This window comes from Epinephelus lanceolatus, chromosome 22 (genome assembly GCF_041903045.1).
Source record: "Epinephelus lanceolatus isolate andai-2023 chromosome 22, ASM4190304v1, whole genome shotgun sequence".
Classification (NCBI taxonomy): Eukaryota; Metazoa; Chordata; class Actinopteri; order Perciformes; family Serranidae; genus Epinephelus; species Epinephelus lanceolatus.
Window position 1 is genome coordinate 32,631,423 of NC_135755.1, and position 72,089 is coordinate 32,703,511.

Sequence of the window (72,089 nt, forward strand, 5' to 3'; positions counted from 1 at the left end):
AAATCCAATGTAAAGCTTGCCTACTCTACCACGCCATGGCACTGGTTTCATGCAGTTGCTGACCTAATTGCTTAAGAACTTCAAATGTGTAGTCGACATATCTCTGTTGGTTGTAGAAGGTTGGTTGTGATCGCACAAGAATTACTCAACATTACAAAAACAATTCCTTAAAATGAGTCCTTCCCAGTAATTCCAAAGTACAACAACTTGACAGTATTCAAAAACAACTTCTTACAAGGAGTCCTTCCTATTGTGAAATTTGACATCTGGTCAACTGTTTCTAAGACCTTTTGCAACTGACATTATTTTTACATTTGATATAGAACAATACATTATCTGCCTCTACATCAGCTCTCACACATGGGAGTCCTACAGGAAGGAATCTGGTGGTCCAACATAGGGTTACAGTTGAAATAAAAAACATAAATTAATCAATGACAAAAGTAAGATATCAACACAGCTATCAGGGCATGGGGAGGAAGCAGTAGGAAGATGTTTGCCTGACCCTGAAAATGTCCAAAACAATGCAGAGTAAACACATTTGTGGGCTTTAATGTCACTACCAACATTGGTCACATCAGGACGGGTTCTCTCTGGTGTGAACACTTTGGTGGATTTTTAGGTCAAACCGTTCGATAAAAGCTTTCTCACACTAGTCACAGCTGTATGGGTTCTCTCCTGCATGCCGGCATTGGTGGGTTCTCAAATGACTGCACCGGGCAAATAATCTTCCACATTGGTCACACCAGTACGGCTTCTCTCCTGTGTGAATACGTTGGTGGATTTTTAAGACCCCTGACTGTGCAAAGGCTTTGCCACATTGATCACAGCTGTACGGTTTCTCTCCTGTGTGAATATGTTGGTGGCTTTTTAAGACCCCTGACTGTGCAAAGGCTTTGTCACATTGATCACAGCTGTACGGTTTCTCTCCTGTGTGAATACGTTGGTGGGTTTTTAAGGTACATTGCTTTGCAAAGGCTTTGCCACATTGATCACAGCTGTACGGTTTCTCTCCTGTGTGAATACGTTGGTGGACTTTTAAGGCCCCTGACTGTGCAAAGGCTTTGCCACATTGATCACAGCTGTAAAGTTTCTCTCCTGTGTGAATACGTTGGTGGGTTTTTAAGGTCCATGGCTTTGCAAAGGCTTTGCCACATTGATCACAGCTGTACAGTTTCTCTCCTGTGTGAATACGTTGGTGGGTTTTTAAGGTCCATGGCGTTGCAAAGGCTTTGCCACATTGATCACAGCTGTACAGTTTCTCTCCTGTGTGAATACGTTGGTGGGTTTTTAAGGTACATGGCGTTGCAAAGGCTTTGCCACATTGATCACGGCTGTACAGTTTCTCTCCTGTGTGACTGCGTTGATGGGCTTGAAAGTTACTTAACCATTTGAAAGCTTTGCCACATAGATCACAGCTGTACGGTTTCTCTCCTGTGTGAATTCTTTGGTGAGTTTCAAGGGACGTGCGTTGACCAGTTTTCCCACACTGGTCACAGCACTGCGACTTCTCTGCAGTGTGAACACAGTGGTGACTTTTTAAGCTACGTAGAGTGGTGAAAGCTTTCTCACATTGATCACAGCTAAACAGTTTCTCTGCTGTGTCAATGTCTTGTTTTTTTGAGGTCCCTGACTCTGTGAAATCCTTCCCACTTTGGAAAAAACTGGACAGTTCCCCTTCAATGTGAATGCGTTGATGGGCTTTGAGGGCACTGCAGCGCAAAAATGTTTTCTCACACAAAAATGTTTTCTCACATTGGTCGCAGCTGTATGGTTTCTCTCCAGTTTGAACTCTTTGATGAATTTTTAAAGATCCAGATGTTGTGAAGGATTTGTCACGGTGGTGATGTATAAGTTCCTCTCTTCCTCTCTGTTCCTATAGCAACAAACAGAAAAAGAGTTAATGAGTTGTCACGGTGCAGCGAGCCAACTAAAACCGTAAATAACATTTAAAGCATGTCTGCGAAACATAACCCACAATGTCTGACTAATAAGTACTAATAGTTTTAATTTAGGTTTTGACTTTTTGATAGGAATTGATACCAATACTACTTATCAATGTGTTGGTGTTAAAATCATGCTCTCCTCTGAAATGAGTTTCAACGTTATAGTTCTATATAGACCACCCAACGAGAAGGATTTATTTTTTAACAACTTGGCAGAAATTCTCAAAACCTGTAACAACAAAGAACTCATCCTAATGGGAGACTTTAACTTTGTTTGGCGTGATAAATCCAGACGTAAAAAACTAAAGGTCCTGGCAGACAAGTACCAGTTGACGCAGACTATTAAAAATCCTACAAGAATCACAAAGTCTTTCAAGACATTACTGGACTTAATTTTCACTAATAGTCCTGATCGCATCTCTAAAAGCTATAATCTGATCACAGGTATCTCCGATCACAATCTAACTTTAGTGTCACAACGGTTAAATAAGCTAAGATATAGAGCAGATAATGGAATAAGAGAGGATACACCAACATCATTTATCCACAAAAAGGATCTGGATCATTTAGAAAATTAATTAAAATCAATAAAATGGGACAGAGTGACTGAAAGTGTAAATTATGAGCTGGCATGTAAGGAGTTACAAACTATTCTCTCAGAGCTCCTGCTCAAATTCACTCAAACAAAAAATTTTAAGCGTAAACGAAGACAGCCTCTGCCATGGTTCACTGAAGAGCTAGGACAGCTAATAAAAAACAGGGATATGGCTCTGAAAAAATCCTTGAAATCTGGACTAGAAACTGATCAACTAGCTTTTAAAAGCCTCAGAAACAAAGTGACCAGACAGTTCAGAAAGGCCAAAGCAAATTTCTTTTTAAATATCATTCAACAAGCCAAGGGAAATAGCAAGATAATCTGGAAATGCATTGACAAACTATCTGGTAGGGAACAGAAAAAAAACAGCACCCTAGAGCTTAGAACGGCCGCTCACAGTACAGTTAGCGATAGCCCTGAGGTGGCAAATATTTTTAATACCTATTTTATTACCTCCGTGACTGAGTTGGGTAGATCTTTTCTAAAAAACACATCATGTACTGTACCTAGAGTACAAACGACGGAAGACCCGGTACTGTATTTTTCTCGTGTAAATGAATCATGTGTTACCAAAATTCTTGCCTCGATGTCAAACTCCAAAGCTAAAGACATCTGGGGACTTGATACGGCCTTTCTTAAAAAACATAAAGACATATTAGCCCCACCTCTTATGCATATCACTAATCTCTCATTGGATAAGTGTGTTTTTCCATCAGCCCTTAAGTCAGCCATCGTAACTCCAGTTTTTAAATCAGGTGATACTGTGAGTCATTCTGTTCTCCTCTCCAAACTAACCAAATTCAAGCTCTCAGATAACATACTTAAATGGCTGCAGTCTTACCTGATGGATCACTCTCAGTGTGTTAAAATCAAAAACAAATTAAACAAATTAACACACGGTAAAGTAAGACAACAACTCTGAAGACCACCTAAATGTGGAATGTTAGTATATAGGCTTTCCACATCGAGAGGCAATGGCCAGCCTTGTTTATTTGAGCCAGAATACACTGACAAAGAGCTTCGTGAAATTGAAGAATGGAGGAGGAGAGAGAGAGAGAGGCACAACAGGTAACGTTAGAGGACGACAGAGGAGGAATGGCTGCTGAAAGGTTTTAGCTCTGGAGCTCGGTGGTGTAACGTTACCTGTGAATGCTGTATCCCAATGCCCACAGAAGAGGAATACCTCTGTTGCAAGGAATGGGACCGGTTGCAGCCTTAGTTAAATGGAAAACAACAAACATGGCACCACACCGGTATGGTAAGACAACACGTTTACATGTCGTTTTCTATATGTTCTCTGACATTTATCCTAACGATATGAGGTGGTCTTTGTGGAAAAAAGCTTGTTTAGTGGACTAACTTTGCACTTGAAAGGATGCCCATTCAATTACGTTTTAACAGGTTTGACGCTACAGCTGTATCTAGGCTAACGGCTAACATGCTAACTATTATTTCTATGTCACTAGTGACTTGAAACAAATTTAGGACGATAGGAGACGGGTTGAAATAAACCGAAATTTCCCTTTAACATCCTCAATTTCCATCACATTAGGAGCTCTCTAACAAGTGAAGCTGCCAAAATGTACCTGAATGCGATGATCCTTCCTTACATGAGTTATTGTCTGCCATGCTGGATGCAGGCCAACCAAACCACATTAAAGCCGTGTATGGACAGGCCCTAAAAATACTGGATTGGAAACCAAGACAGTACCACCACTGCAACATTCTTTCCAAATACAACCTATTAAGTTTTGATAATCTAATTACCTCCTCATATATTCGTTTAATTCATAAAATAATTCACAATGTTGCCCCCCCCCCCCCATTGAAAAAAAATGTGATAGCCTGTTCGGAGCAGAGAACAAGGGCATTAAGATCTGCATCGAGAGGGGACTGCAAGGTTCCACAAAGAAACTCTGCTTTTGGTCAATCCTCCTTTCCTGTCAAGGCCATCAGAGAATGGAATAGGCTTCCCAGTGACATGAAAATTAATGCAAATCATAAAAGCTTCTTCCTTGTCACAAAAAAATGGCTCCTAAGTAATCAGTGTTGCCAACACTAGGTGGTGCTGTCTGATTTCCTGCCAGTGTTGTTTGTTTTTTGTTCTTTCGCTCTGTATACATTTAGAATGTTACTACTGTTCACTGTTACCTCGGTCCTGCTTTACTACAACTCTTCTGTAACTTCTAATTACCATTGCTGGTATTTGATTCTTCTCTGCAACTCCAAACTACCATAGTTGGTACTTAAAATGAAACTGTAAGATGTCAATATTGTCTCTTCACTGTAAACTTAATTTTTATTTATATTTATAATAGGCTAAACAGCACTTCATATAAGCACAATAGGTACATTTTACCTCATTGTATACTTAATACTTTTCATCAGCGCTATACTTTACTGTGTAAAAAAATAAGAAATTTCATAGGCATTGCACTGGCACTTTATGTAGGCAACATTGAATATTTATAATAGGCTAAACAGCACTTTATATGGGCACACTAGGTGCATTTTGCTCTGCACCTTACATTAGGAATAATTCTTTAGACTGTGTATGTATGTATGTATGTATGTATGTATGTATGTATGTATGTATGTATGTATGTATGTATGTATGACACTGTGTGGTATGCTGTGCATATTGTGTGGTATCATATGCTGTATAGCATTATGTGCCATGCAATGTGCGGGGCATACATGTGCATGTCACGTGAGACTATATTTGTAAATGATGTGTCTGTATCTGATGTTGTGTGCTCCTTTTGTGTTAATTGTGGATTGTGTATTTTGTTGTGTTTCATGTTTTATGTTAGAGGACTACAGATGGAAATTAGCCTTTAGCTAAATCTGGTGCAAACATCTTTTTGTTTTGTAAACAACTAATGTACGTGCACGCTGTCCTTTTTATAAACTAAATAAACTAAACTAAACTAAACAATGCGACTCACTGATACTTCTCTCCATAATTTAGTGGTTTAGTGGTTTTGGGTTGGACCTGAGATTCTTGACTTGTGCTCATGTCTCCCCCAAGACTGTACAGGCTAACCACCACACCAAAGTCTCTTCTCATTTTCTTTAAATATTTGTCAATTACTTTTCATAACCCACATAAACCACTTAACGTTAACACTACATTTAATATTGATTAAAATGTGTCAAATGAAGTCAATTTGATTTGGTTCGGTCAGAGCTGTGGAATATTAAATCAGCCTTTCTGACCCTCAGGTGAACATTAACTACAAGTTATACACTTCTTTTAAAATACAAAAATGTGAATTTATCAGTTATCAGTATCGGTTAAGAAAAATCCCTATCGGTGCATCCCTAGTTTTTTCAATATCTCAGATAAGCAAACGTACATGCTATGACAACTGTCAACTTCCATATCACAGTATACCTTGAAACCGGTACATCGCTGCAACCGTACAGTACACATGGCCAAATTGCCACCTATGTCACCATATGACACATCTGTTTTTCTTTACATAAAGACATTTCCACCATAAACTGGTGCACAACACTTCAAAATGCAGTAAAATAAATGTTTGATGCTCAGAATATCCTGGGGGAGGACGGACACACAGACACACACACACACACACACACACACACTACATATGTGTCCCTGCCAGTGTTAAAATTACATCATGCTAATCACCCTGTACTGCCATCTCCATATTGTAATAGCGTGATTTAAATTTCGACTCTCGGCTACTTTCAACAGCTCAGGCTCGTTGGAGATGAGTCAGGCCTGTGCAGATTCGATCACCAGTGATCGCAGCACAATGCATGCTGGTTAGATTTGTGTCCTGACTTGCTCGTCCGTCATACAAAAGGGATTTTCGAAGGGAGATCCGAGATGGCGGCGTAAACAGTATCACTTTGCAGGCTCCGGTAAAAACTGTCAGACTATGTCCTGAAAAATCGTTAACTTCCACAAAAAACCTATCAAGGTGTAGATATTCACACCAAAATTCACAAAGTTTGGGCTTGTTGAGATAAACGCCTTAATTGCTCCTCCGAATGTGAACAAGATGGCTAATGCTAACCGGGCTGCTAGCTGAGTGGGTACCGGACTTCCAGACCACGACTACAACCTGTTAGCTCTCAAGGAGGCATGTGATGATGAAGACATCGACACAATGGAGGAAGATTTTGCCAAAAGTCTGCACGAGCACACACTAGGCTTATGCCGGTTTGAAAATTTTCCAACCCGTTTGATTTAAAGCCAAATATCTAACCGAACCGATATATCGAATTATATACACCTAATTTTACAACTGGGGGTCGCATTTGAGCTATTTTTCCCAATAAAAGCCCATTATAGGTGCAATGCGCTTCCAATCCACTAGGAGGCGGTAATGCTGTATTAACCACCAATACACACAAGGTTACACAAGAAGAACAGAGAAGCAGAAGGACACCAAGAAGTTACTAGGGTAACAAACTGAATGACTGCTGACTCCCTCGCACTTTTCCCTGCCCCAATGAAAGTTGATCTCTCGCAGCAGCAGCAGAGCAGAGCAGATTCCAGCAGACTGTGGCTGTGCTGCATTCCGGCTCCATCACAGCTCTGGCACTCCGGAGCCCTCTGCAACAAATACGCTGGACTTCGATTTTTGCCGGACGCCAGAGCACAACGCAGCAATTCAGCACAGAGCAGATCGTGTGGGGCAGTCGTGCACATAAACAAAATAAAACACCTATTTTTTTTTTCAAAATAAAATACACAAGTGTTCACGGTGGATCAGATTTCCCTGCACTACACCTTGAAAACTACATAATGGGCAGAGGCAGGCCTGAAGTCAACAGGTCAAAGGTTTTCAGACGTCATTTCACCCTGTTGACACCATGGACGAGGAGAAATTAATCATGGCGGTGCACCGAGATGTCTTCCGGCGGAGCTGCACCGCTCTGCACAGCAAATGCAGCTGGTGGGTATTGACGTACGGCGGAGCACGCAGCGGATAACGAGCGTTGCCGTTCCGCAAGGTGGAGTTCGACCCCGATGTGCACACACAGACCAACACACAAGATCGTGACCCAGGCCGCATTTTCCTGACCGACAGTTATAACCGAGCCCGGCCAGAACCCCTACTAAATACACAGTCTATGGAGCGGAGCCTGTGTTGCGTTCAGGCGTTGTCACATAAATAACAAATTCCATCACTTGAATAAGCAACACAGCAACATGTCAAGTGATACTGGAATTGGTTTACTGCGAAATGCAGTTTTTGCTGACAAGCAAAATAAAGAGATAATTTTGGGGAGAAAATTGTTCTCTTTACGCACAAAACAGAAACGGGACCGGAACTGTGACCCAAAAACTGAGGTATGGACCGTACCGTTGGTTACCTGTACCGGTGCACCCCAACTATTACCCAGTCCCAATCCCAAAAAAAGAAATACAAAAGGAGATTTGATGATCAAAATGAACGACTCAAAGTCTTTGAAAGTCGGATGGAAGCCAATACTCAAGCCATAAAAGAAAATAAAGATGAAATCGGTAAAATGAAAGAAGAAATAATGTGCCTGAAAAAGGAAAACATCTCCTTGAGACAGGCATGTTTGGAGCATGCCAGATACAAAAGAAGATGGGACCTCAGGCTAATAGGTCATCCTGAAAAAGAAGAAGAAAACACAAGAGAGGTGGTGATTGGAATCCTTACCCGGGTGAATCCACTGTCAATGGATAAACTTGGTGAGACAGTGGACACAGTACATCGCTTGGGAAAGAAGAATGGCGCCACTACCAACAAAATGCCCAGACCAATAATCATACAGTTCGCAATGCCAACTATTCAAGATGAGATATGGAAAAAATCAAGAGAGGCGAGAGTCTGCAAAGAGATGAACATTCAGTTCAAGGAGGACTTTTCAAAGGAGGATTGTGAAGCCCCGGCTAAGCTGTGGCACAAGGTGCAAGAAGCCAGAAGAAATGGGAAAAGAGCATTTCTCAAAGAAGGCTATGCACTCATTGAGGGACACAGAATTGACCCATAACTGATATTTTCAGCAAGGTAATATTCAAGCACTTTGTCAAAATATACATGGTTTCATTACAAGTATATTTGATGAGAATTTAAACTGATAATACTTCATAAGACAAAATTTAAAGCCCAATAAGTTAGTATGGTTATGTTCTAAGGGCAACATATTTCATTCCTGCATTATAAGCAAGTTAAAGACATATCGAAAACAGTTACATTATAGATTATGTCTATTTCTTTTTTTATCTTTATTCAATGTGATTCATTTGTAGAAAAGTTTCATTTAAAATGCTCCGTCAGAGAGTTCAGTCCAATTTTTAAAGCCATTCCGCTTCCTTTGAAACACATGACACAAAGCACTCTTACATATTCACATGTGATTATTAAGTTGCCTGAAATAAAGATTGGTGAAGTGTATATTGGTGATAAGAAATGTAATAACAAAGTCATTGGTAATGTTTTGAAATGCAAATTGTTTTCTGATTTTCAAAAGTAAGAATAATGGGAATATTTTAATTCATAAATGTTTCCATTATCTTAGATGACCAATTTCATCAAAAGTAAAAGACGTTCAGTTTAGAATTGTAAACAATGTTTATCCAGCTGCTGAAACTTTACAACAAAGATTTCATTTTGAAGTAAATCCTTATGTGTATTTTGTTCAAAAGAACCCGAAACTATTAAGCATTTATTTTTCATCATGGATAAATATCAATGCAAATGGAAAAACTGTAAACCCTCCATATTTTGCTTTAAAAATGAACTGAAGAATTATTTATCGTCCATTAAGATATTATCTAAAAATAATCAGTCCCTTAAAGACCTGTATGAAGTCATGTTTAAGTCTCTTACATTTTAATTTCATCCTTGCTGCTGTTCATTTTCTTTAAATCTCCAACGAGCCTATTGTTTGTTCTGCGAGCTCTCGCGAGAACACGCGACGCACTGCGCGGGAAAATACCCTGCAACACAGACCGTCTCAAGTGTTTCCTTACTCTGAGTGAGTTAAAGATGAAAACAAGAAACACGGAGATATAACAAACCTTTTTGCTTTGTTACATTTCCTTTCTCCAGATGTGATGTGTAACCAGAGAATGAGCGGATGATCCACGGAGCCTCGAGACTCTTCCACGTGTCTTTAGTGTGGCTGCTGTCAAGTCGTTTTTATGCATGACGTCATCAACACTCACCTCAACATCGCTGCTATCAGAGGACGAGCCTGCTGCTTGTCTTCTGGGGACCTTGTTGCTCCGGTGCTCCGGGTTCTGCTTGTCCTCCTCCATTCCGCTCCTCTACTGCTCCTTCTGCTCCTCCTCTCTGGACTCTGATGTCCTGGGCTGAGTCTTAAGAAGCCACCCTGTTATAAGCCCCGCCCCTCTCAGTTACTGTTGCTAAGGAAGGAGATTTCCCCCCAGGAAGTAATGAGTTCTTTTCAAGTTGCTTGAATAGAAAAGTTGAATGGGGGATCTATAGAACTTTAGGGACTGTTCTTTATTTATCAGAGGAAGGGGTGACTGGGTGCAACTCTTTTTTTTTTTTTTACCCCTCCCTGAAGCTCCAAATATTTACTGGGGGAAAATCCACCAACCTCCCTCCACCATATAATAGATTTTTATAACTTAGCTTTTGATGTCTGAAAGTTAAAAGTTGAAGACAGAAACCTGGAATTGAAAAAAAGCCTCAGTTAATTAACAGTTCGTACAAACAGTTTATTCAATATCACTATTTCAAGCTCACATTTATTTATTTAAATGTTTTTACAGAAGCATTTGTCACACGTGATGCGTCCAATTACAATCGGAAATTTGAAAATCTAACAATGATTTCTGTTTTTACAGTTTCTGGCTGATAAATGGTGTCATTTTGGTGAATACTGTGTTTTTTATTTTGTTTTGCTTTCACAAAACTTTGTTTTCTTTACTACACTATCACATTTTTTGGCATCCTGTACCATGTCATTTTTGGGCATACTACACTGTGACTTTTTGCCATATACTTTGACGTTTGTCTTACATATTATTTTATGATTATTTTTTTGCCATACTAAACTATCTCATTTATTTTGACGTACTATACTATGACCTATTTTTAGCATGCTTAACATTTTTGGCATACTAAGATTTTTTACCATATACATTGACTATGACTATGATTTTTATTTATTTTTATTTTTTTGCCACACTACACTGTCATTTTTTTCTTAGCATAATGCACTTTGACATTTTTGGCACACTATACAATGACTTTTTTTCCGCCATACTACACTGTGTGTTCTCACACACACACTCTTATACTAACTGATTAACATGCTCATATACTCCACATTTAATAATGACCTCATGTACACAGTCACCTATGATCCTTTCTATTAGGGATATACCATAATATTGTCACATCGTCAGTATTGACCGACATCTTTAAAATGAACTATCAGAATCAGCCAACATGCTTTTTCTTATTCTGCAAAATGAATGAGTATTACATTAAAGTACTGTGTTTTGTGTTGCCACCTGCTTGTGAATGAGCCTATAAGCGCTAATCTATCTAGGTATTCCTCCTCATTTCTGTGACAATCATATGGAGTGTATACATTTAAAATAATAAAAACATTCATATTATGTACGACTTTAAATGCTATACACCAGTCCACCTCAAGCCTGACAACAGTGATCAGTGGGTCATAGTTTTTGCGCCACAGAATGGCCACACCGCCGGGTATTCTGTCACGCACTATTTCCGTGCTTAGGTCCGTTCTGGACTCTCCTGCCCCATGAAAATCATTGTGGACAGAATTAAGTTTATCCAAGTCTTGTTTGGCTAATAAAGTCTCTTGTAAACAAAGAATGTCCGTGCTCTCCAGGATCTGGTCAATAACAACACGACACGCTCTGTCCCCAGCACTCTGTCCCAGGCGCAGGCCTCGCAAGTTATATGACACAACTCTGAAAGCCATGGCTTCTACATGGCATCGGACAACCCAGCCCTCAGTACAGGCACACTCCCTGCCGGTGTCAATCCCACCGGAGCCTTGGGTCTGCGCGCCTCATAGAAGCGCCGCACAAAGGCACCTTCAGGCCAGAGTGTTGGATCGTACATTTCAGCTACCTCCTTGAGACTTACGTGTACCAATTTCTGTGTATGGTGTATTAGCACCCTTATGTGTACTAGCACCTTGTTGTGAACCAGCACTTTAATATGTGCCAGGACCTTAATATGTACCAGCATTTTAATATGTACCAGCACTCTAATGTGTACCAGCACCTTAACTCAACGTGAAGGCATGGCAAATTGCACAGCTCAGATGAGCAAATATCTTTTGCACATTGGTCCCTATCTGGTTACCAGTTGTATGTTTTGTGTTGTTTAAAGCAGTAGTACCCTGTCTCTAATCCAAATTTCTCCCAAGGAAGGGAGACAAATAAATGGACTTTGACTTTTGACTTTGACTGCGTGCTCTTACTTTGACATGCAGAGATGACGTCATCAGCTGGGTGATCACGTGCTATCCGAAAATGGGCAGAAAGTTTGTTTCAAAACTATGTGTGTGTAAAAAGCAAATCCACATGCGTAGAACTGAGAGCCACAAATGTTTTTTCGATTCACAAATAAAAACTGAGTTCACAAATGCCTGTTCAAAAGTTGTAAATGTTAGGAAGATATTCACAAATGCTTTTTATTTATTTGCAAATTAATTTAATGTATTCACATATATTTTTTTATTTGTGGAATGTGTTTGTGTATTTGCAGATCCGTTTTATATTTACAGATTACACATTTACACACAGATTGTCAATTGGTTCACGCACATAATTATGGAACAAATCTATCTCCATAGTACACTAACTGATTAACATGCTCATATACTCCACATTTAATAATGACCTCATGTACTCAGTCACTCACCTATAATCCTTTCTATTAGGGATATACCATAATATTGGCACATCATCAGTATTGACCGATATCTTTAAAATGAACTATCAGACTCAACCAACATGCTTTTTCTTATTCTGCACAATGAATGAATATTACATTAAAGTATTGTATTTTGTGTCTCCATCTGCTGCTAGGCCATCATGATAAGAGTATACATGTTTAATATGATGTTTATTCCACTACAGAAGAGACCTAATGATCCCCTAAAATAAGTGGGAAAAAAGTGGATATACTGATATTGGCAAAATAAGGTACACTGAACAAAAATATAAACGCAACAGTTTTGTTTTTGCTCCCATTTTTCATGAGCTGAACTCAAAGATCTAAAACATTTTCTATACACACAAAAGACACTCTGAAATGTGCAGTTTTGCTTTATTGGGGGGGGTCTGGGGGGGTTAGAAAACCAGTCAGTATATGATGTGACCACCATTTGCCTCACGCAGTGCAACACATCTCCTTCGCATAGAGTTGATCAGGTTGTTGATTGTGGCCTGTGGAATGTTGGTCCACTCCTCTTCAGTGGCTGTGCAAAGTTGCTGGATATTGGCAGGAACTGGAACACGCTGTCGTATACGCAGATCCAGAACATCCCAAACATGCTCAATGGGTGACATGTCCGGTGAGTATGCTGGCCATGCAAGAACTGGGATGTTTTCAGCTTCCAGGAATTGTGTACAGATCCTTGCAACATGGGGCCGTGCATTATCATGCTGCAACATGAGGTCATGGTAGTGGATGAATGGCACAACAATGGGCCTCAGGATCTCGTCACGGTATCTCTGTGCATTCAAAATGCCATCAATAAAATGCAACTGTGTTTGTTGTCCATAACATACGCCTGCCCATACCATAACCCCACCGTCACCATGGGCCACTCAATCCACAACGTTGACATCAGCAAACCGCTCACCCACGACGCCACACACGTCTGCCATCTGCCCTGAACAGTGAAAACCGGGATTCATCCGTGAAGAGAACACCTCTCCAACATGCCAGATGCCATCGAATGTGAGCATTTGCCCACTCAAGTCGGTTCTGACGACGAACTGCAGTCAGGTCGAGACCCCAATGAGGACGACGAGCATGCAGATGAGCTTCCCTGAGACGGTTTCTGACAGTTTGTGCAGAAATTCTTTGGTTATGCAAACCGATTGTTGCAGCAGCTGTCCGGGTGGCTGGTCTCAGACGATATAGGAGGTGAACATGCTGGATGTGGAGGTCCTGGGCTGGTGTGGTTACACATGGTCTGCGGTTGTGAGGCCGGTTGGATGTACTGCCAAATTGTCTGAAACGCCTTTGGAGACGGCTTATGGTGGCAAAATGAACATTCAATTCACAGGCAACAGCTCTGGTGGACATTCCTGCAGTCAGCATGCCAATTGCACGCTCCCTCAAAACTTGCAACATCTGTGGCATTGTGCTGTGTGTTAAAACTGAACATTTTCGAGTGGCCTTTTATTGTGGCCAGGCTAAGGCACACCTGTGCAATAATCATGCTGTCTAATCAGCATCTTGATATGCCACACCTGTGAGGTGGGATGGATTATCTCGACAAAGGAGAAGTGCTCACTAACACAGATTCAGACAGATTTGTGAACAATATTTGAGGGAAATGGTCTTTTGTGTGTATAGAAAATGTTTTAGATCTGTGAGTTCAGCTCATGAAAAATGGGAGCAAAAACAAAAGTGTTGCATTTATATTTTTGTTCAGTGTATTTTATATTGGCATGTTGGATATTGGTGAAAAATCCAATATCATGTATCCCTACTTTTTATTTTATCTACAATAAATTATTCATTTTATTATCCTATGGTCTGATGTAATCTTTTTCTTTTGACTTTGCTTCTTTTTATCATATCCACACATAATCATCTCTTCCACATTATACTTGTTGAAATTGTCAGATAACCAGACAAAACCTTAACCTCTGTTTCTGTCTGAGCCAACGAGACAAACTTTCATGTGTTTGATGCCGTGTCAGCCACGGTCCAGAGAGACGAAAATGATCTGTCATCCACCCCCAAAAAAGCCTCTCAGACTCTGGACAGTTCATACAAGTCACCAAAACTGATGTGAAAAAAAAACATCTGTTGAAAAAAGCGAGGTGTTTGCACTCCTGAATTCAGCACCAAGAAGTGTCAGTGAAACTGTGGAGCTGATCCTGATGAGCATCTGAGCTTCAGTAGTGAGACTGTGACAGGAGCAAAGACCAACACCAGGAACTTTAATCCCACTGCAGTCTACAAACTCTTTTTATTAAAGGCTGAACTCATCTGATGATATGGACATTACAATCCTCCACACAGAAACAAACAGGCTTCAACTCAACTTCTGTCTCTGTACCTCCAACAAGAGTCAAAAAGAAGAAGAGCTCCGCCCTGCTCAGCCTCCGTCTTTATACAGGTGGAGCTCAGGAAGAAAAACTCAGCTGTCTTCTACATGTGGACAAACATAGGACACATGCAAGACACTGGATAAGACATCAAATATGTTACACATAATAACATACATCATATTAATCTGGTATTTAAGTTGTTGATGATGCTCAGAGCTCAGAAGACTTTGGTGTCCTGATGTCATCAACAGGAGCAAACAGTCTGAGCTGGAAACCTGAACATTGTGGAGGGGTTTTCATGTCCCTGTGATACTGGGAGTTGTGGTGTCCCAGCCGTTGCTCCTGGTCGGGTCTTGAGAGGCAAAGTGGTCCAAGGGGAGGGGCCAGACTAACAGTGAGTCAACAGACCCTGATGGATCAGACCTGCAGCACCTCGCCATGACAACAGAAACAGAGCCCCCTTCTGGAGGCAGGCTAGACAGGGAAGCTGCACACAGGACCAGAAATCAGTCAAGTCACTAAACATTTCATTCAGCATGTTGAGTCAGTGTCTGAGACTGCAGAGCCTGTCTGTGATAGAGGTCTCAGGCTGATGCAAATACTTTGATCACAGCCATGGTAAGAGGCATCAGTATCAGTTTTCATGGGGCTCAGTGGGGCACAGTCCCAAAGATCAACATGGAGTCACCATCCTGTGGGCTCACCAGTCGCAGAGATATGCTTCAGGGTCGGGTGCATTGTGAGTTGCAACATTGCCCCGGACAGTTGCATGATTGATTTTGAAAGGTCTGTGGTCAGCTCTCGCACATGGGAGTCCTACAGGGAGGAATCTGGTGGTCCAACATAGTGTTACAGTTGAAAAAAAAAAAACAGATAAAATAATCAATGACAAAAGTAAGATATCAACACAGCTATCAGGGCATGGGAGGGCAAGGAAGCAGTAGGAAGATGTTTGCCTGGCCCTGAAAATGTCCAAAACAATGCAGAGTAAACACATTTGCGTGCTTTAATGTCACTACCAACATTGGTCACATCAAGACGGGTTCTCTCTGGTGTGAACACGTTGGTGGATTTCTAGGTCATACTGTTCAGTAAAAGCTTTCTCACACTAGTCACAGCTGTACGGGTTCTCTCCTGCATGCCGGCATTGGTGGGTTCTCAACGTATTGCACCGGGCAAATAATCTTCCACATTGGTCACACCAGTACGGCTTCTCTCCTGTGTGAATACGTTGGTGGATTTTTAAGACCCCTGACTGTGCAAAGGCTTTGCCACATTGATCACAGCTGTACGGTTTCTCTCCTGTGTGAATGCGTTTGTGTTTTTTTAAGGCCCCTGACTGTGCAAAGGCTTTGCCACATTGATCACAGCTGTATGGTTTCTCTCCTGTGTGAATGCGTTTGTGGTTTTTTAAGGCCCATGACTGTGCAAAGGCTTTGCCACACTGATCACAGCTGTATCGTTTCTCCCGTGTGAATATATTTATGATATATTAAGGGTCCCATTTGGGAAAACTTTTTCCCACATTGGTCGCACCCGTATGGTTTCTCTCCTGTGTGAATACGTTGGTGGGTTTTCAAGCTACTTGAATGTCGAAACGCTTTGCCACATTGATCACAGCTGTACGGTTTCTCTCCTGTGTGAATTCTTTGGTGAGTTTCAAGGGACGTGCGTTGCGAAAAAGTTTTCCCACACTGATCACAGTAGTGCAACTTCTCTGCAGTGTGAACACAGTGGTGACTTTTTAAGCTACGTAGAGTGGTGAAAGCTTTCTCACATTGATCACAGCTAAAGAGTTTCTCTGCTGTGTCAATGTCCTGACTCTGTGAAATCCTTCCCACTTTGGAAAAAACTGGACAGTTCCCCATCAATGTGAATGCGTTGATGGGCTCTGAGGGCACTGCAGCGCAAAAATGTTTTCTCACAGTGGTCACAGCTGTATGGTTTCTCTCCAGTTTGAACTCTTTGATGAATTTTTAAAGATCCAGATGTTGTGAAGGATTTGTCACGGTGGTGATGTATAAGTTCCTCTCTTCCTCTCTGTTCCTATAGCAACAAACAGAAAAAGAGTTAATGAGTTGTCACGGTGCAGCGAGCCAACTAAAACCGTAAATAACATTTAAAGCATGTCTGCGAAACATAACCCACAATGTCTGACTAATTCATTACCACCAACAAATGTTATGATAAATAATGTACAGAATAGTTTTTATTTAGGTTTTGACTTTTTGATAGGAATTGATACCAATACTACTTATCAATGCGACTCTCACTGACACTTCTCTCCATAATTTAGTGGTTTAGTGGTTTTGGGTTGGACCTGAGATTCTTGACTTTTGCTCATGTCTCCCCCATGACTGTACAGGCTAACCGCCACACCAAAGTCTTTTCTCATTTTATTTAAATATTTATCAGCTACTTTTCATAACCCACATAAACCATTTGTCATAAATCAGGTCCACTGTGCAGCACTTATTCGAAAGACAATGTTACTCTTAAAGGACCAATAATCGGAAATTCATCATTTCTCGATTGAAGGAATTAAAAAATTGTTATGTGAAGAACTAGAAGTGTAATTTCGTATAGCATGACGTCACACACATTCTCTTTGTGTTGATCTCCAGCCCCTTGTTTACAAGCCAGTCCGGCTGTGCGTTCATGTACGTTCATGTGAATCGCCTCCTTCCTCCTCTCAGAGCCCTTGGCCCTCCCTCCCTATAAAAGGCTACAGCCAGTGAGCAATGGCAGCGTGTATTTTCGAAGCGAAATGGCAGAGAGCGGAACAAAACGTCCACCTGAAGACAACCAGGATCCGACATTACCTCTAAAGAAACAACGGTTGTTGGCGAAGAAGTTGTCGGATAAAGAAAGGGACAGAACCTGGATTAACACTGGCCTTGCATTTCCAAGGTGGAGAGCACTGCGAGAGCTCAAGGGGCTACAATCTGACTCAGAGCTAGCTTTTCTTCTCCTGGACAGGTAGGCTAAGTAACAACAAAGTCAAATGTCTGTTTTAATTAGTGTTACAGTAACGTTAGGCACATGTCGCTATGTCAATACAATTAAATTTAATGTTACAATCGTAGCATGGGTTAATGTCCGGAGTTTGAGTTATTAGTGGCTCGGTCCCAGCAATGGGTCAGGCGTTACATTTGTGTTAGGTGAGTATTCCGGCAGCCCAGCTAACATTTGCAATTAGCATTGTAAAATGTAGCCAGACTAAACATTGCTCTCACTCACGGAGAAGAGTAGGAACATTAGCGGAGAGCAGAGGTAGAGGGAGGTGTGGCTCATGACACACTCTGTTTTGGTCTACAGGCAGTGCACAACAGCAAACCTAGCGGTGAAATGATTTCACTATTTGCCCCTTTAAAGCTGGTCCCCCTGTTGCTCCCATTATTTCCTTCTTCCAAAACAGTGGTGAAGAACACCAGCAGTTAATGTCAGGAGTTGAGTTTCCATTAAAACAAAATTATTATGACTGCTGTACCAAATTAATACGAGCACAGTAGGGCTGCCACGGTATGAGATTTTCATGGTACGATAACTATTTAAGAATATCATGCGTTTCAGGGTATCACAGAATTTATATTATCATTAGTGTGAATGATCCTGTTTTGATCTATTTTATACTTCAGATTTATATTGTTTGGCATTAATTGGTGACAGAAAAGAATGAATTTCATTCTGCAAGGAAACGCTTGTCCTTACTGTGCATATGACAATAAACACTTTGAATCTTGAATCTATATGTTTTATGAAGACCCTATGTGCGCTCAAAGCTGTGGCACAAGTTATGCACCAAAATCTGGCGGAAGAAAAAATAATAATAAGAAGAAAAATAAGTATGAGGAATAACAAGTGTGTTCCTGTATGTGCTGTGCACATCAGGCACACAAATAAAATGAATCATCATGATGATCATTTATCATAATTTGTCTGCACATATGCCACATCTGCATGCACATATGAGATCACGTACGTGCTGAACCGTGGAGAGGGATCCGCATGGATCACGGATCAACGATGATCCGTTGCACCACCAGTGGACAAAATACATCGCTTGGGAAAGAAGAATGATGCCACTACCAACAAAATGCCCAGACCAATAATCATACAGTTCGCAATGCCAACTATTCGAGATGAGATATGGAAAAAAATCAAGAGAGGCAAGAGTCTGCAAAGAGATGAACATTCAGTTCAAGGAGGACTTTTCAAAGGAGGATCATGAAGCCCCGACTAAGCTGTGGCCCAAGGCGCAAGAAGCCAGAAGAAATGGGAAAAGAGCCTTTCTCAAAGAAGGCTATGCACTCATTGAGGGACACAGAATTGACCCATAACTGATATTTTCAGCAAGGTAATATTCAAGCACTTTGTCAAAATATACATGGTTTCATTACAAGTATATTTGATGAGAATTTAAACTGATAATACTTCATAAGACAAAATTTAAAGCCAAATAAGTTGGTATGGTTATGTTCTAAGGGCAACATATTTCATTCCTGCATTATAAGCAAGTTAAAGACATATCGAAAACAGTTACATTATAGATTATGTCTATTTCTTTTTTTTTCATCGTTGAATGTTAGGGCGTTAAAAACAGTGTTAAGTGAAAAGCAATCTTTTTATTTTGCAAGGAACAAAAATCAAAATGTGTTTTCTTACGAGACTCATTCTGTTATGACTGACGAAAAGTTTTGGAAAGGTCAGTGGGGCGATTCTGCTTTTTTTGCACATGGAACTTCTCATTCAGCTGGAGTAATGATATTATTTATTTATTTACATTTTAGTGTGTATTTATGGTTAGAATAATAAAGATGTGGACAGGGACATGTTTGCAGAACTAGGTAAACTTGTGAATGATTGGAAAATAACCTACACTTCAGATCAAGTGATAATGGGTGGAGACTTCAACATAGTTGAAATGTGATTTGGAGATTTCAAAACTGCCTATTAAGTTGTCAGATTTCCATAAACAGGTACTGCATTACTGGAAAATGATATAGACCCATAATTTCACACCACATTGCTCCACCTTGTGGAATAATAGAACCATTACAATTAGTAAGAAAACCTCGTTTAAAAAGAATGGTATGAGAAAAAAGTGTTATATGTTGTTGACTTGATGGATGAACATGGCCATTTTATTTAATGTGATTCATCTGTAGAAAAGTTTCATTTAAAATGCTCCGTCAGAGAATTTTGTAAAGCCATTCCGCTTCCTTTGAAACACATGACACAAAGCACTCTATCATATTCACATGTGGTTATTAAGTTGCCTGAAATAAAGATTGGTGAAGTGTATGTTGGTGATAAGAAATGTAATAACAAAGTCATTGGTAATGTTTTGAAATGCAAACTGTTTTCTGATTTTCAAAAGTAAGAATAATCCATAACGGGAACATTTTAATAAATGTTTCCATTATCGTAAATGGCCAATTTCACCAAAAGTAAAAGACGTTCAATTTAGAATTGTAAACAATGTTTATCCAGCTGCTGAACCTTTACGACAAAGATTTCATTTTGAAGTAAATCCTTCTGTGTATTTTGTTCAAGAGAACCCCAAACTATTGAGCATTTATTTTTTATCATGGGTAAATATCATTTACACCATTGCAAATGGAAAAACTGTAAACCCTCCATATTTTGCTTTAAAAATGAACTGAAGAATTATTTATCGTCCATTAAGATATTATCTAAAAATAATCAGTCCCTTAAAGACCTGTATGAAGTCATGTTTAAGTCTCTTACATTTTAATTTCATCCTTGCTGCTGTTCATTTTCTTTAAATCTCCAACGAGCCTATTTTTTGTTCTGCGAGCTCTCGCGAGAACACGCGACGCTCTGCGCGGGAAAATACTCTGCAACACAGACCGTCTCAAGTGTTTCTTTACTCTGAGTGAGTTAAAGATGAAAACAAGAAACACGGAGACATAAAAACCTTTTTGCTTTGTTACATTTCCTTTCTCCAGATGTGATGTGTAACCAGAGAATGAGCGGATGATCCACGGAGCCTCGAGACTCTTCCACGTGTCTTTAGTGCGGCTGCTGTCAAGCCCTTTTTATCCATGACGTCATCAACACTCACCTCAACATCGCTGCTATCAGAGGACGAGCCTGCTGCTTGTCTTCTGGGGACCTTGTTGCTCCGGTGCTCCGGGTTCTGCTTGTCCTCCTCCATTCCGCTCCTCTACTGCTCCTTCTGCTCCTCCTCTCTCATGGACTCTGATGTCCTGCTCCGGATCTCGGCGGCTCGCTTCTTCTTCTTTGAGGTTTATTGGCGGTTGGCAAACGACGTCATGTTGCATTACCGCCACCTACTGGTGCGGAGTGTGGACCGAAATCTCTAATAATTAAATAGATTTTTAAAAAACACAAAAAACTCATGTCTTCTCAATCATAATAATTTATTTTAGATAATAAATAGTAATCAGATTAATTCCCTGAGTTCTTCTGTAAAATATCTTTTCAGGTTTTGGATCAGTCATCTTCTTTCATCTTCATATTTCTGACAGTACATAACAGGCTGTACTGTCTCTTCTTATGATACCATACGATATACTTTATTGTCCCCAAAGGGAAATTTGTCTTTGACTAAAGTGCTGTGCACATTGCCTGCTTCCATATAAAAAAACAAAAACAAACAAAACAATAAAAACACATGACACATAAATACATAATACATACAACAATACATCATCATACAGCATTCCTTAAGAGGGCACCATGGCACTGTTGCTCAACCCTAACAGGCTATTTACTGTTTAGTATAGTAATTGAGATAGGCACAAAGGAGTTTTTAAACCTATTCAGTTTGCATTTGGGGACTCTATATCGTCTTCCAGACAGTAAAAGTTCATACTCAGGATAAAGGATGTGTGATGGGTCAGATAAAGCCCACATAAAAAGTACAGTCTTTGCTGTAATGGAGAACACAGGTTGTCAATGTGGGTCTCCCAGCTGAATTTGATATCTAGGAGGACACCTAGGTATTTGTAGGAGCTGACCTGACAGATGCTTTTGTCATGGATGGGTACAGGTGTGTGAACCCCCACAGAGCGAGGGTCAAACACCATCTCCTGTGTTTTCCTCACATTCATTTGTAGATGGTTGGCATCACACCACTGACCAAAGGTCTGAACCTCAGTGAAGTACTATGAGAGACCTGTGACCTTGTATAGCAGAGGGAGAATGGCAGTATCATCTGAGAAGTTCAAAATTAAATTGCCAGGGAAGCTACTGCAGCATTCATTTGTGTAAAGTGTAAATAAAACAGGGGAACTCACACAACCTTGAGGAGCTCCCGTACTTATAGATTTAGTGTCAGAGAGGATATTGTTTGACTGTGGCTTAGTGCTCTTAAAAACCCTTTTATTTGTAGGGGTCAAATGGACTGCATTGTGGTCTGAGTTTGATAGAGGAGACTTAGATCTGGCGCTGTATGCATTTTTAATGTTCTCGTAACGTTTATCTAAAACTTTATTATCACGGGTATTACACTTAATGTATTGCTGGAAGCCTGGAAGGGACATTTCTAACTTACAGTGGTTAAAATCGCCAAGAATAAAAACAGCTGCTTCAGGTGTACGCTGCAGCTGTTGTTGAACAGTGTCTGCTATGTGGCTCGCAGCTCTGGCCGCACCACCACTTGGGGGTACGTATACAGCACAAATGATGATGTTTCCAAACTCCCTGGCAAGGTAAGGGGGTCTAAGAGAGAGGCACAGCAGCTCACACAGTCATCACATCTTTATTATTTTCACCTACATTGAGCAGTGATTTCAAGTCTTGATATTATTTCTTCTCTCCTTCTTGTACGTCTCATTTCACCTAATTCCCTTTGAATTCTGTCAACCCTTTAAAACCTGGAGTGAAAAAAGAAACGAGAAAAATGAGCAATGAGCAACTTGATGAAAAATGTCCCACATATTGCAATTTGTTTTTAAATAAATAAATATGGAAAATTATTTATAAAGAATTTAAAAAGATAAAAGCCTGGGGATAACTATAATAATAATTATAATTACATTTTAAAATTATGTTACACAAAGATTATAATTTCTAAGCACTCCTTCTAGCTCATTTCCTTGTTTTGTTTTTTTTCTTAACAAATTTTCTTGCTTTTAATTTTCTCTTTTTTTCTAATTTCTTGCTATTTTTTGGGTAATTTCTTCTTTCATTGCTCATAGCCTTCATCCCATGTTTGGTATTAAAGAAATCAAGCCAATTCTAAACCACCGTCCTTTCCTCTCTTCCTCCCAGTGCTTCCCCACCTTTCCTTCAGTCTCTGTTTAATCACACTCCTGATTTCTGTTGTTTTTTTCTCTGGAGCCAAGTGTCGTAACTACTGAATGTATCATGTCCACCATTAATTCTTTAGACTGCACCAGTGCAAAAATCATATTAAGTGACTTCAATTCTAATTGGCTAGATCGCTCCTCTCAAAAAGACTGCAATCTCCTCAACAGCGTAAATTTAACTCAACATATTATCCCCACACCAATCTGGTTTTTGACCTAACTATTCTACCACCACTGTTCTTTTAAAATTTACAAATGATATACTGTCAGCATCTGACAGCATTATGCCTACAAGTGCTATATTCATTGACCTTACTAAAGCGTTTGACATGGTTGATCATTATCTTCTTTTAGATAAATTATATGCTATTGGTCTTTCTACTGACTCTTTATTATTTTTTAACTCCTTTCTTGATTACAGAAGTCAGTGTGTTTCCTTTCAGGGTAGTCAATCAGACTTCAAGATTATTGATAAAGGTGTTCCACAAGGCTCATCCTTAGGTCCTGTCTTGTTCTCCATCTTTATCAATGATCTTCCTCAAATCTGTTCTTTCTGCCTGTAAGGTTTCGTAGGTGGTAATCCCTTACAAACAAGATGAAACCAGGCAGGATTGAGATGTAACAAGGGGAAATAAGCAGCATGACCAGCAGGGATTGTTCAGAGCTCTGTTTTTTCTTTACTTATACAAAATAAGCAAGGTACAAAATGTCCATGATCTTCAGTTACAGCATAAGATTTTACAAAAAGGGAAAAAAAGGCTTACAGGCTCAACAGCAGTTCTGGCAGCAGACGTGACCCCCAACCTGACCCCCTCTCTCTGACACACAAACTACCTTTCTCACCTGGCATATCTACCCCTGGCCTGTACCATTACATAGAAAGGTTCCCAAAAACCCATTACCATACTATATACAATACATATACAAATTAACCCCACTAATACTTACATACACACAATACAAATAAATGCTGACTAATATAGGTTAAACAAAACACATAATAAACTGGCGAAAGACCAAACAAAAGCCAAACTCAACACAAACCCTCTACCCCCTCCCCTCTCTGCTCCTACACTCTTGGTTCAGCCTAACCAGGTAATTATTGGAGCCAGCTGGAGTCCTGTGGCTCATGTGTGCACTCCATGAAACCACGCCCTCCCGGAAGTTGACCTCAGAGACAAAGAGGAGTTAGCAGGGTTCAAAATAAAAACACAACAACAACCAAAAGAAAACTTCCTGTATTAGTTTAACACATCCAACTTTACTACAGTACAGGCCAAAAGTTTGGATACACCTTCTCATTCAATGCGTTTTCTTTATTTTCATGACTATTTACATTGTAGATTCTCACTGAAGGCATCAAAACTATGAATGAACACATGTGGAGTTATGTACTTAACAAAAAAAGGTGAAATAACTGAAAACATGTTTTATATTCTAGTTTCTTCAAAATAGCCACCCTTTGCTCTGATTACTGCTTTGCACACTCTTGGCATTCTCTCCATGAGCTTCAAGAGGTAGTCACCTGAAATGGTTTTCCAACAGTCTTGAAGGAGTTCCCAGAGGTGTTTAGCACTTGTTGGCCCCTTTGCCTTCACTCTGTGGTCCAGCTCACCCCAAACCATCTCGATTGGGTTCAGGTCCGGTGACTGTGGAGGCCAGGTCATCTACCGCAGCACTCCATCACTCTCCTTCTTGGTCAAATAGCCCTTACACAGCCTGGAGGTGTGTTTGGGGTCATTGTCCTGTTGAAAAATAAATGATCGTCCAACTAAACGCAAACTGGATGGGATGGCATGTCGCTGCAGGATGCTGTGGTAGCCATGCTGGTTCAGTGTGCCTTCAATTTTGAATAAATCCCCAACAGTGTCACCAGCAAAACACCCCCACACCATCACACCTCCTCCTCCATGCTTCACAGTGGGAACCAGGTATGTGGAATCCATCCGTTCACCTTTTCTGCGTCTCACAAAGACACGGCGGTTGGAACCAAAGATCCCAAATTTGGACTCATCAGACCAAAGCACAGATTTCCACTGGTCTAATGTCCATTCCTTGTGTTTCTTGGCCCAAACAAATCTCTTCTGCTTGTTGCCTCTCCTTAGCAGTGGTTTCCTAGCAGCTATTTGACCATGAAGGCCTGATTGGCGCAGTCTCCTCTTAACAGTTGTTCTAGAGATGGGTCTGCTGCTAGAACTCTGTGTGGCATTCATCTGGTCTCTGATCTGAGCTGCTGTTAACTTGCCATTTCTGAGGCTGGTGACTCGGATGAACTTATCCTCAGAAGCAGAGGTGACTCTTGGTCTTCCTTTCCTGGGTCGGTCCTCATGTGTGCCAGTTTCGTTGTAGCGCTTGATGGTTTTTGCGACTCCACTTGGGGACACATTTAAAGTTTTTGCAATTTTCCGGACTGACTGACCTTCATTTCTTAAAGTAATGATGGCCACTCGTTTTTCTTTAGTTAGCTGATTGGTTCTTGCCATAATATGAATTTTAACAGTTGTCCAATAGGACTGTCGGCTGTGTATTAACCTGACTTCTGCACAACACAACTGATGGTCCCAACCCCATTGATAAAGCAAGAAATTCCACTAATTAACCCTGATAAGGCACACCTGTGAAGTGGAAACCATTTCAGGTGACTACCTCTTGAAGCTCATGGAGAGAATGCCAAGAGTGTGCAAAGCAGTAATCAGAGCAAAGGGTGGCTATTTTGAAGAAACTAGAATATAAAACATGTTTTCAGTTATTTCACCTTTTTTTGTTAAGTACATAACTCCACATGTGTTCATTCATAGTTTTGATGCCTTCAGTGAGAATCTACAATGTAAATAGTCATGAAAATAAAGAAAACGCATTGAATGAGAAGGTGTGTCCAAACTTTTGGCCTGTACTGTATATGTGTGCAATGTTCGTCAGTGTTCGAGGGGGATGCTTCCCAGCTCCCTCACACTTCTCCCCCCTTCCGTCAGGCTCGCCAACCACGTTGCAAGACAAGAAGTCAGCCACCATGTTCTGCTTGCCTGGCCGGTAGTGGATGGAGAACCAATAGGGTTGAAGGGACAGGAACCAACGAGTGATCCGGCTGTTGGTATCCTTCATCTGCTCCAGCCATTGCAATGCCCTATGGTCTGTCTCCAAGTTGAACTCCCTACCCAGCAGGTAGTACTTGAAGGTGTCAACGGCCCACTTGATGGCCAAACACTCCAACTCCACCGCTGAGTACCTCGTCTCCCTGGGAAACAGCTTCCTGCTGATGTAGGCCACTGGCTTCCTTTCCTCTCCATCTCCTTGAAGAAGTTGCCACCTATCCCTCGTCGAGATGCATCTGTCTGGACTGTGAAAGGTAAGTTGAAGTTTGGGCTCTGAAGCACCGGCTCCCTGCACAACGCCTCCTTGAGGTCCTGGAAAGCCTCCTCCTGCTCCTCCCCCCACTCCAACTTGATTTTAGTGGTGCTGGTGAGACCAGATAAGGGTGCCGCCCTCGCAGAGAAGTCCCGGATGAAGCGCCGGTACCAGCCCACCAGCCCCAGAAATGACTTCACCTGCTTCCGGGTAGTTGACCTCTCTCTTGCTCGGATTGCCTCCACTTTGTCCTGCACTGGCTTGATGACTCCACTTCCAAGGATGTAACCCAAGTACTGGGCTTCCTGCTTCGCCACTGCACACTTCCTTGGGTTGATGGTCAGGCCTGCTTCCTTGATTTTCCCCAGCACGGTTGCCAGGTGGCTCAGATGTTCCTGCCAAGAGGTACTGTATATGACAACATCATCAAGGTAAGCAGCTGCAAACGTGTCCATACCTGCCAGCACGTGGTTCATCAACCTCTGGAAGGTGGCCGGGGCTCCGTGGAGACCAAAAGGCATTTTCGTGAACTGCCAGAGTCCTTGAGGTGTCCTGAAAGCAGTTAGAGGCTTGGCATAATCAGACAAGGGCACTTGCCAGTACCCTTTGCAAAGGTCAAGGGTGGTAATGAAGTTTGCCCGGCCTACCCGCTCAATGAGGTCATCCAGTCTTGGCAGAGGATAAGCATCAAATTCAGATTGTGCATTTACCTTCCTGAAGTCGATGCAAAACCTGATGCTTCCATCCTTCTTAATTACCAGAACAATAGGATTGCTCCATTCACTGGTAGAAGGCTCGATGACACCCAGCTCCAGCATGACTGCAATTTCCTCCTCCACCACCGGCACCAACTTCTGCGGGATGCGATACATTCTCTGCCTGATGGGGGTGCTGTCTCTCAGGCAAATGTCATGCTCCACTAAGTTTGTTGCCCCTGGCTTCTCCTGGAACAAGTCTGGAGGAACAACAGCCTGCAATTCTTGCTGCTGGGTGAGGGAGAGATGAGACAGGTCAAGGGATACAGAGTTGTGACTAGCAGGAGTGAACTCACCCACCACGTCATCCTCCTCCTCCACTGCCCGCACAAACATCTGCTGTCGGGGTGGGAATTCCCGGGTTTTCCACTCCTTCAACAGGTTGATGTGGAATGTTTGTTTTGGATTTCTCTTTTCTGGCATCTCAATCTCATAAGTTGTCAGACTCATCTTCCTCAGGACAGTATAAGGGCCCTGCCATCTTGCCAGCAACTTGTTCTCCACTGTTGGCAGAAGAAGCAGCACCTGCTGACCTGGGCTGAAGGATCTCTCTCTTGCTGCCTTATCATACCAGGTTTGCTGTCCCAGCTGAGCCTTCTCCATCCTTTTCCTCACCAGCTTGGTGGTCTGCTCCATTTTCTCCCTCATCTGCAAGACAAAAGCCAGCACACTGGTCTCCTTCCCCTGGGATTCCACCCAGGTCTCCTGCAGCACATCAAGGGGACCTCTCACCTGCCTGCCGTACAGGAGCTCAAAAGGTGAGAAGCCAGTGGAAGCCTGTGGCACCTCCCTGTAAGCAAAGAGGAGATACGGGAGCCACTTGTCCCAGTCTTTGGCATTAGTGGAGATAAACTTCTTCAACATGCCTTTCAGAGTTCTGTTGTACCTCTCCACCAAGCCATCGGTCTGGGGGTGGTAAGGAGTGGTCCGAATACTCCTAATGCCTAAGAGCCTGTACACCTGCCTGAGTGTGTTTGAAAGGAAGTTTGTTCCCTGGTCTGTCAAAATTTCTGATGGAATCCCCACCCTGGAAAAGAGCTGTAGTAATGCATATGCTATTTGCCTAGCAGTGATGTCTCTCAGGGGAAATGCCTCAGGATACCTGGTGCTGTAATCACAAATTACAAGTATGTAACAGTGTCCTGACTGTGTCCTCTCTAACGGCCCTACAATGTCCATAGCTATTCGGCTGAATGGAACCCCCATGACAGGAAGTGGTTGCAATGGAAATTTTGGCACTTTCTTATCCCCTGCTAGCTGACAGATAGCACAAGACTGACAATAATCCTGCACGTCCCTGTTCAACCCTGGCCAATGAACACCTGTCTGCAATTCTGTCCAAGGTCTTCTTAGCCCCCAGATGACCTGCCCAGGGTATACTATGGCCCAGCTTTAGTACCTGCTCTCTTAGCCTCTGTGGAACCACCAGTCTTTCCCTATCATCTAGAGCTGCCTTGTAGTACAGTACCTGGTCTCTGAGGAAATAGCCTTCCCCTGCTACCTGACCCTGCTGCACTACAACTGCCTTTCTGAAGGAGTCCTGCAGTGATTCATCCTCTTTCTGAAGCTGTACAAAGTCACACCTTTTGCCAGCATCACAAATCTCTGGCTCTGTTAGCTCTGACCTTGTTCTAACTGTGCCTGCCATTTTCTCTTGCCTTTTCTGTCTCTTACTTTTCCTCATCTTACAAAAATTATCAGGGAGAAACTCCTCAAAGAAAGGCAGTTCAGAAAGAACATTTAGATCTTCCTCAGCTGAAACCTGAGCTGTCGTCTGGAACTCTACATCTACCTGAGCTGGAAACTGGGGAATTGGCTCATCTGGACCCTTAGCATCCTCTGCTGATCCTGCCTGATCCCCACTAGCTCCCCTCCCCTCCAATCTCTGTATCTGTCCCTGTGACCTGGTGACAATATTCACTGGCTTACATGACTGAACCAACTCCTGAAGAATGGGCAGATCCTGTCCTAGGATTATTTGGTGGGCTAACCTGTCTACCACCCCAACTGACAGAAGAAAAGTTTGCCCAGCTACCTCCAGGTACACCACGGTCATAGGATAAGCTTTCTGGTCACCATGCACACAAGAAATATCCAGGACTGGCTTCCCCAAGGAACCCTCCCTCTGGACTAGTGATGGGTGTATTAATGTCTGCTCACTCCCAGTATCAAGGAGAGCCTGGGCTGGGTTACCATTGATTTTAACTGCAGTGACCTGCTGTTTTCTTACCACACACCTCTCACTTAGACAGGGGCGAGGAACTGTACACAAATAAGCTGCTTTAGCTTTCCTAGCTGGACGTTCTGGCTTAATGTGTCCCTCCTGACCACAGTAGAAACAAACAGGTTTAGTGGTTGACTTTGACTTAACAGGCGCTACAGACTTTTCTAGAGGCCTGACTGACTCTGACTCCCTGGGACCACCTCCACCCCCCGACCCCAGTGGCTTACCCCGTGCCGTGGTAGACTTTTGTGGAGCCTCAAACCGGTAGTTCTTGGACCCTCGTCGGGCTGACAGGAAGGTTTCCACCAGCTCCGTTGCATTCCGTGCTGACTCTGGGTCCCTTTCCTTCACCCACACTCTGAGCTCTGGGGAGAGGGAGCGGTAGAACTGCTCTAGAATGAGGATCTCCCCAATCTGCTCCTTGGTCCTCTTCGCCGGTTGAATCCACTTGTCATACAAGTCTTTAAGTCGATTGTAGAATTCTTTAGGGCTCTCATTAGGGTGGATATCAGGCTCCCTGAACCTCTGCCGATAGACCTCCTCGTTGATTTCATACTTTGCAAGGATGGCTTCTTTTACCTTCTTGTAGTCAGATGATTCCTCTGCCGCCTTGGCCACATATGCTGCCCGTGCCTTCCCTGTCAGGTGTGGAATCAGCCTCACCGCCCACTCGACCTCTGGCCACTGATACGCCACTGCCAGGCGCTCAAATGTGGTCAGATACTGCTCAATGTCATCACCTTCCTCCAGTCTTGGGACTGCCGCCTGCCCCCAGCCCCTACCAGCAAACTCGGTCCGGGCACTGCGCTGGGAAGCATGCCCCTCCTCCTGCTGTAGTGATGAATTCCGCTGGGGCTGACTTCCACTTCCTCGCTGCTGCTGCTCCAGATCATCTCTGAGGTTATTCATTTGAACTTGCATTTGGCGCCACCTCATGTCCTGTTTCCCAGGTTCTTTGTCCCACCTTTCGCTCAGGTCACATTGAAACTCAAGACAGCGCTGCAACATGCTTGTGATTGAGTCCATCTCCACAGGCAAAGGAGGTATGGTCACAGGCTGTCCCCCTGCAGCACCCTCTTCTGGGTCGTCTTCTACAACGTCCGTCTTTTGGGCTCTGTTTTGTGCTTTAGGTCCCATGCTGTTGCTCTCAAAGCTGCTCCCCTTCAATCTGGCTGCGACTCATCCCACTTCTGACACCAAATGTAAGGTTTCGTAGGTGGTAATCCCTTACAAACAGGATGGAACCAGGCAGGATTAAGATGTAACAAGGGGAAATAAGCAGCATGACCAGCAGGGATTGTTCAAAGCTCTGTTTTTTCTTTACTTATACAAAATAAGCAAGGTACAAAATGTCCATGATCTTCAGTTACAGCATAAGATTTTACAAAAAGGGAAAAAAAAGGCTTACAGGCTCAACAGCAGTTCTGGCAGCAGACGTGACCCCCAACCTGACCCCCTCTCTCTGACACACAAACTACCTTTCTCACCTGGCATATCTACCCCTGGCCTGTACCATTACATAGAAAGGTTCCCAAAAAACCCATTACCATACTATATACAATACATGTACAAATTAACCCCACTAATACTTACATACACACAATACAAATAAATGCTGACTAATACAGGTAAACAAAACACATAATAAACTGGCGAAAGACCAAACAAAAGCCAAACTCAACACAAACCCTCTACCCCCTCCCCTCTCTGCTCCTACACTCTTGGTTCAGCCTAACCAGGTAATTATTGGAGCCAGCTGGAGTCCTGTGGCTCATGTGTGCACTCCATGAAACCACGCCCTCCCGGAAGTTGACCTCAGAGACAAAGAGGAGTTAGCAGGGTTCAAAATAAAAACACAACAACAACCAAAAGAAAACTTCCTGTATTAGTTTAACACATCCAACTTTACTATATGTGTGCAATGTTCGTCACCTTAGTGAGGGGGATGCTTCCCAGCTCCCTCACACTGCCAAATTCATTTATATGCACATGACACTGTAATATACTCCTCCAGCTCTGATATTTCACAAATTCAACACTCTCTACAATCTGATTTTAACTTGGTTCAAAAATGGTTTTCTTCAAATAAGCTTCTTTTGAACAAGAAAAAATCATATAATATGGTGTTTTGCAATCGACCTGATTCTTTGTCTTGAACTAAAAACTAGTGTATTAGTTTTCTTGATGGAACAACAATAGCAAAAGTTGAAGAATTTAAATATCTGGGCCTCTGGCTTGATTCCCAGCTATACTTCAAACCTCATATCAACTCAATCTCCAAGAAAATATTTGGTTGTCTGAAATCACTTTATCGTCCTGTTGATTGTTTCTCACAACAAGTCTGGAAAAGAACGATAATGCAGTTGATATTTCCAATATTAGACTATGCTGATGTTATCTATGGGAACAAGTCTCCGTCCTCTTAATGTATTATATAATAGTCTTTGTAGATTTGTGCTCAGATGTCCAGATAGAACCCATCACTGTCTAATGTATGAGTCCTTGAACTGGCTAGCCCTCAAGTCCAGAGGGCAATTCCATTGGTCATTAGGCCTATTTATTTTCAAGTGTATTTATTTCAATTTCCCCTCATATTTGAAACAATTTTTAATTCGAAATTAGTTAGTAATTAGTTAGTAATAGTTAAATTAGTTAAGTTAAATTCTGATTTATCTTTCCTTTTCTCTCTAGGACTCATTCTATTCATACTTGCTTTCCTTTTGTTCATGTACTGTACTGTATATACCTTATGCATTCACCATTCATTGCGTAATACTGGCTGGTGGGGGGGCTAGGTTTGGGGAGCATTGTTGGAGTGTGTTGTGTGTGTGTAAGTGTGTATCCTTGTGTTTATATGTTTGGTATTATGTTTTGTATTTACTCTTTATTATGTTTGTATTGTTTATGTTTGTCATTATTTGTAAGGACCCCCTCGAAAATGAGATGGCGCATCTCAAGGGGCTATCCTTGAAATATAGAATAAAGTATGAATAAAGTATCAATATAGTTATTTTTCTATGGTCTTCTCTGCTCCCTTATCTGCCATTTTATGTCCTTTCATACCAACGTGCAGCAGTTACTGTTGCTATGGCAGCAGAAAATAATGAAAACACTAACAGGATGTAAACAGGCGTTACAGTGAAACCAAAGAATGAACACGTGATAGACGCTATAAAACTGTGGAGCTGATCCTGAGGAGCGTCTGAGCTTTAGTAGTGAGACTGTGACAGGAGCAAAGACCAACACCAGGAACTTTAATCCCACTGCAGAGTCTACAAATTATTTTTATTAAAGGCTGAACTCATCTGATGGTATGGACATTACAATCCTCCACACAGAAACAAACAGGCTTCAACTCAACTTCTGTCTCTGTACCTCCAACAAGTCATAAAGAAGAAGAGCTCCGCCCTGCTCAGCCTCCGTCTTTATACAAGTGGAGCTCAGGAAGAAAAACTCAGCTGTCTTCTACATGTGGACAAACACAGGACACATGCAAGACACTGGATAAGACATCAAATATGTTACACATGATAACATACATCATATTAATCCGGTATTTAAGTTGTTGATGATGCTCAGAGCTCAGAAGACTTTGGTGTCCTGATGTCATCAACAGGAGCAAACAGTCTGAGCTGGAAACCTGAACATTGTGGAGGGGTTTTCATGTCCCTATGATACTGGGAGCTGTGGTGTCCCAGCCGTTGCTCCTGGTCGGGTCTTGAGAGGCAAAGTGGTCCAAGGGGAGGGGCCAGACTAACAGTGAGTCAACAGACCCTGATGGATCAGACCTGCAGCACCTCGCCATGACACACAAACAGAGCCCCCTTCTGGAGGCAGGCTAGAGAGGGCAGCTGCACACGGGACCAGCAGCTCTTAAGAATGATGACAAACCAAGCTGTGACTCAACAAGTGACGTTGAATTGGGTCTTTATGACACTGCCCAGCGAACTAATGACTATGTTCAGGAACAAAACAGAATACATACTGAGACTCAGGCTGACCCAGTCATGATAGTAGAAGAGCCACGGCCAGCACCAGTGCCATCTCAAAAACAGGGACTCGACATAGACATAGATCATTTCCCCTATAGCACACAATCTTTAAAGGCAGAATCTAACGTTGGCAAATGTTCCCATCGTGGGCACACAGTCAATGCAGAGACATGGGTTACTTATCCTGATCCCAGTGCTGCAATGCCATTACGTATGACAGAATACTCAAGCTACAGAGAGCAGAGGCATGAAGCATATTTCAGCCCAGTCAGACCACCAGAGAATTGCAGTGATTTACCTGCAGACACTCACCCCCTTGATGCACTGCAGCCACCAGCCCCAGCTCCAGTTCGGCATTTTCAGACCTATCCAAAACTGGAGCCACACCCACAGTCCCCCATAACACATACCCATTACTGTTCCAGCCCCACACGGGCCCAGTATGAAGGTAACCAGAGTGTGTCTGATCTAGTTAAATTTATGGCACGGAGAGAGGTCATCGCAACAGGCCTACTGCAATTTGATGATCGTCCAGAAAACTACAGGGCCTGGAAAGCATCTTTCTTTAACACCACAGAAGGCCTTGAGCTTGCAGCTAACGAGGAGATGGATCTCCTAGTCAAGTGGTTAGGTGCAGATTCAAGAGAACAAGCAAAACGTATAAGAGCTGTACATGCCTATGACCCAGTGAAAGGCCTTCAGATGATTTGGCAGAGGCTGGACGAATGCTTTGGGGCACCTGAGATCATTGAAAAGGCGCTACTTAAGAAAGTTGATAGCTTTCCTAAGATTACAAACAAAGACGGGAAAAAACTGACAGAACTTGGCAACCTGTTGTTGGAACTTCAAGCCGCAAAATCGGAGGGAGTGCTTTCCAGCCTTGCTTGTCTAGATACAGCACGGGGCATAACCAACATAGTTCAGAAGCTGCCCTTTCACCTACAGGAGAGATGGATGATGCTAGGCTACATGTTCAAAAAGCAGCATGCAGTGACCTTTCCCCCATTTTCTGTTCTTGTTGACTTCATAACAGACCAAGCAAAGATGCGCAACAACCCTAGTTTCCTTCTCACTCCCCATCCAGACCACACAAAGCCAGAACACATCAGAAATGCAAACAGAACAGCAGTCTCAGCCCATAAAACCAACATCTCAACAGATAATGCAGCTAGTGACGATGCACGGTGTCCCATTCACAAGAAACCCCACCCCCTCTACAAATGCCGTGGGTTCAGAGAAAAGCCTTTAGAGGATCAAAAGGCCTTCTTGAAGCAGAATGGTATATGCTTCAAATGTGTAGCATCCACCACACACCTTGCAAGACATTGTGAGAAGTTCATTAAATGCAATGAATGTGGTAGCGAGAAGCATCACTCTGCTCTACAACCAGAACCCCTCAAAGTCTCAGTAAAGGTCCCTTTCCCTAGCGAAGACCATGGCGGGGAGGAAAGCAATTCATCTACTGAAGTGTCAGCCAATTGCACTGAAGTCTGTGGTGGCAATCTGAGTAGTAAAACCTGTTCAAAAATTTGCCTTGTGAAACTATTTCCAAGCGGCCACCAGGAAGCAGCAATCAAGGTGTATGCTGTCATTGACGACCAGAGTAATCGTTCACTGGTTCGGTCTGAACTCTTTGATGTCTTCAAGTTGGACAGTGACATTTCCCCTTACCATCTGAAAACTTGCGCAGGTGTGGCAGAGACAAGTGGGAGACGAGCACATGGCTTCCAGGTCAGTTCCATGGATGGACATGTCACCCTCCCTCCTACTACTTTAATAGAGTGCAACGACATCCCCAATGACCGATTAGAGATCCCCACACCACAGGCTGCTCTCCATCACCCACACTTACACCCCATAGCCAGACTGATCCCAGAGCTTGACCACAATGCTCCAATCATGATGTTACTCAGCCGAGACATCATCAGGGTACATAAGGTGAGGGGACAGATAAATGGACCACATGATGCTCCATTTGCTCAAAGACTTGATCTGGGTTGGGTCCTAGTTGGCAACGTTTGTTTGGGCGGAGTCCATAAGCCACCAAATGTCAATGTCTTCTTCACCCACCCTGGAAAGTGGTAGGCGATTGCTGTTTGAGCCCTGCCCTAATACTTTTCGTGTAAAGGAGAGTGTCTGTAAGATGAAGGACCCTGGGATGCATGCCGCTGTCTCGGCTAACACAATGACACAATTCGAGAACACATGTCATACAGAAAATGATATCTTCAAGAGAACTGAAGACGATGAAAGGCTAGCCCCTTCCATGGATGATCTGACTTTCCTCCATATCATGAAACATGACCTCTACAAAGACACAGACAACAGTTGGGTAGCCCCTCTCCCCTTCAGACCTCAGAGACGAGGTCTGCCTAACAACAAAGAACAGGCCTTGAATCGCTTTAGGTCATTGCAACGATCTTTCTCAAGGAAGCCTGATATGAAAGGGCACTTCTTTGACTTCATGGAGAATATACTGCAGAGAGGCCATGCCGAAGTAGCCCCTCCACTCAAGAAACAGGAGGAATGTTGGTACTAACCGCTGTTTGGGGTCTACCACCCAAAAAGGCCAGGCCAAATCAGGGTGGTCTTTGACTCAAGCAGTCAGCATGATGGGGTGTCTCTCAATGACATACTCCTCACAGGCCCCGATCTTAACAACAGTCTCCTTGGGGTCCTCATGCGCTTTAGGAGAGAAGCAGTGGCTGTTACTACAGATATACAGCAGATGTTCCACTGCTTCATAGTCAGACCACAAGACAGGAACTTTCTCAGGTTCTTCTGGTATCAAGACAATGACGAGATGAAGGACGTCACTGAGTTTAGAATGAAGGTCCATGTCTTCGGGAACAGCCCTTCCCCCGTTGTGGCGATTTATGGCCTCAGACAAGCAGCAAGAGAAGGAGAGGCCAAGTATGGAGCAGATGCTCGAGAATTCGTGGAGAAAGACTTTCATGTTGATGATGGCTTAAAATCATTACCAACCGCTGCAGCCGCCATCGATCTCCTCAAAAGAACAAAAGAGATGCTGGCTTGTTCCAACCTGAGGCTCCACAAGATCGCCTCAAACTGTAAACAAGTCATGAGTGCTTTCCCCATGGAAGATCACGCCAGCGGTCTGAGAGACTTGGACCTGGGCTGTGACGTATTGCCTGTTCAACGCACTCTTGGAGTCACCTGGGACCTCGAGAGCGACACATTTATGTTCCAGGTATCAAGAGAAAAGAAGCCATTCACCCGCTGTGGTGTCCTGTCTATCGTGAATGGCCTATACGACCCCCTTGGACTCGCTGCCCCAGTTATAATCCAAGGCAAGGCCTTACTTAGATACCTCACAACAGATGCCAAAGACTGGGACACACCTTTGCCCATTGAAAAGCAGGAGCAGTGGGAACAATGGAGAGACTCTCTGCAACAGCTCCAAAACCAGGCCTTACACCCAAGCTTCCTCTTCCACTGCTCTAAACAGAGAGCTTTGCATATTCTCAGACGCCTCTGTCTTAGCAATAGGTGCAGTGGCGTACCTGAGGGTCTCAGACTCGAATGGAAACCTCCAGACAGGGTTCATTCTGGGTAAGGCCAAGCTCGCCCCACGTCCAGACTTGACCATTCCACGCCTTGAACTCTGTGCTGCTGTGTTAGCTGTCAATATGGCTGAACTCATAAAATCTGAGACGGACATCAAATTTGACAAAGTGACCTTCTTTACCGACAGCAAGATAGTCCTCGGTTACATCAATAATGACAAGCGGAGATTCTATGTCTTTGTGAACAATAGAGTCCAGAGGATTAGGAAAAGTACTCAACCCCAACAGTGGCATTACGTGCCAACTGATCACAATCCTGCGGACCTAGCCACAAGATCTGTCCCTACAGCTCGCCTTAAGGACACAACATGGCTCACAGGTCCACCATTCCTAACTCAGCCTAACCAGACACCAAGTAGTGAGGACACGTTTGACTGGGTAGACCCTGATGAAGATACAGACGTGCGTCCTAAAGTAACAGCACTCAGCACTACAGTCAAAGAAGCTCAGCTCGGCACAGGCCACTTTGAGCGCTTTTCAACATGGATGTCACTACTTCGCAGTGTGGCACACCTGATGCACATTTCTCGCTCTTTCAAAAGAGACCTGTCCCCAGAGTCTAAAGACTGCAAGTGTTGGCATCACTGCGCCAGAGCCTGTGCTGCAAATGAGCTAGCACGAGCCAAGACTACTATTGTGATGGCTGTACAGGAAGAGGCCAATTCAAGTGCATAAAGAGAGGTGAGAACCTATCCAAGGATAGCCCTCTCTCTGCCTTGAGTCCATTCACTGGTGACGATGGCCTCCTCAGAGTTGAGGGACGTCTTTCTAGAGCAAACATTGGACACGATGAAATGAATCCCATCATAATCCCAGGAAGACATCACCTGGCCAGCTTGATAGTGAGACACTATCACGAGCAGTCTCAACATCAGGGGCGACATATAACTGAAGGTGCTGTTCGCTCCGCAGGTTTCTGGATTCTGGGGGCCAAACGATGTATATCCTCTCTAATCTTCAAGTGTGTCACGTGTCGGAGGCTTCGTGGGAAATGTGACGTGCAAAAGATGGCAGACTTACCCCAGGACAGAGTCAGCGTTGAGCCTCCATTTACATATGTTGGGATTGATGTGTTTGGGCCCTGGGCTGTCTCTGCTCGTCGCACCAGGGGAGGCCATGCTGATGCCAAGAGATGGGCAGTGTTGTTCACCTGCCTAAGCATAAGAGCCATCCACATTGAAATCATAGAGAGCATGGAAACCTCTAGCTTCATAAATGCAATGAGATGCTTCATTGTTGTTCGTGGTCCAGTAAAGCAGATACGATCTGACAGGGGTACCAACTTTGTAGGAGCATGCAGAGAACTGGATATCCCCTCCAACCTTGATGAAAACAAAGTAACCAGGTTTCTTGCAGAACAAGGCTGCTCTTGGGTTTTCAATCCACCCCATGCCTCCCATATGGGGGGTGCCTGGGAGCGGATGATTGGAGTCATGCGGAAAATCCTGGACTCAATGATGCTTCAGATAGGACCTTCAAGAATGTCTCATGAGGTCCTTACCACCTTAATGGCCGAGGTGACCGCCATTGTGAGCTCGAGGCCTCTGGTACCTGTCTCCTCGGATCCAGAGGATCCCTTTGTCTTGACTCCATCGACTCTACTTACCAAGAAACCTGGTCCATCCTGTTGGGAATAGAATGATGTTATGTGTTTTACTATAAGTTGTGTTTCACTATATAAGTTTTAGATGTGTGAACAATGAGAATACTGAGATGATTTCAGCTGATCTGAATGTGTTTGCTTTGCAGAAGTGGAGAAGTACAGGAGAGGAAGAGACATGGAGTCTGAGGAGCACATACCGCAATGCTTAGATAATTAGTTTCATATATGGTAAAAAGAATAGAAAGTGATATACAGATAGTAAGGTACAGCACGTGTAGGGAGTTGTGTTGTTCTCTTGTCTTTCAAAACAGGAACCACGCCCCCACCGCCAGCGGGAAGGAGTCAGATTAACACGAGGCAGTGTGGCGTGGTGTGGTGAAGGAGGAAGTGGAACTGCCAATGAGAAGAGGATAACGCCTTGCGTGCACAATGACACTCTGTTACGCTCAAATATACTGGGTCAGGGAAAGGACAGGAGGTCAGACTTCGTGAACTGACACACCTTTGTTGTTCGTCAGGGACGTGAAGTTGAGACCCAGAGCTCTGTAATTTTATTCCTTTACTGCTTAATAAACTACATTAACTGAGACCGAATATCTTCTCCTATTGCTTCATTAAAGAACACGCAGGACTGAGCTCACACATAGCACATTAGAAAGTAGAATGAGACTCTTAGTCCATCAATCCCCTAGTCCTCCAGGCGAATTTGATGGAACCAACCTTTACAGACACCAGTGGAAACAGGTGCAAAGTCTGGCAAGCACCTTTTGGGACAGGTGGCAGAAACAATACCTGTCTACACTTCAGCCAAGAAGAAAGTGGCAAGCTGAAAAGCAAAACATCTCAGTTGGGACTGTGGTACTCATGAAAGACTGTCAGTCCAAACGGAATGAATGGCCACTAGGGCGCATCACCAAAGTGTTCCCAAGTGAAGATGGGAAGATCCGTAAGGTGGAGGTCAACGTTGCGGGCAAAGAGGGCTTGAAGTTGTTTTTAAGACCGATAACTCAATTAGTGGTACTTCTTCCCGCTGAGTAATGATAGAACAGTTTCATCTTATGTTTACAGGATTATGGTATCCTAGGAGATACCAGGCGGGGAGTGTGCTGTTCATAGTATTTAAAAGTAGTTAATGTTCATTGTCTCTTTAAGAGCTATTGTTTACTGATGACATCATCAACACTCGCCTTGTAGTGCAGCAAGTGTTGCAATTGGTTTGAAAGGAGGCCTCATGGAGTGAGGAGCGAATCTTCATTGGTCTTTGCTACATTTCATGCCCTTTGGAAGCCACTGTCGGTATGTTTTTCGATTGAAATATGTCCTAAGTTACTTTTGATGGTCGTATTAAGAAGTTAATGTTGAGTTTAATCTTTTTCTGCTTTATCCCACTGCTTTATCCCACCATGCTGATGTTAGCATACTAGCTCTTGAGTAATTATGCTAGCTGGATAAGATATGTTTTATTAGTAGCTAAGTGCATAATATGTTGCTAGTTATTTAGCCTATCTCTGAAACACAGAAATGTTAATTCATTGACATGCTGAATGTACAATGCAAGATTTATTAATGATGCTCAGTGAATTTCTTTGTGTTTTGTAGTTTTACCCTACTTCTGATTGCCAATAAACGGAGTTGAGCCAGACCCTCCAGCGTGGTAATTTAGGAGAGGAGTTATCTGTCTGCCGGTCTGTGCAGGGCGTACAGAGGTGGCAGAACAATGGCCATTATATGTATATTATTTTCTTGCATAATAGAGCTCAACTCATCAACCTTATTCTTTAAACTACAAATGTTGAAGTGTGCAAGTCTTAAACCCTTTTTTGGTAGTTTAAGCATCTTTGCAAAAAGAAATAGTTAAAGATCACACATACCCATATAACCTTAATCCAGCCTTTGCTGGGTTTCTTTATTACAATAGTTCATTTAGCTCCTCCAAGCTCCTGATGCATAAAACTTTAGCCTGTTCTGGATTTCCATTCAATTTGACAAATACCTTACAGTTGTGGGTCCACGTAGGCTGCAGCTTTCCCTGTTTCCTCAAGAATCTTGCTTTTCTTGCAATGTCAGCATTTCTTTTGATGAGATGCTCATTTAGATATACATCAGTGCCCTTTAGCTTTCTGCCCTGTTTGAGTAGGTGAACTTTTTTCTTTCTATTGGCAAATCTGATAATGATGACATGATTGGCTACCCTGTCTGTCTTGTTACCTACAGGAATTGTGTGACATGCTTCTATGTCATCTCTATCGATTGAGATGTTTTTCTCTTGCAGAAAGGCAGTCACTAAGGCTTCAGTTGACTCTTCATGTCTGTCCTTATCTTGTCGGTCTTCTCCCTCCACTGCTTTGGAATATGATTTTGGTTTGATTTTTAGTCCTGTCATAATAACATCATTAATTCTTGAGTACTGCTCCAAGTCCAGCAAGCGGTTCTCTAAAGAGTTAATTCTGTTCTCCTGCTCCTCATTCTATTTCTTGATTTCACTTATTTCCTTCATGAGGTTCATCATGGTGCTCATCTTATTTGTCATGTTGGTAATGTCCTGAGACATCATGTTTACCGCATTCTTCAGGTCTTCTATGCCTTTCTTTAGTTCTTCTGTTGCCATTTTGCTCTGCTGGTATGTTAAAACAAATTAGACAACACTGACCCAGTAGAGGCGGCTTCTGCTGCGGCCTGGTGGTGGAAGCTGCTGTGGCCTGGTGGTAGTAGCTGCTAAGGCCTGGTGGTGGAAGCTGCTAAGGCCTGGTGGTGGTAGCTGCTGTGGCCTGGTGGTGGAAGCTGCTGTGGCCAGGTCGTGGCTACAGCTGAGGCTGTTGGCTAGTCTGCCACCAGGGATGACAGGCCTAGTTCCAGTCCACCAAATATCACCTTTAGACTTCACAATCCACAGCCAAAAATCATCAAACACCACTTCTCACCAACCAGCAGTGAATAAAAGAAGAATTTGACGGCAGTCACAGTCTCTTGTTTATGTGATATCCTGTATGTGGTTGTGGTGTATATATTCCTCGTCCTCTCTTTCAGGAGAGAGCATCAGCCATTGTTCATCTCTCTCTTTCACAGTTCCTCCTCATCATTTGAATTTGTCTATGTAATCAGGAATTGGGAATAATTCTGGTATTTCCTACCCTCTCTGTGCCAGAAGAATTCTGCGCACCAATTGTTCAGGGGTCAGCATATTTAGCATTTGTGCTCCTTGTATGCCCGTTACAAGGTTCAGCTTCTTGTCCATTGCTCTCTCACACCATTTCTTCAAGATAGGCACGATGCAACATGTCAATAAGGAAAACAGAATTAGTACTATCAGTACAATTATCCCTGTTTTAGACAAAACGGCTCTCCATTTTCCAAAAATTTCCTCTAACCCATCCCACTTGATGCTTCCACCATTACCAGCATTTTCAGTCTTTTCAGATTTTAAGGCTTCAAGCTTACTCATAGCAACAGAAAATGTTCCATCAGGCGAAGTGTTATTCGAAATAAACGTACAACAGAGCGTCCCGAACATTTTACATACCTTTTCTGCTAAAATCCAATTTAAAGCTTGCCTATTCTACCACGCCATGGCACTAGTTTCATGCAGTTGCTGACCTAATTGCTTAAGAATTTCAAATGTGTAGTATCTCTGTTGGTCGTGATCATACAAGAATTACTCAACATTACAAAAACAACTTGTTATAAGGAGTCCTTCCTATTGCGAAATCTGACATCTGGTCAACTGTTTCTAAGACCTTTTGCAACTGACATTATTTTCACATTTAATATAGAACAGTACATTATCTGCCTCTACATCAGCTCTCACACATGAGAGTCCTACGGGGAGGAATCTGGTGGTCCAACATAGGATTATAATTGAAATAAAAAGACAGATAAAAATAATCAAAGACAAAAGTAAGATATCAACACAGCTATCAGGGCATGGGGAGGAAGCGGCAGGAAGATGTTTGCCTGGCCCTGAAAATGTCCAAAACAATGCAGGGTAAACACATTTGTGGGCTTTAATATCACTACCAACATCGGTCACATCAGGGCGGGTTCTCTCTGGTGTGAACACGTTGGTGGATTTTTAGGTCAAACCGTTCGATAAAAGCTTTCTCACACTAGTCACAGCTGTACGGGTTCTCTCCTGCATGCCGGCATTGGTGGGTTCTCAATTGACTGCACCGGGCAAATAATCTTCCACATTGGTCACACCAGTACGGTTTCTCTCCTGTGTGAATACGTTGGTGGTTTTTTAAGGCCCCTGACAATGCAAAGGCTTTGCCACATTTATCACAGCTGTACGGTTTCTCTCCTGTGTGAATACGTTGGTGGTCTTTTAAGGTCCCTGACCGTGCAAAGGCTTTGCCACATTGTTCACAGCTGTGTGGTTTCTCTCCTGTGTGAATACGTTGGTGACTTTTTAAGGTCCCTGACAGTGCAAAGGCTTTGCCACATTGTTCACAGCTGTATGGTTTCTCTCCTTTGTGAATACGTTGGTGGTCTTTTAAGGCCCCTGACCGTGCAAACGCTCTGCCACATAGATCACAGCTGTATGGTTTCTCTCCTGTGTGACTACGTTGATGGGTTTTCAGGTTACTTAACCATTTGAAAGCTTTGCCACATTGATCACAGCTGTACGGTTTCTCTCCTGTGTGATTGCGTTGATGGACTTTCAAGTGTTTTGAATGTGTGAAAGCTTTGCCACATTGATCACAGCTGTATGGTTTCTCTCCTGTGTGAATACGTTGGTGGCTTTTTAAGGCCCCTGACAGTGCAAAAGCTTTGCCACATTGATCACAGCTGTATGGTTTCTCTCCTGTGTGAATACGTTGGTGGTCTTTTAAGGCCCCTGACCGTGCAAAGGCTTTGCCACATTGATCACACCTGTATGGTTTCTCACCAGTGTGAATATGTTTATGAGATATTAGGGTTCTGATTTGGGAAAACTTTTTCCCACAGTGATCACAGCTGTACGGCTTCTCTCCTGTGTGAATACGTTGGTGGCTTTTTAAGGCCCCTGACAGTGCAAAGGCTTTGCCACATTGATCACAGCTGTACGGTTTCTCTCCTGTGTGAATACGTTGGTGGCTTTTTAAGGCCCCTGACCGTGCAAAGGCTTTGCCACATTGATCACACCTGTATGGTTTCTCACCAGTGTGGATATGTTTATGAGATATTAGGATTCTGATTTGGGAAAACTTTTTCCCACAGTGATCACAGCCGTACGGTTTCTCTCCTGTGTGAATTCTTTGGTGAGTTTCAAGGGACATTAGTTGCGAAAACGTTTTCCCACATTGGTCACAGCAGTGCGACTTCTCTGCAGTGTGAACACGCTGGTGACTTTTTAAGCTATGTAGAGTGGTGAAAGCTTTCTCACATTGATCACAGCTAAACAGTTTTTCTGCTGTGTCAATGTCTTGTTTTTTTGAGGTCCTTGACTCTGTGAAATCCTTCCCACTTTGGAAAAAACTGTACAGTTCCCCATCAATGTGAATGCGTTGATGGGCTTTGAGGGCACTGCAGCGCAAAAATGTTTTCTCACAGTGGTCACAGCTGTATGGTTTCTCTCCAGTTTGAAGTCTTTGATGAATTTTTAAAGATCCAGATGTTGTGAAGGATTTGTCACGGTGGTGACGTATAAGTTCCTCTCTTCCTCTTTGTTCCTATAGCAACAAACAGAAAAAGAGTTAATTAGTTGTCACGGTGCAGCGAGCCAACTAAAACCATAAATAACATTTAAAGCATGTCTGCGAAACATAACCCACAATGTCTGACTAATGCATTGCCACCAACAAATGTTATGATAAATAACTTACAGAATAGTTTTTATTTAGGTTTTGAATTTTTGATAGGAATTGATACCAATACTACTTATCAATGCGACTCTCACTGACACTTCTCTCCATAATTTAGTGGTTTAGTGGTTTTGGGTTGGACCTGAGATTCTTGACTTGTGCTCATGTCTCCCCCATGACTGTACAGGCTAACCGCCACACCAAAGTCTTTTCTCATTTTATTTAAATATTTATCAGCTACTTTTCATAACCCACATAAACCATTTGTCATAAATCAGATTCACTGTGCAGCACTTATTCAGAAAGACAATGTGACTCTTAAAGGGGCAATAAGCGGAAATTCATCATTTCTCGATTGAAGGAATTAAAAAAATCGCTATGTGAAGAATTAGAAGTGTAATTTCGTATAGCATGACGTCACACACCCTCTCTCTGTGTTGATCTCCAGCCCCAGCCCAACGTCCACCTGAAGACAACCATGATCCGACATTACCTCTAAAGAAACAACGGTTGTTGGCAAAGAAGTTGTCGGAAAAAGAAAGGGGACAGAACCCAGATTAACATTGGCCTTGCATTTCCAAGGTGGAGAGCACTGCGAGAGCTAAAGGGGCTACAATTTGACTTGGAGCTAGCTCTTCTTCTCCTGGACAGGTAACGTTAAGTAACAACATAAAGTCAAATTTCTATTGTAGTGTTACAGTAACGTTAGACACATGTTACACGTTAGACATCGCTATGTCGATACAATTAAATTTAATGTTACAATCGTAGTATGGGTTAATGTCCGGAGCTTGAGTTATTAGTGGCTCGGTCCCAGCAATGGGTCAGGCGTTACATTTGTGTTAGGTGAGTAGCCCGGCAGCCCAGCTAACATTTGCAATTAGCATTGTAAAATGTAGCCAGACTAAACATCGCTCTCACTCATGGAGAAGAGTAGGAAGGTTAGCGGAGAGCAGAGGTAGAGGGAAGGGTGGCTTATGACACACTCTGTTTTGGTCTACAGGCAGTGCACAACAGCAAACCTAGCGGTGAAATGATTTTGCTTTTTGCTCCTTTAAAGCTGGTCCCCCTGTTGCTCCCATTATTTCCTTCTTCCAAAACAGTGGTGAAGAACACCAGCAGTTAATGTCAGGAGTTGAGTTTCCATTAAAACAAAATTATTATGACTGCTGTGCCAAATTAATCCAAGCACAGTAGGGCTGCCACGGTATGAGATTTTCATGGTACAATAACTATTTAAGAATATAATGTGTTTCAGGGTATCACAGAATTTATATTACGATTAGTGTGAATGATCCAGTTTTGATCTATTTTATACTTCAGATTTATATTGTTTGGCATTAATTGATGACAGAAAAGAATGAATTTCATTCTGCAAGGAAACGCTTGTCCTTACTGTGCATATGACAATAAACACTTTGTACCTTGAATCTATATGTTTTATGAAGACCCTATGTGCGCTCAAAGCTGTGGCACAAGTTATGCACCGAAATCTGGCGGAAGAAAAAATAAGAAGAAGAAGAAAAATAAGTATGAGGAATAACAAGTGTGTTCCTGTATGTGCTGTGCACATCAGGCACACAAATAAAATGAATCATGATGACGATCATTTATCATAATTTGTCTGCACATATGCCACATCTGCATGCACATATGAGATCACGTACGTGCTGAACCGTGGAGAGGGATCCGCATGGATCACGGATCAACGATGATCCGTTGCACCACTAGTGGACAAAGTGAACAAAGGAACAAAGGGACAGAAGAAGGACGCCACTATCAACAAAATGCCCAGACCAATAATCATACAGTTCGCAATGCCAACTATTCGAGATGAGATATGGAAAAAATCAAGAGAGGCAAGAGTCTGCAAAGAGATGAACATTCAGTTCAAGGAAGACTTTTCAAAGGAGGATCGTGAAGCCCCGGCTAAGCTGTGGCCCAAGGTGCAAGAAGCCAGAAGAAATGGGAAAAGAGCCTTTCTCAAAGAAGGCTACGCACTCATTGAGGGACACAGAATTTGCCCATAACTGATATTTTCAGCAAGGTAATATTCAAGCACTTTGTCAAAATATACATGATTTCATTACAAGTATATTTGATGAGAATTTAAACTGATAATACTTCATAAGACACAATTTAAAGCCCAATAAGTTGGTATAGTTATGTTCTAAGGGCAACATATTTTTATTTTGCAAGGAACAAAAATCAAAATGTGTTTTCTTACAAGACTCATTCAGTTATGACTGACGAAAAGTTTTGGAAAGGTCAGTGTAGTAGGGATGTTAAGTGACTTTTGACTTCAAGTCATGATGCAAAGGTCCCCTTTGGCATGGAAGTACCTTAGGGCCATAGAAATAAATTTATCCTAAGACAAAAGTGAGATCACATTTTGTATCTAAAATACGCATTTTTTAAAAAAATGGCCGCCGGCTATACTTACTTATCTTTGCTTCCGTTATAGCTATAATGAAAAATTTGGTGTCAAAGTGTACATGTTTGGGATCAAGGAATCCAATAAAATAGGTTCCAAGACTAAAAAACAATAATGATCTCCTTACCATGACAACTGAAGGTAAAATATGCAATTTTTTATTAGAAAACACATGCCAAAAACACAGTCCATTCACAACTTAATAATAACTTAATAAATAACAACTTAAAGTGTTGAATTCAAATAAACACAAGAAGTTTGTGCTCTAGAGAAAGGATCAGCACTCAGTGAATACCTCCTCAGCCCTATGATAAGCTATCATGGCAAGGCTTAACTACACAGACTAGTGAGCAGTGATAACTAACATGTCTTTGGGGACATCAGGTGGGAACCTCCTTTCACCAGTGTTTCGTCTAGTTAGTCCCACGACACCTCCAGGAGGCTAGACAGTGATCTCTGGCGTCCAAGAGACACTCCCCTAATGCCAGGTTTCACTGCTCCCCACACCAACCCAATAACCTCCTTTACCTTACTTACACATGGCTTTCTCAGCCCAAACAGCACTGCCACCTTCAACCAAACCCAGGCTCCGTACATGCGAGCTCCAGGTAGAGACAGTGCTGATACTACCTTTCCTAGCACATTCACCATACTCTATTTCACACGCTACATAGCATAACTACAATATAAGCTAAAGTTAAAGGAGATAGAGAAGATAAACTCATAGGATCAGCAAACACACTCATCTTGCAGCATGTTCTCAAACAAAAGGGATTCAAATAGGCCACTCCCACACTTAAATAACCTTCCTCTTCCTGGATTTCCTCCTGAGAGAAAGTGGATCTCTCCACCTGATCTCAAGGAGTTATGTACCCTGCTTTGTAGTTCCCCCTGTTGGCCCCCAACTGACATTATTTCTTCGCTTCCAGATCCATTGGCTTGCTCTAACTGCTTCATCTGACATTTCATTCATTGTCTTCCTCAAGCTCTGTCCCCACACTCCGAGTTCCCCCAGGAGTGAGACAGCTGATCTTGCTATGAATCCCCTACACCCCACTTCCCAGCCAACATTTGTATGTGGGGCCCAAATGGGTTAAAACATGGGCCCTATATGGGATTCTCCATGGGTTCCATAATGGCCCCATTCCATTTGCCCACATGGTTGGGTTTAATCAAGTGGGCTCCACATGCTAGGGCCACCTGGATACCAAGTGGGTATGGGCACAAAATGGGCATCTTATCTGGGCCCTTATTGGGTAAACCCACCCATGTGTGCAACTGGCATGGGGCCAATGTGGAACCTGTGGACAATCCCACATAGGGCCCATTTTCACGTCCATTTACGACCCACATGGGCCCCACATACAAATGTTGGCTGGGTTCCACTGGACAAATCCTAGTTTTCCATCCTCACTGCTCAGCTTCTGCTCCTAAATCTGCATATCTAAGCTTTTTTCTTTCATAGGCTTCTTCCACTGAGTCTTCTCAAGGAACTGTCAGCTCAATGAAATAAACTTTCCGTTGACTCACTGACCACAACACTTTATCAGGCCTCTGCTTGGTACAAACTATTTCCTGGGGAACAACAAGCTTTCCCCCTAAATCTACTTGCATTTCCATTTGGCATTTGCATTGCCTGCAGCTAAACATTTCAACACCTGGTTATGTCGCCATGTATATCGGCCTTGTGACAAGCTAACTTTACAGCCTGACAAAATATGCTTTAAGGTTGCGGTACCTGAAGACAATGAGCATGATGGATCCTCATTTACCCACTAAGCTTCCTCTTCTCTCCACTTTCCCAATTCAAGCCCTGTCCCTGTTTAGCCTGGGCCACTACCTTTGCACCCCTTAATATCTCCTCCTGTCTACGTATCTGTTCCACGACCAGCTTTCTTTTATCTTTGAGACCTGCTTAATTCCATACTGGTTTGCCTGAGCCAAGCCCCAGGCCTCCCCGGCCAAACTGAACATTACCTACAATCTCTGCATGCCTAAGAGATGCCTCTGCCTCCTGAACTGCCGATCTTGGGTTCCACTTCCTCCCCTTGGTTGGATTTGGAACCACACTCCTAACTACCACGTCCTTACTCCCAGATAACAAGAGCTCTGTCCTGTCCTGATTTGCATAGGCTACTGGTCGAAATCTCATGCTACTTAGGACAAATGTAATGTACAGAGGTAGCTGCACTGCTTAAATACAAAATTAAAGTTTTTGAAGGAAAAGATAAGTAAAGTCACTCTGATGACACAATTTTTTATGTGAAATGTGCATATTTACCCCCAATTGTCATGGTAAGGGCAAAACTGTTGGGTTTTTTTAAATTTGAAACATATTTTATTGGATTTCTTGACCCCAAAAATGTACACTTTGACACCAAATTTGTCATTATAGCTATAAAAGAAGCAAATATATGGGCTCTAGAGTATTTTCAACGCATTGGCGGCCATTTTTGAAAAAATGTGTTTATTTCCGATACAAAGTGTGATCTCACTTGTGTCTTAGAAAAAATGTATTTGTATAACCCTAAGGTACTTCCATACCAAAGGGGACCCTTTGCATCATGACTTGAAGTCAAAGGCCTATTTTTTGGGCTTAACCTCCCTACTAGTGGGGCGATTCTGCTTTTTTTGTACATGGAACTTCTCATTCAGCTGGAGTAATGGTATTATTTAACAGGTTTCCAGGCATGATAATTGACAATAAAACAGATGCATAACGTCATTGGTTAATGGTAGTAGTAGAGATAAATGACAAACGTTACATTTTAGTGTGTATTTATGGTTAGAATAATAAAGCTGCGGACAGGGACATGTTTGCAGAACTAGGTAAACTTGTGAATGATTGGAAAATGACCTACACTTCAGATCAAGTGATAATGGGTGGAGACTTCAACATAGTTGAAATGTGATTTGGAGATTTCAGAATTGCCTATTAAGTTGTCAGATTTCCATAAACAGGTACTGCATTACTGGAAAATGATACAGACCCATAATTTCACACCACATGGCTCCACCTTGTGGAATAATAGAACCATTACAATTAGTAAGAAAACCTTGTTTAAAAAAGAATGGTATGAGAAAAAAGTGTTATATGTTGTTGACGTGATGGATGAACATGGCCATTTTATTCAATGTGATACATTTGTAGAAAAGTTTCATTTAAAATGCTCCGTCAGAGAGTTCAGTCCAATTTGTAAAGCCATTCTGCTTCCTTTGAAACACATGACACAAAGCACTCTTACATATTCACATGTGGTTATTAAGTTGCCTGAAATAAAGATTGGTGAAGTGTATGTTGGTGATAAGAAATGTAATAACAAAGTCATTGGTAATGTTTTGAAATGCAAATTGTTTTCTGATTTTCAAAAGTAAGAATAATCCATAACAGGAACATTTTAATTAATAAAGGTTTCCATTATCTTAAATGGCCAATTTCACCAAAAGTAAAAGACGTTCAGTTTAGAATTGTAAACAATGTTTATCCAGCTGCTGAAACTTTACGACAAAGATTTCATTTTATGTATGAAGTCATGTTTAAGTCTTTTACATTTTAATTTCATCCGTGCTGCTGTTCATTTTCTTTAAATCCCCAACGAGCCTATTGTTTGTTCTGTGAGCTCTCGCGAGAACACGCGACGCACTGCGCGGGAAAATACTCTGCAACACAGACCGTCTCAAGTGTTTCTTTACTCTGAGTGAGTTAAAGATGAAAACAGGAAACACGGAGACATAAAAACCTTTTTGCTTTGTTACATTTCCTTTCTCCAGATGTGATGTGTAACCAGAGAATGAGCGGATGATCCACGGAGCCTCGAGACTCTTCCTCATGTCTTTAGTGCGGCTGCTGTCAAGCCGTTTGTATGCATGACGTCATCAACACTCACCTCAACATCGCTGCTATCAGAGGACGAGCCTGCTGCTTGTCTTCTGGGGACCTTGTTGCTCCGGTGCTCCGGGTTCTGCTTGTCCTCCTCCATTCCGCTCCTCTACTGCTCCTCCTGCTCCTCCTCTCTCATGGACTCTGATGTCCTGCTCCTGATCCGCTTCTTCTTCTTCTTCTTCTTTCTTTTTATGGCGGTTGGCAAACAACTTTTAGGTGCATTACCGCCACCTTCTGGACTGGAGTGTGGAACAGAATATACTATGTATTAAATTTTTTTAACAAGCCCTGTTGCTTCCAAAAACCTAAAAATCTCTCCAAATACAACATCCCCTGAGTTTTTCCTCAATATATCTGCTACATTAAACGATATCTTATTTCTCTTAAATGCTGCTTTGAGTGTGTTTCTCTGTGTTTGGTACTTTGGACACTGGAAGAGGATATGTTCTACAGTTTCTCCTGACTCACAATGTTCACAATTTCCTGTTTCATGTTTCTGTATTATGAATAATGTGCTATTTAACCCTGTATGACCACATCTCATGCGTGATATGATGTCTTCTTCTTTGCTGCTCCTATGACATTCTCTCATTTCTCCAACATTCCTTTGTAAATAGTAATCAGATTAATTCCCTGAGTTCTTCTGTAAAATATCTTTTCAGGTTTTGAATCAGTCACTTTCTTTCATCTTCATATTTCTGACAGTACATAATAGGCTGTACTGTCTCTTCTTACCCATAGTGAGCACATCTCTGTATTATGTTTGCATATTTTGAACAGTAAATCCAGGTCTTGATATTATTATTTCTTCTCTCCTTCTTGTACGTCTCATTTCTCTGAATCCCCTTTGAATTCTGTCAACTCTTTAAAACCTGGAGTGACATCACTTTTTTTGAGCTGTGTATTTAAGCTTTAAACTCTGAGCAAACTGGTGCAATTTTTGGGGGTAAAAAGGAAACAGGTGAAAAATGAACAATGAGCAACTTGGTGAAAAATGTCCAAATATTGCAAAGAAATAAATACATGAATTAATTAATATAGAAATTTATTTTTTAAAAAGCATGGGGAAAACTATAATTATAATTATCATTATTCTTACATTTTGAAATTGTTCCATAATTATTATAATTCTTAATTCATTTTTTTATAAGCACTCCTTCCAGCTCATTTCCTTGTTTTGTTTTTTTCTTAACAAATTTTCTTGTTTTTAATTTTCTCTTTTTTTCTAATTTCTTGCAATTTTTTGGGTAATTTCTTCTTTCATTGCTCATAGCCTTCATGTTTGTTAAAGAAATCAAGCCAATTCTAAACCACTGTCCTTTCCTCTCTTCCTCCCAGTGCTTCCCCACCTTTCCTTCAGTCTCTGTTTAATCACACTCCTGATTTCTGCTGTTTTTTTCTCTGGAGCTAAGTGTCGTATCAATACAGTTATTTTTTTGTGGTCTTCTCTGCTCCCTTATCTGCCATTTTATGTCCTTTCATACCAAAGTGTAGCAGTTACTGTTGCTATGGCAACAGAAAATAATAATAAAAACACTAGTTTGAAGGTGACAAGGAACTTCACAATGAGAAACTGAGTGACGGTGTTGTTGTCATGGCAACACGCTGCTTTACACTAGTGTAAATAATATATGTTAATGCTGTGGAGGCCGATCACAACAGTTCAACAAACACTGACAGATGTAAACAGTTTGAGATGATGAGTCAGAGCGTCTCTTTGTGTCCAACATTAAAAATAGCTCTGATTATTACAGCAGAGACCCTGACAGGAAACAAGTCCAACAGCAACAATCACATTTGCTGACACAACAGGATGTAAACAGGCATTACAGTGAAGCCAAAGAATGAACACGTTATAGACCAAATCACAATTTTTATTTACAAGAACTTGCAGGGAGAAAATCCTCGCATTACAAACATTAAAATCATCCAGCGCTGAGCAAACTTTGCCTCAGTGAGTTTGTTTTAGCCACATAAAAAGGCCCATACAAAAAAATACAAGATCAGTTTACGCATACGTTATATTTAGCATATTTTCACCACTCTTTATGTGTTCAAAACTAAGCACAAAAAGTGGGGGAATTTGTGTTTGGTAGATTATTTCTTTGTTGTAACTATGCTTCTTGCTCATAGGTGATTTGGCACCTGATTGTCAGCACCTGGGGGTACCACAAGCTCAAAACAAGTGTCAATAGCAAAAAAGAAAAGAAGCTGTTTGGCATTGGCAGAGAAGATTTGGCAAATGTTTCATGGGCACAACCCACATACTCAGCTCTGCTGCTCATCCCACAAATGCATGTTCCTTACAAAAGTGGCACCATTTAAAAGGGAAATAAACAGGCTTTTCAACGGTTTCCAAAATTTACTGCTTTACTTTTTGTGCTTAGTTTATCTTGTATTTTTATGGCTGCAGCATGTGTGAAGAGCCCAAGATAAATTTCCTACTTTGTGGAACAATGAAGTTTATCTTCAATCTTGAATCTTTACCTTGCAGTCAGACAGTCTTTTCCGATGGATATCTGAAGCTGTTAAATCAAAGTCACCAGACTCATTTTATGTAGCAGAGCACAGAGTTGCTGCCTCATTTAGTGAGTGTGTGAGGTACAGCTGAGCAAATATACAAACATAGCATACACTTACACTGATAGAGTTTTTCAGGTGGCCAAAATCTGTTTTGCTGCGGCCCCGTCCACAACAGTCCAGTGTTCAACTTCTGTGTCTGTAGATTCAGTTTATCAAAGATAAGAGCAACAAAGAACATAAAATAATCACAGCAGAAACATCAGACATGTCGGATCACCGTGTTACGGCTGAAACAAGTTTGCCGTTTTTTCTCCATAATTTAAAACAGTTGCTAGTAGGAGTGGGCGGATCGATCCCAAAAATATTGATTCTCTCCATACTACATTTTAATTTTGGAGATTGATCCTAGCATCAACAGGATCGATACAAAAAAAGGAAAGTTTCTCCAGTCTTCATCATACCGATTTGTATTTCAAGAGTCAAACTGTCTGTGCAAACAACATTCTGTTGTCCTGAACACATCTAGTGCATGTATTCTTTGCTTCTCTGCTGCTATTGTGTTGTCTGCAGACCCAGCAGCGTCTTCTTGGTTTCACTTTCACCCAATGTCAGCAGCAGCTTCCTGTTTGCTGCTGTTGTTGGACTTTCCTCAGTGCAGAATCTTTAAAGTCCAACTTGGTCTGAAACATTTACACGTCTTCACAGTCTATGCAGCCCTGCAACTGAGATTTCTAAAAATCCAGACTTCAGTCTAAATCTGTGTTTGTTCTGTGTGCGAGTCATCCTTTCCTACGTTGTTACTCAGTTTTCTACATACACACCGAAACATGAAGTTAGAGCCTGAAGCTTCAGAACCATGAGACTGAGTGGAGATAACCAGCGTGGTCGTATCACTTCTTTCTTCTTTCTGCTGACGGCTGAATAAACTATAGCATGGATGTGCTGCAGATTATCACAGAGTCTGATGGAGACTGTGTTCAAGGACCTCGCCTGGTTTAATGACGCAGCATCACTAACAACTCCAACTCAACTCACCATCACAGAGTGAGAGTAAAAATGTGGAGCTGATCCTGAGGAGCGTCTGAGCTTTAGTAGTGAGACTGTGACAGGAGCAAAGACCAACACCAGGAACTTTAATCCCACTGCAGAGTCTACAAACTCTTTTTATTAAAGGCTGAACTCATCTGATGATATGGACATTACAATCCTCCACACAGAAACAAACAGGCTTCAACTCAACTTCTGTCTCTGTACCTCCAACAAGAGTCAAAAAGAAGAAGAGCTCCGCCCTGCTCAGCCTCCGTCTTTATACAGGTGGAGCTCAGGAAGAAAAACTCAGCTGTCTTCTACATGTGGACAAACAGAGAACACATGCAAGACACTGGATAAGACATCAAATATGTTACACATGATAACATACATCATATTAATCTGGTATTTAAGTTGTTGATGATGCTCAGAGCTCAGAAGACTTTGGTGTCCTGATGTCATCAACAGGAGCAAACAGTCTGAGCTGGAAACCTGAACATTGTGGAGGGGTTTTCATGTCCCTGTGATACTGGGAGCTGTGGTGTCCCAGCCATTGCTCCTGGTCGGGTCTTGAGAGGCAAAGTGGTCCAAGGGGAGGGGCCAGACTAACAGTGACTCAACAGACTCACTGTTAGTCAGCAGTAGGAAGATGTTTGCCTGGCCCCGAAAATGTCCAAAACAATGCAGGGTAAACACATTTGTGGGCTTTAATGTCACTACCAACATTGGTCACATCAGGACGGGTTCTCTCTGGTGTGAACATGTTGGTGGATTTTTAGGTCATACCGTTCAATAAAAGTTTTCTCACACTAGTCACAGCTGTACGGGTTCTCTCCTGCATGCCGGCATTGGTGGGTTCTCAATTGACTGCACCGGGCAAATAATCTTCCACATTGGTCACACCAGTACGGTTTCTCTCCTGTGTGAATACATTGGTGGCTTTTTAAGGCTCCTGACAGTGCAAAGGCTTTGCCACATTGGTCACACCAGTACGGTTTCTCTCCTGTGTGAATACGTTGGTGGCTTTTTAAGGCTCCTGACAGTGCAAAGGCTTTGCCACATTCATCACAGCAGTACGGTTTCTCTCCTGTGTGAATACGTTGGTGGTTTTTTAAGACCCCTGACCGTGCAAAGCCTTTGCCACATTGATCACATCTGTATCGTTTCACTCCTGTGTGAATAAGTTTATGAGTTATTAAGACTCTGGTTTGGGAAAACTTTTTCCCACATTTGTCGCACACGTATGGCTTCTCTTCTGTGTGACTACATTGATGAGATTTCAAGTTACTGAACTGTGTGAAAGCTTTGCCACACTTATCACAGCTGTATGGTATCTCTCCTGTGTGACTGCGTTGATGGGCTTTCAAGTTATGTGACTGTGTGAAAGCTTTGCCACATTGATCACAGCTGTACGGTTTCTCTTCTGTGTGACTGCGTTGATGTGTTTTCAGGTTACTTAACCATTTGAAAGCTTTGCCACATTGATCACAGCTGTACGGTTTCTCTCCTGTGTGACTGCGTTGATGGGCTTTCAAGTGATTTGACTGCGTGAAAGCTTTGCCACATTGATCACAGCTGTACGGTTTCTCTCCTGTGTGAATTCTTTGGTGAGTTTCAAGGGACGTGCGTTGCGAAAAAGTTTTCCCACATTGGTCACAGCAGTGCGACTTCTCTGCAGTGTGAACACGCTGGTGACTTTTTAAGCTACGTAGAGTGGTGAAAGCTTTCTCACATTGATCACAGCTAAATAGTTTCTCTGCTGTGTCAATGTCTTATTTTTTTTTTTTGAGGTCCCTGACTCTGTGAAATCCTTCCCACTTTGGAAAAAACTGTATAGTTCACTTTCAATGTGAATGTGTTGATGGGCTTTGAGGGCACTGCAGCGCAAAAATGTTTTCTCACAGTGGTAACAGCTGTAAGGTTTCTCTCCAGTTTGAACTCTTTGATGGATTTTTAAAGATCCAGATGTTGTGAAGGATTTGTCACGGTGGTGACGTATAAGTTCCTCTCTTCCTCTCTGCTCCTATAGCAACAAACAGAAAAAGAGTTAATGAGTTGTCACGGTGCAGCGAGCCAACTAAAACCATAAATAACATTTAAAGCATGTCTGCGAAACATAACCCACAATGTCTGACTAATGCATTACCACCAACAAATGTTATGATAAATAACTTAACTTAGGTTTTGACTTTTTGATAGGAATTGATACCAATACTACTTATCAATGCGACTCTCACTGATACTTCTCTCCATAATTTAGTGGTTTAGTGGTTTTGGGTTGGACCTGAGATTCTTGACTTGTGCTCATGTCTCCCCCATGACTGTACAGGCTAACCGCCACACCAAAGTCTTTTCTCATTTTCTTTAACTATTTATCAGTTACTTTTCATAACCCACATAAACCATTTGTCATAAATCAGACCAGACTGCTTTCATTGACTTAACAAGGGCAGCATCTACAAACTCGACACAGTGGGTGGCGCTACATGTACCTTTAAACTTGCTTTGCGAGCTGCCAATAAACACAGAGAAGAAGAAGAACAACAACAACAACAACAACTGCAGCACGCAGTCTAGAGGGTAAAACACGTCACAGTGTGGATGTCTTTCACAGTTTCAGAGGAAGACAACAGGATTGCACTGAGGGTCTGATGTCTGACCACCCGACAACCCCCAGATCAACAAACTCCCTGGAACTGGTGAACAGGTTATATATCCCACTTTATAGACACAGCACTGAAGGACCATTTCCAGAGTGTTAGCACGAGCTAATTAGCAGCAGCGGCTAACATCCAACACCGAGCTTTTAAAAGGCTCACCTCTGTAGTTAAACGTATTAATAACCACTCGCCATGTGGTGCTACAGTTAGACATTATTTGTATTGTTACCTCTCTGACTGCGTGTGTGTGTCTGAGCTGAGTGTGAGGTGAATCAACAGTAGCTGTAGGCTGGTGTATGATGGGACGTTGAGACGGTGCCTGGGCGTGACGATATAATAGAGCTGGGTTGAAAAAATCGATTTAATCGATTTGAATCAATTTTCCTTTAAATGGCACAATATCGATTCATTAATTAAAAAATCGATCTTTTACTATAACTATTTTCCTCCGTAGACGTGTTGTACAGCCAGCAGCAGACTGCAGCAGCCTGCAGTACTATCAACCTAGGTAGTCTCGCTAGATCAGCATTTAGCACCTGAGGTGATGGCGAGAGGCCTCGCGAGACGGCTGGACACTGAATGAAGACAGAGCAGCAAACAATGGTGGGAACACGTCCACTGAAGGCATGGGTCTACGGTGCGAGTATTTTCACTCGCATTTTCCCCTAAAAATATAACGCTAATAATGTACGACTGTTTATTAAATGCACATTAGTTTCACAGAAAAGATTAAGAAATACCACTAAGCATCAGCACACTGCTAACTGTAGCCTCAGTTTGTGTCTCATACACATCTGCTGGTAAAGTTAACTTAGCGTTAGCAAGCGTGATAAAAGACGGCAGAGAGGTGATGTTGTGCAAATAAACCAAAGATTTATTAATTCTCTGTAGCAGTAAACACATGGGCCGATAACAAATGTGTTAACTAACTATGCTAAAGCTTTACAAGCTAATCGGGGCTGCCGACAATAACGTTAACATGACAAACAGCAAGGCTAACATTACGGCTAACAAGCTAACGTACTGACGCTCCTCAGACACACACACACACACACACACACACACACACACACACACACACACACACCGAACAGCCTCTCAGTCCTTAGCCGCTAACGTTAGCTCATGTACAACACAGGTACCACACAGAAACTTTTACAAAGGGTCATAATGTGCTTCTCTTGACTGTCAAATCGCCAGCAAACGTTGTTTACACAGACATGGAGATCAGTGTGCCTGCTCTCATGGGACAAAGATCCTCTGAGAAGAAAGACGGTTCACTCTGCTCTGCCGCCAGGAACAAACTGGGAGGCAAATATCCTCTCTGAAAAAGAGGGTTCACTTTGCTGCAGGGTTCACCTACGTATATTGTTTCTCTTCTGATACAGTCAATGTGTGCATCACAACCACTGTAGTGTATTGCACAAAAGCTTTATAAGACGGTTACAGGCAGCAAAACTTGTGGATGTCCTTTGTTTACATTTTTTGTAGCCACTTCATTTAAATTGTCTGCCTTGTGATTAGATTTAATTTAAAATATTTATTTTGTATGTGTTGGTCAGGTAATGTTAAATAAAAGTACATGATGACTAATGTAACTGCTTTGGGGTCAATTCTTAATGTAAACAGTATTTTTAATAGTAATGCACCAGGTCAGAGGGTTCCTTGTTAAATATACTTCGTTGGTTCTCAGAAAATATCTTAATATCCAAGCAAATTCAATGTATCATAATTGAAATATACTTGACTGAATCGATTTTGAACTGAATTGAATCGAATCGAATCGTGAGTCGGATCGAACTGAGTCCTAGAAAATCGAATCGATCTAGAAAATCTGAATCGATACCCAGCCCTACGATATAAACATGTTATCCAGCAGATGTAAGGCGGAGCTGCTGATGTTGATGTTCATCAGCTGTCAGTGTTTGTCTGTTAGTAGAGACTCCACTCTGCAGTGTAGTTTATACAGAGAATTACACAGTAACACTGGGCTTCATCATCATCATCATCATCATCATCGTTTTCAGAGTTTTTGTCTGATTTTATTCCAAAGTTAGATAAACTTCTGATCCGTGGGGACTTTAATGTTCATGTCTGCTGTGCAGCCAATCAGCTGGCTAATGAGTTTAAAGGCCTCTTGGAGTCCTTCAGTCTCACTCAAGCAGTCAATGGTCCAACACATGGGTACACTCTTGACCTTGTAATTCCTCATGGGCTTCCTGTCTCCCTCAGAGATATAGTGGACACTACTATCTCCAATCATCTCCCCATTATTTTTGACTTTGCTGTTCCCCCACCTGCCAACAGGCCTGTTTCCCCTGCTCGCTGCCACCACATCTTTACCTCATCAACGGCTGGAGAGTTTGCTGCTGCCTTCAAGGACTCTCAGCTGTATGGTGACAGTGGGCTGGTTTCTCCCCTTTGCCCAGATAGCCTGCTCTCTGCTGACAGGCTGAAAGGCGGTGGAAGAAGGACAAATTACATGTTTCCTTGGGCTTATTAAGGGACAGTCTGGCTGCTTATCAGAGATCTCTGAAGGAGGCATAGTCTAAATATCTGTCCTCTATCATAGCTAACAGCTCTCATCATCCAAGGGTGTTGTTTAACACTATAGACTCTGTCGCCCAATCCCAAACCAGCCCCTATCCCCTTGCTCTATCCACTCCCCCTCCGTTTGCACGGTCACATGGAGCTCCGCCATATTAAGGGCCGTCCCAAACCAATTATCGCTGAGTGCGAGTGGACTGCTCAGCCTTTAAATAGTGAGTGTGCATCAGTGCAGGCTTCTGATGAGCCCAGCAGGAAGCGCAACATCACAATGGAGGAAACAACGTACAAATGTAAGAGTTCCGTCTTTCTACTTTGTAAAATATTTTAGATCAAACTCACACATTTGTTTTCCTCACACTGACTTTACAGTCTCAAACAAACTCACAGAATGTTTGGTGTCAAAAGATGAAAACCTACATGTCCATATGCTTAAATAAACGATTTTAAACTGTCTAAAAAATTCCTCATCCCAGTCTCATGATTTTTATAAAAAAATATATAATTCTTTGTTCACAGGGACTGAAAAAAATCTACGAATTAAAAATGAGTCTCTTCACTAAAAAGAGGAATGCTACAAAGCAGGGATGGGAGTAACGGCCTGGACACACTGGACGCGGAACCAAAGTGCAGCGCCCAGCAGCGGAGGCAGTTTTCAGTCGGTGCCCATGTTAACCTATCTGACTGTCCACACAGGCTGCTGAGCAGAGCAGAGCCCCTGCGGAGGCTTGCGCACTGCAGCGCTTCAGTTCAACGTCTGGTCTATTTTCCACGTGAGCCGCGAGCGCTTCTATCAAGCTGGATAGAGCGGATCGTACCAAACAGGAAGTCGGACACAGAAAAGACAAGAGAATCTGGCCAATTTTCAAAATAAAATAAATTTAAAAAATAAAAGCCTGTTTAATTATGATGTTGCTTGTCCTTCTATAAATATTTGTTCAGTTTGGTCTAGACATGAGAGATGAAAACACACACACACACACACACACACACACAGAGACAGAGACAGAGAGAGAGAGAGAGAGAGAGAGAGAGAGAGAGAGAGATGGCTACAGGTTGGGGGTTGCAATTCACACATACAGAAAGAGAGGGGGTGGTAGAGATAAGTGAGAGGGACAGCGGCTTTCCGTGCCTCCAAAAAATATGCCCTATTCATTCAGTGTTTATCCAACACGCTCAATACATGGACATGCAACGACAAATTAACATTAACTTATTACATTATAAAAAACGATGAAAATATGGCCTTACCCATGTTTAAAATGACCTGTTGAAGTGAAAAAACAAGTACTGACGGGAACAGACGAGTGGAGTTGATGTTTAACCGGCACGGAGAGCGCAGCAGAAATGCGCTGCCTGTGTGGACAGTCAAGCACCTGCGAGGACACTCGCAGGACTTCCACGGCTCTAACGCGTCCGGTGTGTCCAGATTGCCCAGATTAATTCATGAAGTTCATCTGTAAATGTGTAAACTGTGTCTAGGAAATATGAACAAGTTAATGAATTTGATTACACTGCACTGTATCTCTTATCTGACTTATCCAAGTTTATTTTTGATTTCGTGTGACACTCGGTAGTGAAGTGGTAGTGGGTAGGGAGTGGTTTGGGATTGGGCCACATCATTAACCCATGCCCCACTGTCCTGTCTGATGCTTCCACTGCAACCTGTGAAGAGGGTTTTTTTCTTTTTTTTTTCTTACTGACAAAGTGGCATCTGTCAGGCAGAATACTAGTAAAATATCTATCTCTCCTGGTGATGTGTGTGCTCCTCCTGCACCTGCATCTGCCGTTTTCGAACAGTTTGAGACAATTTCTCTGTCGTTTTTTCACTAAGGTGGTTAATGGCGTGAAACCTACTAACTGTCCCTTAGATATTATTCCTGCCAAATTCTTAAAGGAGGTTTTCATTCTGTTGGGTAAAGTCTCCTTGTTTTTATTAACTCCTGTTTTAGCTCAGGGTCTGCCCCAGCTGCTTTCAAACACGCTGTGGTTAGGCCCCTCCTAAAACAAACCCATTTTGACCCCTCTGTCCTGTCCAGTTTTAGACCTGTCCCCCATTCGCCCTTTCTTTCTAAGGTCTTAGAAAACATTTTTTCATACAATTACAGTCATTTTTAGAGACAAAGTATGTTCTTGATAAATTTCAGTCTGGTTTTAGGTGCACAATGATATTGCCTTGTCTGTGGATGCTGGGAATCCCGCTGTGCTAGTGCTGCTGGACCTCACAGCGGCCTTTAATACAGTCAACCATGCAGTCCTTGTATCTCGCCTAGAGCAGTATGTAGGCATCCACGGCACCACTCTTCAATGGTTAAGGTTGTACCTGGCCAATGGGAGCTTTTCTGTGATGATTGGTGACCTCCACTCACCACATGCATCTCTCCCTTGTGGGGTGCCACAGGGATCTATTCTTGGCCCTATTTTCATTGTGTTTGCTACCTCTGGGATCAATAATAATAATAATAATAAAACACAATCTGTCTTTCCATCTTTATGCAGATGATTTACAGATTTATTTGAAAGTACTGCATTTCATAAGTTAATGGATTGCATTAGTGACGTCAAGCAGTGGCTGGCACGAAACTTTCTGCACCTGAACGACAGCAAAACTGAATGTATTTTGTTTGGCACTTCACCTATGTCGAATGTTAGTGCAACAACCTGTAGCACTCTGGCCCCCTTCTTTAAACCACATGTAAAAAGTCTTGGTGTAACATTTGACAATGGTTTAAAATTCGATAAACAGATTAGTTCTGCTGTTAGAACGAGCTTTTTCCAGCTCTGTCTCTTGGCCAAAGTGAAGCCTTTTCTCAATCAGCAGGACCTTGAGAAGGCAATTCGTACATTCATCAGCTCACGATTAGATTACTGTAATGCCCTTTATGTCGGCCTCAGCCAGTCTTCCCTTTCACGTCTTCATCTTGTACAGAATGCTGCGGCCCGATTTTTAACAAACAAGCCCAGACGTGAACACATTACCTCTGTGCTGTCATCACTCCACTGGCTTCAAGTTCATTTTAGGATAGATTTTAAACTTCTGTTGTTTGTTTTTAATGCCATTAACAGCCTGGCTCCTCCCTACTTGTCAGAGATTTTAACTATCCGTGATAGTGGCAGGGCCCTGCGTTCATCTGGTCAGCTTCTGTTAGAAGTCCCAAGGTCGCGCTACAAACAATGGGGTGACAGTTCTTTTGCTGTTGGTGCTCCAAGATTGTGGAACAGGTTCCCCCCTGACATTCGCACCACTACTGATCTCGGCCTTTTGAAAACTAAGCTGAAGACCTACCTTTTCAGAATGGCTTTTAATTCTGACTAGGGCTGTCCTTTTTTAGGTTCATTTATTCCGTTTAATGTATTTTATCTATGTTGAAAGGCTCTTAATACCCTGCAGCACTGTCACACTTTCCATTGTTTTTCTTTTATGTATTGTCTTGATGTTTATTTAATGGGTACTTCATGTACTTTCATTGTTATTTGACACTGTTGTTATTAGGGTTGGGAACCTCTCTGTGATAGACGATTCGATACGTATCTAGATATACAGGTTACGATACGATTCAAAAACGATATATTTTTAATAAAGAACGATTCGAAACGATTCGATATAGTGTAGGAACGATGCGATTCAATACGATTCTATGGTTAACATTTGTTGATGTAGACATTAATCATACATTATAAAATAAAGAAGCCAATTCTATAGAAGTGACATTCTTACAGTATTTTCAAATTTGTAAAAGACCACATCCCCAAGCATTGTTGCTGTATGGCACTGGCAAAAATAAAATAAAAAGACAAACAACAACAAAATCACGTCAAATGTCTTAAAAAAGTCTTGCTGAATGAAAATCATTTTGTTGGATGGGATCAATATAAAAATGAGAAGAAGTTTTAAACTTTAAGTGAAGTGAACTTTAAGTAAAATTTAAGTGTTTTAAACCTACTCGTTGTATTGTTTTTGTTGTACTGTCTGTGTTTTCGTATGTATCTTATATGGACTTGAGTCTGGAATAAAGTTTATCATAACACTGTACAATATAAACATAAAGCAGAATAAAATAATAACATGCAATGTAGGGGCAGAATCTGACATCTCCTGTTATTAGTTGACATCATGGACTGTGATAACTAGCAGCTTATTACTGACAGCATGTCAGACTATTTCTCTGTTTGCTACACTGTGTTTGTCATTTATAAAAAGATAAATCACTTTTCTATAATACATCAATGATATTTCAATGGAATAAATTACTTATTTACTTATTCATATTTCAAAAACAGCATCAATAAGTGATTTACATAGGGGGGATCAAAATAAAATAAATAAATAAAATAAAAATCAACCAGCCACCCTCCTCCCCTGACAAGTAAAGAACAGTCCCTAAAGTGCGGTGAGGTTTGTGGAAATGTGAACGGCTCGTTTCTCCTCTGACACGTCACATACCTGTGTGCTGCCAGCTCGGCTGGTATTTCTGGGCAGTCATGACACCGACGAAGACTTCTTGGACCTGGAGTCAGGGTTCTCGGTCGCCGGGTAAGCCGTGCAGCAGAGCACTATGGCCGCCGTATCTGACAGGAATACGTACTTCTGTCTGTGTCTGTGACCCCCGTTCAACCCACAACCGGCAGGATTCGCCTTTAGTTTCTGCTGTGGCTTGGCTGCTCCCTGGTTTATCCAACCAGCATTAGCTTCTGTTCCTCATCTCCACCGGTCAAGCTGGCGCTGATGTTTACATCCATTATCGTTGTCAGTAATGCCTGCTACGGAGCATGCCGCCGAGTCTCGCGTTGTTTTAGAGATGCAACTGTTAAAGCCAGTCAGCTGATTGCCAGTCTCGCGATACCTGATGCATGACAGCCAATCAGGGACTGGAGCTGGTCCTTATGAGGAGTTGGGCATGAGATAGTTGAGTCACAAGCACAATGGCACACGGACAACGTTTGGAGACAAGTGAAAAACGGCCTAGCAAAAGAAAAGGAGCTCCTCTGTGTGAGGAGGCAAAGAAGAGCAAAAAGGAGAGTGATAAAAGAAGAGGAAAAACAAGAGTAAACCTCAGTCAGGCGTTCAAGAGATGGAGGGAGCTCCGTGACCAAAGAGGCTTCAAAACCCATGTCCAGCTAGCTTTCTTTCTAATGGATCAGTAAGTAACACGGCTAAATGTTAGCTAGACCAGAGAGGACTGTACTGTACTGGCTGCTAGTTCATTCCTAGCTGGCCAGCATCACAAATTGCCGCAACCAGGAACCGGGTAGCGAGTGTTGGTCAGCTGACATCCTTGTTGCCATTCTACAGCAGCCCTCGGACAGTGATACCCCCCTCCCTTCCTTCTGTTCTCTTCTCACGGAGGCAGCTGTCGAAGGACATCGCCCAGCTAAGTTACGCCCAGCTAAGTGAACACTGGACTTTGTTTCCCATTCAATTTGAGCTCCAACCGGCCGCATCGTTTCCATACGGTACCGGTACAGTTTATTCTAGAATGGGGACTGTTTACATGTGCATATTGGTATAATTCCACTGTGTTTACTGTTGTTTGTACTGATACTGTACATATTGGTATCATTTACTGTGAGTTGTTTGTACTGGTACTGTGCATTCTGCTAGAATTTTTGCATTACTATTTGTTTTTTCTTCAGATAAATCTGATAATTGTTGCTCTGTCTCTTTACTCATTTATTTAGTAGAGTGTCCACACACCTTCTCATTCTACATATACACAGAGGTATACTGGTGGCTTTACAGCCTACATTTTATTTTCAGAATACCCTGGGGTATGCCCAGACCAATAATCATACAGTTCGCAATGCCAACTATTCAAGATGAGATATGGAAAAAATCCAGAGAGGCGAGAGTCTGCAAAGAGATGAACATTCAGTTCAAGGAGGACTTTTCAAAGGAGGATCATGAAGCCCCGGCTAAGCTGTGGCCCAAGGTGCAAGAAGCCAGAAGAAATGGGAAAAGAGCCTTTCTCAAAGAAGGCTACGCACTCATTGAGGGACACAGAATTGACCCATAACTGATTTTTCAGCAAGGTAATATTCAAGCACTTTGTCAGAATATACATGGTTTCATTACAAGTATATTTTCAGGTAGAAGAAGGTCACAATGACCAAAAGCTTGCATTAAACTGATATATGCACAGTGTTTGAGTGTGCGGCTGCTGTTTTGTTGGTTTCTAAGGCTCCAAGTTCAGCTCCAGCACCTCTTTAAGTGTTTTGCGTACGGAGCAGCGGTGGCTTTTTTCACTTGGAAAAGTTTAATTTAAAATGCTCCGTCAGAGAGTTCAGTCCAATTTGTAAAGCCATTCCGCTTCCTTTGAAACACATGACACAAAGCACTCTTACATATTCACATGTGGTTATTAAGTTGCCTGAAATAAAGATTGGTGAAGTGTATGTTGGTGATAAGAAATGTAATAACAAAGTCATTGGTAATGTTTTGAAATGCAAATTGTTTTCTGATTTTCAAAAGTAAGAATAATCCATAACGGGAACATTTTAATTCATAAATGTTTCCATTATCTTAAATGGCCAATTTCACCAAAAGTAAAAGACGTTCAGTTTAGAATTGTAAACAATGTTTATCCAGCTGCTGAAACTTTACGACAAAGATTTCATTTTGAAGTAAATCCTTCTGTGTATTTTGTTCAAGAGAACCCGAAACTATTGAGCATTTATTTTTTATCATGGGTAAATATCATTTACACCATTGCAAATGGAAAAACTGTAAACCCTCTATATTTTGCTTTAAAAATGAACTGAAGAATTATTTATCGTCCATTAAGATATTATCTAAAAATAATCAGTCCCTTAAAGACCTGTATGAAGTCATGTTTAAGTCTCTTACATTTTAATTTTATCCTTGCTGCTGTTCATTTTCTTTAAATCTCCAACGAGCCTATTGTTTGTTCTGCGAGCTCTCGCGAGAACACGCGACGCTCTGCGCGGGAAAATACTCTGCAACACAGACCGTCTCAAGTGTTTCTTTACTCTGAGTGAGTTAAAGATGAAAACAAGAAACACGGAGACATAAAAACCTTTTTGCTTTGTTACATTTCCTTTCTCCAGATGTGATATGTAACCAGAGAATGAGCGGATGATCCACGGAGCCTCGAGACTCTTCCTCGTGTCTTTAGCTTGTCCTCCTCCATTCCGCTCCTCTATTACTCCTGCCCTGTGTTCCAATTCGCATACTTCTACTATATACTTTTAGTATGTACTGCAGCTGCCCTTAAAAAGTATGTAGTGTAGTATGCAGTATGCATACTATTGGGACACACTACATCCGCCATCATATCGCTCCCTGAACTCCGACCCTCTTGCTCACTTCCGCCGCCGTCCGTAGCGCCACATTTGAATATTTTATGTTGTTGTACTTCGGAGATGCAGCAAATCTCCTCTCGTCGAGCTCACCAGAGTCGTGCATACTGTCGGAGGTGCCGGAGAGCTGTGTTACTGTTATGTCGTCATGTATGTTGTTGTTTCTAATAAACAGTCCCAAGCCTATTATTAGTGACCTGTCTATTGAACTAGTCACCAGTAGGCATATTAACCCCCTTCACACACAGCTCTCTGTTGCTGGCAGATGTTTGATGTTGAATATATTTACAGCTGTGCAGCTGCTGGCACTATATTCTGTCTGCAAGTGAGGCAGCCTTACATTCACATTACTTTTATTTGTAGTGTAACATACCTGCACATTCTTACTACATTACTTAATATGTGTTTGACTTTTACTATTCATATATTTACTAGTCTATAGTGCTCATACCTGGCCCATAGTGTATTCATATTTAGTCATATTCATTCATTATTTATACCACACTTACACCACTGCCTGAACTGGTAGAATCTTCTATATTGTAGTCATAGTTGAACCCTAACACTGATTATACTATAATCACAGTAAAGTTGAATGTTGTAACCGTGTTCTTGCAAAACTGTATGATATGTGACAGTATATAATCAGATCATTGCAGTCCTAATATTTAGTGTCTTAGTATCTCAAATTAAATAAACCATGTATGAAAGGAAGTGTGGGCGTTGGTTGTACACGCAGCTCAGTGTGACGTAACTTCCGCTGCGCAAAGGATTGTGGGTCAGAATGGCCAAAGAAGCATGCTGACATGCATACTGCGAAATGTGACCGGATGTAGTAGAACATCCTGGTACTTTTGGCATACTGCATCTGACATACTATGTATTGGGACACACTAATTCTTTTTCTGGCATACTAAATAGTATGGTAGTATGGGTATTGGAACGCAGGGCTGCTCCTTCTTCTGCTGCTTCTTCTTCTTCTTCTTTCGTTGTATGGCGGTTGGCAAACAACTTTTAGGTGCATTACCGCCACCTTCTGGACTGGAAGGTGGAACAGAATATACTACGTATTAAATTCTATTTACATGCCCTGTTGCTTCTAAAATCCTGACAATCGCTCCAAACACAACATCCCCTGAGTTTCTCCTCAATAGATCTGCTACATTAAACGGTATCTTATTTCTCTTAAATGCTGCTTTGAGTGTGTTTGTCTGTGTTTGGTACTTTGGACACTGGAAGAGGATATGTTCTACAGTTTCTCCATCATGCAGTAATGATTACTGACATGGCACATTCGGACGCGACTAAAATCTCTGGTAAGTATTACTTTACCCCACGTACCTATGTAAAACTAATCCCGTCCGAATAGGGCTTTACTTGGTCTGGTATGATCAGTGGTTTATGGTAGCCAGCACATTTAGATTGATATGTTCACTGAGTTTATGAACTTTAGCATCTGTCATTATCCTATGGGCTAACTTTAACACTACAACTTTTTTTTGTAACCTATTGTAACTGAAGATTTTCAATTCATTCAAGTGAATTTACAGGAAATACTTTGCTTCCTAATGCATCTCTGTTGGATAGAAACCTTCCAGGTCTCAGTTGGATTGTAACCATAATCACACACAGACCTCCCCACAGACGTATAACAGTTACAGGAAGCCAGAGGAAGACTTTCCCACCTGTCCTGCTCCTGACCCATCCCACTGACTGATAAAGAGCAATAGTGTGAAATGTGGCCACAGCTGACGGTCTACAACAACGTCTTACTTTTAACACAGTCAGCAGTCTGAGTTAATGTTACAGTTACTCAAGCACCATGTTAGCTTGCTTAATTGGGGAGATGGATTATAGACCGTGAAGGAGAGGAACAAAGTCCATCATACTTGTAGCATTGCAAGTGAGACTGTGGTGCCATCTGTCAGCTTAAGTATATTAGTAAATAAAAAGTGAATAAAGTTATAATAATGTCATCATGTGAAGGTTTTCCAGATAACATTCTACATGTATTATAATTAATTGTATGTTTGTTTTTCTACAATAGACATCAAAGTAAACAACAAAGTGAAATACATACACAGCATTTAGTTTTGAGTTAATGCACGTATACTGACTTGAGCAGCAAATGTGTACCGATCAGCAGCACAGCACACTTTAGGGAGGCATCTTCCCAGTGCATGGTGAATGCCATGGCTGAAAATGGCAAAACATAAAGCACAATCACAATGCAGAGCCCCACGTCCAGACTGACAAATAAAAAACATGCTGAATATGGCTCCAGTTAAGAAGGAGCAGCGCCCTCTGCTGATGAAAGATAAGAGCAACAAGCTTTCAGCACTGGGAGGGCCCCAGGGATGAAGTTTTTCTCTAGGCCGACGCAGAAGTTAGTCATCAAACAGCCAATGGTATTTTTCCACAGGATTTTGGATTGTTACAGAAAAGTGAATGGGGTATTGGGGTATTAACTGATGTATTTTATGTCGTAGAATAAAACACGAAAGTCTCTCAAGCTTGTGTTAACCGCAGACCTTATTTCAGGCATCTAACCAAAAACCCATTCAAAAAACCCTAACCCTTTGAGACAAGGGAACCGGGAGTGTAAAAATGCTAACTAGTTTCTGGGTTTTTGGATTCATTCCTCAGGCACTCTTTTCCCAGCAGTCTCCTATCCAAGTACTGACCTGGTCCGACCCTGCTTAGTGTCCGAGCTCAGGCGTATTCCGGGTGGTATGGCCGTAAATGACTGAGGTGCATGCACACCAGCTATTTATAGATGGTAAAACACCACTAATGGTTGACGGTGAATGGTAGTCTGTCATTTAATCTAGGACCATTTAATGCACAGTTTATGACACAACTGTCAAAACCCATGGGACTACACTCATTTGGTTGAGGATAACCCAAGATCACCAGATTTTGATGCAGTTGGCCCAACAAAAGTCTCACCCAGAGGTATTTGATATATTCCTCATACTTAAATATATTTCTGATACTGATCTGTTGACATTGCAAACACAGAGTGCATTGCAAAATAGCCAGAGCTGTGTGTGTTATGGCTTTGGACGTAATGGAATGCATTGCGCACACGCACGTTGCGTATACAGTTATGGCTCTGCAACATGATCCTGTGTCCATCCACCTCCATCCCCTCTTAAGCCAGTGTCTATATGGGCCCACAGCCAACAGAGAAGCCTTTAACACTGACTGCTTATTTAACACACATTCCAGCATCAGCAGTGTTAAGCCAGTTTTCGGCCTTGCAAACACATCGATAAATTGTCAGAGCTGAACAGGATTTCTAGAAGATGAAAACCATAAATGTGTTTCCATCTGGCTTATTTCTTGTTGAAACATGGCTGAAAACTAATTAATTCTAAAACAGGACACATTGGTTATCATGTCATATCATATTTATTACAAGTGTCCAAATTAAACCTCTGTCTCTGAAATACTGTCTGCCTTCAGAATATGTTCTGTTCATTTCAAGACTGGCAAATAGCTGTCTTGTAGCCTTATTTATTTTGTTACAGGAATAGTTCAACAGATTAGGAAATAAGGTCTGTGGTTAACACAAGCTTAAGAGACTTTCATGTTTTGTTCTAGGACATAAAATGTGTCAGTAAATACCCCACTCACCTTGCTGATCACAGCTTTACAATCTTATTGTGGTGATTTTGGGACATGCAACCATAATCTAGTTAGCTTATAGCCTAACTTTGGGTTTTTACTTCTGGCTTCAGTAATCATGAAAGAGGTGTTCATTTGTGAATATTATCTTGCTAAACAAAACATTTAAGTATCACAATCATTTGTTTGCCACAGAGCTTATTTTTAGCAGTAATCCAAAGTCTAATGATAAAATCCCATAGGCTTTTTGACGAGGGAACCAGGGCGGTGCTAACTCCTGCATCGGCCTACAGAAAAACGTCATCCCTGGGGCACTCTGTGGTGAGATGCTACCCCTCTCTTGTTAGCTTGTTAGTATATGTTCCTGTCTGAAAATCCACTCCTGCAGTACTGTGTTTCCTATTTTTAGGATTTGATGCATTTCCTCTGATAAAAAACAAGGGACCATGGAGTTTGATTATTTAAATTGCATCCTCCTAGCAAGTTATTTTCCTAATTAGCTTCAATAAGCTACTCTGTGGAGTTTGGACAGAGGGGATACGGTAATGTTATTTTCCCAAAGCCTGTATCATAACCATTTTCAGACTTGTGCCTCAAGAATGAATATTGTCCATATTTCCACAGACTACCTTCATCTGTCGGAGGGGACGACTGTAGAGATAGCCAGGCAAGCTGTTTTCCCCTGCTTCCAGTCTTTACATTAAGGTAAGCAAAATACTCCAGGGCCCTATTTCAGAGAACAAGATTAGTGAAAACTCTGCATATGTTAAGCCTGAGATGAGGGAAACTCTGTGTCTTATGTTTGACAAAGCCAGTTCAGCATAACCCTGAGGCAGTTACCATGGCAACATACTCCGATATCTAATATGATAAAATGATGAGGTGATGACATTCTATATCCAAAAGGTCAAAGGTCAGCTTCACTGTGACATCATAATGTTCTGAAAAAAACATTTTCATGGATGTAAACTGTGAATAGAACTTAACTGGTGCATGGAGGTATATAGCCGTGAGTTGGTAATTCTAGTTGTGAATGGGTTAATGGATTGTAAAGTTCACTCACTGCTAGTGCTGGCTGAATTTGAGCTGTTACAGCCACTGACTGAAGGCCAGTCTCCATAACTTTAATAGCCTCAGAGAGAGGCGTCACTAATAACAAAGCATTTCTAAAAAAAAAAAATTACTCGCAAAACCTCTGTATAGTCAGAATATATCATAATCATGATAGCTTTTCCTACAACCTACCTTAGACATGAATGTTTTTTGGTCTTTATTTGACAAGATTTGTTTTTTGTACCTTATTCACTGAATGCATTTTTTCCCAATTGTTATGTTACAACACAGGTTGATACAGATCCTACCAACACAGTGTCAAACCTCATGCTATATACCTATGTTTAAATGTGCCACCCACTCCAGGGGTTCAACAACTGAAGGACTAAGCAGTAGGCTACAGTTAAAGAGAACCAGATGATTCATACCTCCATTGTGTTTGTATAGTTTTTGTAAAAATATTGTTGGTATTAGATTACTGTACTAATATGTCAAGTGGGGAATGAAATCTAAAACATTGTTTTTGTACAACATGGCATTAAATATAGGTTGTATGATAAGGGGGATACTATTTAAGTTTTACTAGTTAAATGTGCCTCTGCTCTATACTGTGATTCATGT

The 72,089-nt window shown here is 42.0% G+C and overlaps 3 protein-coding genes and 2 pseudogenes across 4 annotated transcripts in view; all 5 read right to left on the minus strand.

Annotated features, from left to right (window-relative positions):
• LOC144459820 (uncharacterized) overlaps positions 1-9,843 on the minus strand; it is an 11,813-nt gene extending 1,970 nt beyond the window's left edge. The window contains exons 1-2 of the mRNA XM_078164509.1: positions 9,722-9,843; positions 1-1,876 (exon numbers count right to left, since the gene is read on the minus strand). The exon at positions 1-1,876 is cut by the window's left edge and continues 1,970 nt beyond it. Of these exons, the coding sequence (XP_078020635.1) occupies positions 653-1,876; positions 9,722-9,814 (1,317 nt within the window). The 5' untranslated portion in view covers positions 9,815-9,843 and the 3' untranslated portion in view covers positions 1-652. The remainder of the gene's footprint in view (positions 1,877-9,721) is intronic.
• Positions 9,844-14,586: 4,743 nt separating this feature from the next.
• On the minus strand, positions 14,587-21,034 carry LOC144459821 (uncharacterized; annotated as a pseudogene). The gene is made up of 2 exons (XR_013488593.1): positions 20,895-21,034; positions 14,587-16,852 (listed from the first exon to the last, which is right to left on the minus strand). The product of XR_013488593.1 is annotated as an uncharacterized LOC144459821 (transcript).
• Positions 21,035-28,449: 7,415 nt separating this feature from the next.
• LOC144459818 (uncharacterized) lies at positions 28,450-32,020 on the minus strand. Its single transcript, XM_078164505.1, has one exon. It carries the CDS (start codon positions 30,565-30,567, stop codon positions 28,450-28,452), a length of 2,118 nt encoding a protein of 705 aa, XP_078020631.1. The 5' UTR covers positions 30,568-32,020.
• A 128-nt stretch (positions 32,021-32,148) lies between these two features.
• Positions 32,149-50,837, minus strand: LOC117246511 (uncharacterized). The gene is made up of 2 exons (XM_033610461.2): positions 50,714-50,837; positions 32,149-44,260 (listed from the first exon to the last, which is right to left on the minus strand). Exons 1-2 carry the CDS (start codon positions 50,804-50,806, stop codon positions 42,716-42,718), a joined length of 1,638 nt encoding a protein of 545 aa, XP_033466352.2. The 5' UTR covers positions 50,807-50,837; the 3' UTR covers positions 32,149-42,715.
• A 1,774-nt stretch (positions 50,838-52,611) lies between these two features.
• On the minus strand, positions 52,612-59,184 carry LOC117246516 (uncharacterized; annotated as a pseudogene).
• Positions 59,185-72,089: the final 12,905 nt, after the last annotated feature.

Coding starts and splice junctions, on each gene's coding strand:
- LOC117246511 (XM_033610461.2), bottom strand. CDS start 50,806: ATGGAGGAGGACAAGCAGAACCCGGAGCACCGGAGCAACAAGGTCCCC. Junction 44,261..50,713: donor CTGATAGCAGCGATGTTGAG/GTGAGTGTTGAT, acceptor TTGTTGCTATAG/GAACAAAGAGGAAGAGAGGA.
- LOC144459818 (XM_078164505.1), bottom strand. CDS start 30,567: ATGGGACCTAAAGCACAAAACAGAGCCCAAAAGACGGACGTTGTAGAA.